This window comes from Vigna angularis, chromosome 2, assembly GCF_016808095.1.
Source record: "Vigna angularis cultivar LongXiaoDou No.4 chromosome 2, ASM1680809v1, whole genome shotgun sequence".
Lineage (NCBI taxonomy): Eukaryota > Viridiplantae > Streptophyta > Magnoliopsida > Fabales > Fabaceae > Vigna > Vigna angularis.
This window is the reverse complement of record NC_068971.1, coordinates 50,526,889-50,598,446: the sequence shown is the minus strand read 5'-3', so window position 1 is coordinate 50,598,446 and position 71,558 is coordinate 50,526,889. Positions and strand designations below refer to the sequence as shown.

Genomic DNA, 71,558 nt, shown 5'->3' with positions numbered 1-71,558 from the left:
TTACTGTTTAACTTTTTATTTTTATATATTTTATTAATTATTTACATGTGATTTAAACCAATCTAAGGACAACCTAGTTACATCCCTTTCATATCTTTTATAGTACTAGCATTCATTCATTTCCACCTTCCTACCTATTCATCTCACATTATATATTTTAGAAAAAAACTGAATGTATGTGACCAATTGCTATTCTTCAATCCTTATAAAATAAGCCCCCTTATTAACTCTTACATTTTATTTGTAGTTTTTGTAAGCTCTATTTCAATAACTGGGAATTATTTATAAATGTAGATGGTATATCATAAATTTACATTATACTATTTTATAGAATTTATTATATCAATTAAAAATTATACTTTTATTATATAAATACATAAATTTTTTAGATAATACACATTCTAAGTTTTAAACTTAATTTAAACGGTTACTTTTTCCTTTAAAATTAATTATTTCAACCATTTTTTTTAATTTTCTTTACCATATTTTTTTCATGTTATTGATTAAAATATTATTCTCAGGTCCCACAAATTAAAGAAAACATTTGAAAAATTAACATGAAAGCTCTATTTTAAATGAATAAAAAAGATTGCCACATAACCGGAGATGGTGGTAATTGAATTGTTACCGGAAAGGTAGGTGAGACATTTATAGAACATCATAATTAGTTCTGTCAGATCTTCAATTGTCAACTGTGGCGGCCTAAACGACCAAAAAAGTCTTTTAACATGTATACAATTTAATTTTTTTAAAACAAATATTAACAATTATAAATTATTATATATAATGAAATTGTTAAAATTTCTAAACATTTAGATCATGTAGTATTTTTGTAATTTAAATATACAGTAACTTGTTTAAAACTATTTGACGAATTTTGTTAAAGTCAGGTTTTTGTAAATTTTACTCATTCCATTTAAAAACAATTATTCATACAATTTTAGTAACAATTATCCAAAAATTTTAGAGATCGTGTCTCTTTTTAATACAAACTTATTGTATTCATCATTATTAATTATATAAGAATATTGTTGAAAAGAAGATAAATAAAAGTAAAAATAAAATTATTTTAAGTAAACTTTTTAAAAACAATACCAGAAGTTAGGTTAGTAAGTTATTTGGATAGATTCAATTTATAAGGAGAATTATGTAGTAAGTTACATTAAACCATTAGTTAGATTTTATAATTGAAATTGAGATACGTTGAAGTGGAATAAAATGAACTTTGACTTTTGAAAATATTTGAAGTTGTTGTCAATTTTTTATTTATAATTATTAAGATGTTTATTAAATCTTTGTGGAATATAATTTTGATAATCCTGATGTTGCTAAAAGGTTGGTTCACTCAAAGTTACAAATAAATTTAAATACTTTTAATTTAATTGATATATATATATATATATATATATATATATATATATATATATATATATATATATATATATATATTGGTTTATAATTTAAAAAGTGTATATTTTTTTATTGAGTATCTAGATTATTTGAGTGGTATATTTGTTATTTTGTATCATTATCTTACTTATTTATGTATAAATGTTAAGAAATAAATTTTTTTATAACTAATATAAAATAATATTATGATTAATGTAAAATGATAAGTGTTTTTTTGTTTTCATTGATAATGAGACAATAAAGATAATCAACGATGATGACGAGAACAGTTTCACTATTATTTGAGAAAATATTAAAATATATGACGACTTTCACTCAATTATGAGAGTGATAAAAATCATTTGTCATTTTATACTGATGGTTATCAATTTTATATGATATATTAAAATTTTAAACATTTAATAGATAAAAAAATGTAATAGATATTTAATTAAAATTATTTAAATGTACAAAATTTAAAACTTAGTTAAACCTAAAATATTTTAGTACTATAAAATCAATTGCAGCAATATATATATATATATATATATATATATATATATATATATATATATATATATATATATATATATAATACGAAGTAAGAAGTTAGCGTTTTGAAGTAAATCAAAGTTCTCAGTGCTATAATTAACACACAGCACTTTTATATTGTGAGTAAATATATTATAAATATTTTATAATGAAGGTGATTATAGTGGGATTGTTACAACATAAAAACAAAAGATATAAAATTGGTGTTAATTATAAAAAGAGAGTTTAACTGAAATCTTGAATAATACAAAAGATAAATTCGATAAAATACAGAGAATAAAAAGCAATTTCAAATGTAATATATTATCTCCATCATACAAATGTAACGCAGACATCTTAGTAAACCATTAATTATAAATTTATTAAGTTATAGTCCATCTGTTTATATAATCTATTCAATTTGATTTATATATGTTTAACTTTATTCCTAAATTACTAAAAACTCTAATTGATTTTTAATTAGCATCAATTTGGTCCTCTTGTCATCATATGGTTTGCTAACATCTTTTGTCTTAATTGAAGAAAGTTGATGATAATTTTCAAATTAATAGACTTAATTAAGCTTTAATGTACAAACTAAATTAAATAACAATACAAATACGAAGACTAAATAATTATTTTATATAATTATTGACTAAGCATTCTTTAATATATAAAATAAGACTAATTTATAATTTATATATATATATATATAAAAGTAATTTTACCATATAACTTTTGGGAATTAAAATAAATTTAAAGTTCGGTTTTTATGATAATATAAAAACAGTGCAGAGATTTCAATATGATAGAAAAATGATAATATGTATTACAAATTTTACATTGATCAGATATAAACTAATATACCGTACAAATCTTTAAGGTTAGTTTTATGATAACGGATTAAATTTAAATCCACATTCTTAATAAACATTTAACATTATGTTCTCACATGATTTCATTAGTGTATAACTGATGAGATAGAATTCTCAAATATATTACTTATTACAAGAATAACTATCATACATTAAGCTATATATTAATATTTATATTATCATTATTATTATTATTATTATTGATGATGATTACTACCGTTATCTATCTGAAATTACTGATATTAGTAAGCACTGTCTAATTTAAACGGAGGCAGATATGTAATTATTGACTATTTTCTATATAAGTTAGTTTTTCTTATTGGCAGTTAAAAGTAGGTTTTATATAGTCCATTTTCGCAGGTAGGGATTAGAAAATCCAGAGGTATAACAGCTAAAAGAATCGTTGAAGGTTGTTTACTTTCTGCATAGGAAATGGACAGAAATAGGGAAACAGTTAAGACTTTGCAATGGATTTCTGAGATTCCAGAAAGAATGTAAACCCTAATATCAAACATGACATGTCTGTGCTTCAATTCATCCCCTTATCATTGGGTGATTAATCTATGTTGCCCACAAAGATGTCTATAACTTTCTCTACAAACAAAAAGTAGAATATATTGAGACTTCAAAGGAAAAGCCATTATATCATCACAATCACAAACATTATTTAAAGCTTGATTTACTTGTTAAAAGAAAGCAGCTATGATTGATCCAGGAACGGGAGATCAATACTTAAAACGACGCGTTACTACAGGATGTTACGATGTAGATGTCTCAAATGCCAACGACATATGGAAAAGTGAAACCGTCCTGTTCTTTTACCTTCCTACCTTGGCAGCCCAAGTTGCTTTCATGTTGTTATCCACTCGTATTTTGTACTACATCCTCAAACCCTTAAACCAACCACGTCTTGTTTCTGAGATTTTGGCAAGTGCATCATCTATTCCTCAGTTTGCTTCTTTCAATGCTCGTATAGTTGCATCTCAATCGTGCTCCATACTACATATATACACATACATGCATGATTACAAACAAAACAAAATTTAGATGTGGTAGTTCGGTGCTTTTGGCATTCATTTTACCTGATAATACACGTATGATAAAGGTTTGACTTAAATGAACGATGACAAACATTATTGAGAATTCTAGTTAGAGAAAAACATCTAGAGAAATGTATTTCCTGGATGAAGGAAAAAATCCTATATACAGTTAAATCGAAGTTGTTTGTAATTTTTCCTATCGGAATTGTAGTTTTATTTTGATAATCATGTAAAGGTTTGTATCAAATGATTATATTATAATTGCCACGATGAAACTTTACAGAAATTGCATTTTACACTGTGATTAATTTGTGGGTAATTGTTTTTAACAGATGGGTATTCTGATAAGTCCAGAACTATTTGGATCATCAGCTTTATCTGAGGTTCTCACCCCTTTGAAGTCAATCCTAACAACTGAAACAATATCATACGTGGGACTCATTTACACTGTCTTCCTGGCTGGTTTGGACATGAATTTTGACACAATCCTACGAGGAAGAAAGAAGGCCACAAGCATTGCCATTGCTGGCGTTTTGATTCCAATGTTGTGTGGGGGTATCATATATGCTTTGGCTCTAAAAATGTACAAGGGACCTCCAGAGTATTGGGCAAATTACGACACGCCAAAGGCTTATATGTTTTGGACCTTAATTTTGAGTGTCACAGGTTTTCCTATGGTTAGTCACATTCTTGCAGATCTCAAGCTCCTCTACACGGGACTTGGCAGAGTGACCTTAACAACAGCCATGATCAGTGACTTCTATAATTGGGTCATGTTTGCAATGTTGGTTCCATTTGCCATAAACGGTGGAAGTGCCATCTACGGCGTGCTGAGCACTATAGTTTATGTGCTTTTCTGCTTCGCTGTTATTCGTCCTTATTTGGTGGAGATAATAGTGCGCAAAACCAATCAGAATGAGTGGGACAATAGTGGGTTGTTCATTGTGGTCATGGGAGCGTATGCTTCTGCAGCGGTCACGGATCTGCTAGGGACACACCCTGTTGTTGGGGCTCTGGTTTATGGAATCATGATACCTCGTGGTAAATTTACCCACTTGCTCATAGAGAAGTCAGAGGATTTTGGAGTTGTTTATCTGGCTCCATTGTTCTTTGGTAGCTGTGGCATAAGGCTCAGAGCAATATATGTCATAAAAACTCAGGGTTTGGGTTTGGTGCTGTTCATTTTGCTCCTCTCAATCCTTCCGAAGATTTTAAGCACTGTAATAGCCACTCAGTTTTATGGTATGCCTGTTCTTGATGGTGTGTCTATTGGACTGCTAATGAACACCAAAGGCATCCTACCAATCTTAATGCTCAACAGTGCCTGGGACAAACAGGTATGAAGTAATTTAATTGTAAATTGTTTGCTTTTATGGATTGACATGAATATTGAAAACAAAATACTGCAAAACACTCATTAATCATAGTTGATAAATGACCTTTATTTTTGTTTTGCTATCAGATTTTGAGTGTGGAGTCCTTCTCAATTTTGACAATAGCTGTTCTAGTAATGACCATGATGGTGCCTCTTATCATCAATGCTATATACAAGCCAAGAAAGCTATACAAACAAAATAAACTTAAGACCCTACAAAACTTAAAGGCCGAAGCAGAGCTGCGTATATTAGCATGTGTCCACAACCCTCGGCAAGCCACAGGAATGATCAACATCCTCGAAGCATGCCACACCACAAAACTCCCCCCTCTACGTGTGTTTGCACTTCAGCTTGTTGAACTAACTGGACACACCGCTTCCCTTTTTGTTTCCCATGTCAATCAGCTCAACCAACTGCAAAGTGGTGGTGAACAAGCCCTCACCAAAGCACAGCAAGACTTGGAGAGCATCACAAACATTTTTCAAACATACGCAGCAATAAATGAGAACAGTAAAGTGGACACCATTGCAGCTGCATCCTCCTATTCAACCATTCACGAGGACATATACAACTTGTCACAGGAGAAACAAGCCAATCTGATTCTCCTTCCTTACCACAAACAATCAAACATAGAAGGCATTCTAGAGACATCCAACACTGCATTCCAAGAAATAAACCGCAATGTGATGAGAGATGCACCATGCACTGTGGGAATCTTTGTTGACCGTGGACTTGCCTCATTGTTCAAAGTGAACTTGCGAGTGGTTATGGTTTATATCGGTGGTCCTGATGACCGTGAAGCCTTGGCTGTTGCATGGAGGCTGTCAAAGCATCAAGGGGTACAACTATCTGTGGTGAGGATCCTTATGTTTGGTGAAGCTGCCGAGATTGATGTTATGTCACATGTTGAGAATCATGGACTATTATCTGTGGTAGTAGACAGTGAGAAGCAAAAGGAGTTGGATGATGAGTATGTGAGTGCATTCAGACTGAAAGCAGTGAGCAATGAGGATTCTATAAAGTATTCAGAAAAAGAAGTTCGAAGTCGTGATGATATTCCTGAGGTGCTCCATGAGGTTGACGAAATTGGTTATGATTTGTATATTTTAGGACAAGGGGGAGGTAGGAACTGTTTGATATTGACGGAGTTGATGAAATGGACAGATTGTCCGGAACTTGGTGTCATAGGGGACATTGTGGCATCCAATAACTTTGGTTCAAGCTCTTCACTGCTTATTATACAGCAATATGGGTGTGGGGGAATGGTGTTTGAGAACAGTAATACCACACAGAAGCCTAATGAAGTAGTACCATCAAACATTGAAGATGGGCCAGATTTTGTGAAGGTAGAATGGCATCAGTAATGGTTGTTTATTGGAATGTCACTTGCTTGGGTATATGGCTTAGGCGATAAACAACTGTTTGTAAGGCTGAGTCCTTTGTTTGAGTTAGGTGAAGAATTAGGAGAATTGTTGACTGTGAAAGTAAAGTCAATTTTCAAACATTTAATTTTCAAGTCAATCTTTTTTTCCGACAAAAGATATAGGAGGAGTAATTCTAATAATAAAAAACATCTTTATTTTCAAACATGTTATCTTCATGTCAATCTTTATTTGTATATTACTACTGTTTTTCATGTAACACAAGAAAGAAAGCATGTAGAATAGCCATCCGAATAGACCCGAAAACAACCATTGAAACTGATGTGAAAAGTCATCTATATATTTCACAGTTTCCCCATACATTAATGGGAGTTTACAACAACATTCTGCGTCCGCCCACATGAATACAGTAAAGGCTACAGACTAACACAAGAAATACTTGCTCCTTTACTTTCACCCTCTTCGACCTATAAAGTGCATGTTTTTGAGATTTCAAACGAAGAAAACCAAACAAGTACTAAAACCAATTCGTCAATCCGCGCCTCAAACATAGGTCACATATTGTGAGGGAATTTGTGACCGCGGACACAAAAAATATGAGAGCTTATTTTCCAAAAGAATAAAATGTAGCAAATAATGAGGCAGATTAATTCTTCTATAATGGTTGGTTAGACCAAGACAAAGCCTTTCTTAGTTGTAAAAGCCACAAGGCCACCTGCATTCCCCAGAGTCGTACTTCTAGCAAAATCTCATCCAATTTAACGTTTAACCATGTTAAAAGTGATTTGCTTTTCAACATCTTTGCTTCAATGACAGCCTCCGAAGAAACCTTTCCAATGATAAAAAAAGTCTCCAAAGATGATCCCTGTAACTGATCATGATACCCAAAAAGAAAAAAATTATTATACACAGACACATCAAATAGGTATTGCTTCAATTGTTATTTTTACTTCTATGCGCCGGACTGGATATTTTACAATTAGACACAAGCTACATTTGTTTGAAGAGTATTCATCAATGAATCACATGGCACGCAATGTAATAAATGGAAACCACAGTTGTATTTACCAGAGAATTATTGACCGCTCGTAAACAATCATTTGTCTTTAGCATTAGCAGAATCACACGCGGTAATCGCCTTAAAAGCTCTGAGATTTGATGGAAATATTGAGATGCGTACATCTGCAAAACAATTAGGAGAGTCATTTTTTAGCTTCTTTTCCTTCAAGGGGCATGTTAAGCAAGGAAATTTGACCATGCAAAACCCTAAACCCTAAAAACAGACTAACTTCTTATACTTAGTAAAAAGTGAACAACGTTGTAGTTGGCCATTTTTTTAAAACAAGTGCTTAAACTGCAGATCGCAGGATTCAGGATACAAAAAAAAGTGAACCTGAGACTGAAATACAAACTCTTGCGAAAAATTTCCCTTAAACTATATCTTTACCTGCAGTTCTAATCGTTCACTCTCATTTCCCTGTATAACTAAATGATCCATAGATGGGTCAACAACTCTATTCCACGGCCTCATCGTCAGAACTCCAGCGAAGAGTGCATATAAATCCTCCCCAGCTCCCAACTTTGCACTATATTCTTTGATTGCATTAACATCAGCAAATACCAACCCCTTCCATAGTGAAGCATAATTAGTTCTTGTTTGGAAGTCAAGCTCTTTATAGAGTCCATGGTCTAAAAGGATCAATTGTGGTTTTCTCCTGCCTATATGAGAAATAAATATCCAAATTAAAAATATAAAGAAAAACTCGTTGCATGAAACCAGCAATGCAGCTATTGTAAAAATCAAACAAGAAGTTGGAGCCAGAGGTGAGCAAACAAACCAAAACATTAATGGAATAGAACAAGAGTATAGATATTTATGGAGAGAGTAGATATCTGCATTTAGATGATTGATAATGTAAAGCATGCAAAACATTATGGTATATGCAAATTGAAATTGCATATTTATTAACTTCGAAATCAGAAATGGTACTTCAATACTTTTGTTAACAATTGAAAGAAACAACCAATTTTCAGAATAATATCAGTATCAAATTGATAATCACACATTTACACATGCATATCAACTTTCAATTTTAATCTACAAAGACAGCATGGGATGGTATTAATCCTTCCGCAGTCACATTAACGTCCTAAATATCTCTGAAAATAACAGTGGAGAACTATTAATGCAGCGTGCTCAATGATATTTTATTAGTATAGTCTTCAGATAACATTTTTTAATGCCAACCATAGCTATTTATTTTTCCTTGGAAACTAAAAAAGACCCCCAAATCAAATCAAAGGATTTGCCAATGCCACCATAATTCTAGAAAACAGATATGAATTGTTCATCCCATATTAAATGAGTACTTGAAACTTTCTCTTGGAAAAGCCAAATTTAGTGGGTGCAAGCTTTTGCCCACAAGATCCAGATGTTAAGGGTGACACCATCTCATACATGAGAAATTTATAGATTATTTTTTTCTTTCTTGTGGTTGCTAAATTAGAAAAACAGTAGCCTAAATGATTTAAAAAAAACAACTAAACCTAATTCTGGGCAATAACTGATAGAACATAGTTATAGATCGGCAAGGAAGGTGAAGGGAAGGAATAATTACCCCAAATGCTAGCTTTACTGGAAGGCAATGGGCGAACCAACAAGTTAGCAGCATGAGGATCACAATGCACAAACCCATGCTTGAACATCATTTCAGCAAAAGTTTGACTAACCTGCAAAATGTTGATCAGATTTTACTAAATTACTTAATAAATGAAAGGGAGCCTTGGCGTAACAGTTGAAGTTATCACATGTGACCAAGAAGTCACAGGTTTGAGTTGAGAATCTTGAAAATACAAAGAAAAGACTGTCTACCATACAGTTCAAACCCACACAGAGATCGGGCAATCCTGAGTGCAGGAGCTTTATGAGTTTGTGGGTGGCCTTAATTTTGCCTATAAGCCACATATGGAATGGAACTAATTGCATGAGGCAGCCAAAATGCTCATCATGAACTCCCTCAACTAAATTTACATATATTACCGTATCAAAGATATCTCAACGCATACAATGAAGTTACAAAACAACCTACACACTATCAACACCTATTGTTGATCGCTGTACAAGTGTCTATAATGAAGCCCATAAACATGAACTTACCAATGTTGAAAGTTCATGCAAGTTGATCCCAAGTTTCTGAATGGTTTTTACATCATTTACATAAGCACCGTCCATGAATTCCATTGTCAGCAGCTTCGAGGTACTCAGGTTCCAATATACTTTTGGTGCATATACATAATTTGCAATATGAGGAGACAATTTGTGGAAGTTATCCAAACATCTCTCACTGTTCTTTGCCTCAGTTAAAAAGTCTAATTCCTGCAGTAATAATGTTAGGAAAGTAAATAGAAAACAGGGAAAAAATGAAGAAAATAAAACGGAATCTAATAATGATGAATGAGAAACATAAAATTCCAAAATCCAACATATCTCAAAGCAAATTTTACGAGTAAACAAATATTAATCATGCTAGAACATCATATCTCGTAGCCATAACAATTGAGGTATGGTTATACATGTTTCTCGAAATAATCTTACGCAAGCAAAATATTGTGAATGTCATGTCATGAATGAATAAAATATAATAAGGTTAACAAGATAAGTAAATACATTTTAGACAACATCTACAGAAAAACAGATAAAGGCTTTAATGCAATGTAATGGAACCAAATGAATTTATGAATGAAATTCAAATATTTGATCTCACCTCCGACCTCAAAAGACAATAGAGAAAGTCAATTGAAACTAACAGAAACTAAAGATAAGATTTAATCCTAACTTGAAACCTATAAAGTATGAAACATACCGGAGGATTATCAAACTTAAATCCACAATATTTTAAACAACATTTTCCAAACCAAAGAAAGAAGTAACATTTTACCCTACATTATTTTTCTTTTTAGGGGGGAGGTAAGCATAAAACCTTGGACTTTTCCAAACCTAGGTTTTCTTTGACCCCTGTGGCTTATTTGTTAAACAATTTACATATTGGTTTGTTAAAAGGAAAATAATGACTTTGCTTATTAATATGATCATAATATAATTGAATTCAACATGTATTTAAGGTTCCTGACAAATTTTGGTTAAATGATTTTAACTATACATTCACTTTATTCCAACACTAAAGGAGTACATAACCATAATAAACAACGAAATCAATCTTGAAAGTTAAACCAGTCCACTAAACATAATACACTAAATGAGCATGGCTATATTTTTAGGCATACATATTGCTTCAGAGTTAAATATCAACTTGCCTTGGGCAAACTTTCGCTAATCTCATCAATCAACCACCTGTAGACAGAAGTAAACAGAACATTACTAAACGATCAGTACATAGCAACCTATAGAAACTGGGGACATAAAAACTATAGCTATAGAGACAACGTAGACCATTCATTTTTCCAATAATTAAATGCATTCGTCCATCAAATGGCTTTTAAAACTTCCCACAATAATGATGATGGTAATTTCACTGCCAATAGTATCAAAGCTGTACCTATAATCAAAACTGGGAAAAAATCTGTGCAATGTGTTTACAACCAATTCCACAGTGGCATGATCAGCAGCTGCTGTATCAGTCATGTGAGTATGCTGAACCTGAAAATTCATTGATAGATACAAATAAGAAAAATAAAATTAAAATAAAGCATTAAGACTGACATAGAATCAAACTGATCCAAAATGCTCTTTTCACACATATAACAAAATATTAGCAATAAGCAGAACCTTGACAGCAACTTTTTGTCCATCATGCATGCGAGCTACATGAACTTGTGCAAGGGAAGCACTTGCTATTGGAACCGGATCAAACTCAGAAAATATCTACATTAAAAAGAAAAACTCATTCACAGCAATAGACAAAATCAATCACCAAGGAAACTAACTAAACAAAAACAATGTCTTTGTCTATTAGGAGTGAAACAAATAATATATACTTTATCTGGAGTATCACCAAGCTCTTTCTTGAATACGTTGCATACTTGCTCATAGGAAGAAACTGGACATTTATTTAGCATAGATTCCCTCATTGTCTGAACATATTCCTGAGGAACTAAATATTCCTGTAAATAAATAAATAATCAAACAACTCATCATTGCCTAATGTGCAATAGATGGACAACAACAGAAATTAAAGAAGTCGATGGTCTTTGTATCTATTTTTCTCTTCAAAATCAATAGGAGGGGAAATCAGATCATACCAATTGCCCAAGATGTTGCCCAAGCTTGATATAAACCCCTCCATTCTTAAAACAAAGGTCTTGAAGCTTTTGTGCTGACCTGAGGTGAACTTCATGCTTGATTCTCTCCCTCTCAATACTCCCTTCCGGCAGTCCCCACAGTGAATATTCATAATCTTCAAATAAAACAAAATCATAACCAGCTTTAGTAATACAAGCTTCATTTTCAAGTGAAAAATATGTTTACTATCCCACACAAACAACACAATCACACAAATCATAATTGAGTAAATCACCACTTTGTCCTTGAAAGTTAACGGCCTGTTACATTAATGTATAAATTTTAAGAAAATTCAAACTACTCTCTAAAGTAATCAATTGCTTCATCAAAGTCTCGAAATTTAACCGCTTATTATTATTTAGTCTCTAAACATATATAATAATATTATATCTTAAGTGATACATTTTTTGAATTTTTTATTAATTTGATTGTAGGAATGCAATTTCGTTAGTTTTGGAGACTGCTTTGAGAGCGCGGTAAAATTTGAGAAGCTAGAAGGATAGTTTACTCAACAATCCATAATTCAGTAAAGAATCGCACATAAATCTAATTATTGAACCATTTTAGCCTAAACTGCAAACGTACATAAGTTTCCAACAAGTTCAATTGTCTTAACAACTAATCAGTAAACACGCTTTAGTAATCGATTTCATGAGGCGGAAAATTGAATTGGAAAAGCAGCAAAAAGACAAAAGGAAGATTGAATAAGCGTTCATAGAAAGTTCTCGAGAACAAAGGAGGTTGAGTTAGATCGAAAGTACCGAAAGCAATGTTAGCAGCCGTGACCGCGTCGCGGAAGAGGCGATGTGGGACGGTGGCGCAAAGCTTGAGAGCCGTCTCGGGGTCGTCGGAAGTGGCAATGAGCGCCGTGGTGACTCCGCCGCCAACGGCAGAGGCAACCAGAGAGAATTTGGCACCTGCGCGCCATAACCAGGCCATGTTTGTTCGGGGGACTAATATGCCAATGGCATCCCTAATGTATCAAAGTGTAACGAGATTAAACATGGGTATTACCGTAATAAGCCAGAATACGATTTAATCTATGTGTTTTATTTTGTTTGGTTTTTATTCTATATCTATAACTATTAATATTTAACTGTTGATAAAGGGATTGTTTTTTTAGAATTGATTTTGTAATTGATAAATAATTGATTTTTGTGTATACATTTCATTATTTATGTTGTTGTTATCATATATTAATTATTTTATCTTTTAGATTTTATAACTATTTTTTATAATTATTTTTTAAATATATATTTTTATATGTTTAATAATTTTTTATCATAAGTTAAAATAAATCCTTCAATTTAATATTTATGAAATTAAATTACAGTGTGCTATAATTTTATTAATTTTAATATTTATTTAATATCCTTTGTAATTGTATATTTTTTTAATATAATATTTGTTTTCTAATTTTATTATTTACAAATTTTAAATTAAATTAATTATTTTAGCAGTATTACCTTTTAAGTAACTATTTATCTTAATTTAACCGTTTTTTATTTATTATTTTTTTCAAACTTAATTATTTGAAGCATATATAGTTATTTAGTAAATCACAATTTTTTTAATAAATATTTGAAGCAACGAAGACTATTGTTAACATAGATTGAATTTAAAAATGCTTTTTTTTTCCTTAGTAAAGATTGTTCATTCCAAATCTAGATATACCAAAGTAAAAATAACTGAAGTGGAATCTACCATGTTCCAATTTCATAAATATTTGTTCCTTGCGTAAACAAATATAATTTTAAATATTATAACAAATAAAAATTGAATTATGCTCTCTATATAAGAATTTCATTGATGAACGAGTCGTAGGTATTTAATATAGTTAGTTCTTAAAATTCGATTTGTCTAAGAAAAGGTCCAAACATACTCTATTTTATTCTTGCTCGAATATTTTTAAATCGGGTCATAACTAAACTAAATGACAAATATATATTTCTCACTTATTATCGCTACGCTACTAAAATATTTTTTTCTTCTGAATTTCATCTCTCCTTCTTATTTTCTCTCTTTCTCAAACACATACATATTTTCTTTTTCAGTAAAATATGATGAATTTATAATTATATAAAAATTTGAATTAATTAAATTTAATTTCAAATAAATATTTTTGTTTATAATTATTTAATAATTAGTTAAATTTTGTATAATCTTTTAGAAATTTGAGTTTTTTTGTTTGTAATAATATATTATTTAATTTTATAATATATACAACATTTTTAACAAAATAAAAAATTAATACAATAAATTAAACATTTATAATTAAATTATAAAATCGTAAAATAATACAATAAATTATACATTTATAAATAATATAATAAACTTAAAAATAATTCAAATAATTATAAATAATCATTTTTTATATTATAAAAATTAACATTTAAAATGCATATTTTATATTAACAAGATTAAATAATTATAACAAGCACTAGTTTCAATAATTAACTAAAAATAATTAAATATCTTAATATATGTATATAGATATATAAATTTTTAGTTAACTTTATGTTATATATTAAAATATCGCTTCTTATCTACATTTATATGTCAAGAAACAAAAGAAAAGTTAATAAATTACTCATTCTAAAATAATACAAATATATTCAAATAATTCAAATATATATTCTAAACAAACATATTCAACAATTCAAATATATATTAGTAAACAATCTTTAGAATTAAGTTAACAGCGGGTTTTCTTTAATTCTTTATAAAACAAACTTTTTAAAAAATTGTTATAAATGAATAATGCAAAAGTAAATAACGTATAATGTTAAATCGGATATCATATATGAAAAATAAACACATAAAATCAGATATTGAGAATAAACACCTAAAGAGTTTAAAAAGTTATGTAAAAACGTAAGTCGGATATAGACATCCGAAAGTTACATGATCGGATGTTGATATCCGATTTCTTTTCTAATATAAAATAACTTCATTCATTTCTCAAGCTATTTATTTGATTTGTTTTTTTCAATCCATCATTTAAAATAGAAAGCTTTCAGAATTATACGTATTAAAAAATCCTGTAAAAATGTAAATCGAGTATGGATATCCAAAAGTCATAATATCGGATGTCGAAATCTGATTCTTTCTTCGGATATTGATATCTGATTTTTAGATTTTCATATTCCATTAATGTTTTTAAAGGTATAATTCTCGTCGAACGTAGATATCCCATGTCCTCTCTATCGCATATCCAAATTCAATAATATAAATTCATGCATCAAGGCAGAGTTTTAAAAAAACTCCAGCGATAATAGAAAACATCAACATAAAACTACCACTTGCTACCTCCAACCTCCACGTCCAAACTGTCCCCAACACTTCCAAGCTAAAAACTCTCTCAAATCTCTCAAAACTCAACAAAGGAGGAGAAGAAGAAATGAAATGGAGTGCATGTGTTTGAAATTGTATATTTAACTTTCAAAGCTTCGTTCAATTCACCCAAACGCTACGCTTCATTTAATTCATGCATAGAATTCCTCAACTAAAAAAAGTTAATGTAAAACTATCTTATTAATTAAAGGGTATTTGTGGAAATTGGGATGCAGAATGAAAGGATTGTAGGTGCAGGATGAAACACCCATTTGTGATAGGTAATCTGAATTTAATGGCTTTACTTAAGAAAACGAGAGTTATGACAATGGGAGGAAGAATGGTGGGCCAGGCCCAATGTTTGTGTTGCAGTCCAGAATGTTCTCTTAACAGTTGGGTTAGATAACATTTGGGAATTGGATCAAACGAGGAAAGTGGTTTGTAATTTGAAATTAGTTGTCCTGTGGTTCCTTCTTGAGTGGCATATGTGTTATGTTATGATGTGACTCACGTATTAATCTTTCTATATAGATGGCGTTGCCTACAAGCTATTCATGAGTAAATTATATGAAAAAAAAAACATTTATTTCTTGCACGAAAGAGATATTATTAAAAGAAATAAAAAAAATAAAGAAAGTACTTATTTACTTGCGGTGTATTCATCCCTTTCATTTTTTGTGTGTAGTATTGTAATTTATTAGTTATTTTTATATTTTCAAATATTTAGATTATTATTATTACTTCTGAATATTTCTTTTTGTCAAATTGTTTTCCCAAATTCGTTATTTTAATCTCATAATAAATCTCAACCATCTCTGTACGTATACTCTCAATTTAAAATAATAATATTAATGTTGCTTATACTTTTCTATTTGTTTATTTGAATAAATTAATCACATTTCTCCTACAGTTTTAATTTTTTAAATTTATATTTTTTTAAAATGAAAAAAATCAATACTGTGTACACACACGTAGTCCTGTTCAATCCTTTTCATGAAACAAATACGGGCCCTGTCTGACGTTTTCTTCTCTTTGAAAAATAAACAGTTTTCTTACAAATGGAGAAAAACATTATAATATTTTACTATATTAAAATATACTTGTTGAAAACTTAGAGCTTTTTTTGCAAGTTATATTTTGAATGCGAAAACAAATAACTTTAAAATTACATTCACTCAAATTAGAATAAGTGTTTTTATAATATATGTATATCTTATACAATACTTATATTAATACAGCTAAACTTTTTAGTTGAGTTATTGCTTTGTATGAAATTAATAGATGAATACTTTAACTTAACTTACTCATATACGAATGAAGAATAATTTGATGAACACGAATAAAGAATACTTAGCGATGAACAAAAGCTAACATATGGGAATGGGTTATTCTAAATACAATGAAAATGGGGTTTGAACTACATCTAGAACATGGTATGAGATTGTCGGTTTTCAGAATTTATGAGTTTAAAAAATAAAGTTTATATTAAATAACGTATAAAAGGTATCAGGGAGGAGATCAAGTTAAAAAAACATTGATACGGATAATATTCTTACCAAGTTAATTCTATGCTTATACTTTGATTTTTAGGTGTGTACTCTAAATGTTGTGTGAAAGCTTTTGTAATTTTGGAAGTTATGTTTTCTTCAAGAATAAGTTATAAATTCCACAAAACCAGTTTGTTTGGTGAGATTTGCATTCACTTATAAATTATGAATTGGCTTTATCTCTAATTGATATGGGACTTATAACAAATACCGATAACAATTTTAGTTTAAACTGATGATTACGCTAATAATAAAAATTATATACCAATTAAATTGAATGTATTATTCTCATTGATATTATTTAAGATATTTTGAAATAAAAAATTAATATGTCTATGTAAATAATTGTGATAGGTTAATTTAGATAATGTATCATGGTGATTAAAACTAAGATAATAAGTTGAGATTGATGATAATTGTTTAAAAAGCTATGGTAGTATGTTTTCAAGGACTATGTTTTATTGTGATATCTGTATATATTTGGGTTGGTTGTTTGAGTGACATTTAACTTGTAATATTAAATACATGGACATGACACTTTTGTTTAATTGTGTCATTGGTCACTGAATGATAATATATTTTTGAATGCTTAATACACATAAGGCTTGCATTATTGGAAGATTTTTGGAAATAGTAGCGATTTAAAAAGCATTGCAACACAAAGGAGATATTTTATTGTCCAAACTTATCTTAAATGCAAAAATGACTAAGTCTTGTGTCGTATCCCACACGTCCCTTTCTTCAAAAGAAACTCGTTTATTTTTAACTTAATTTGTTGTAATTATTCAGATCCCTAACTTCTCCGTGTGATGTACGTGTTACGTGTTACGTGTTGCCACGCACACAAGTTTCAATTTTCAGGAAGCAAATGTATACATTGTATTTTTGTTTATGATTCTTCGTTTGGGTTTGTGACAACACTGTCATTTGGTTTTTCTATTGGCTAAGCAATATTGTATTCGGAACGAGTGGATGTTTTTCTCCGATGAAAGATTTCCGTTAGCCCCAAAAACATATGAAAATCGTCCTTTTCAATTGCTTATGGAGTGGAACTATATATCGCTATGATCTCGATTTTTCTTCTTGCTGGCTTCCCTAGCTCAAGAACACGTAGTGTGGGGACATGCTGAAAAGGATTTTCAGGAAGAAAAAAAGAAAAAGAAAGGTGGTTTTTCTATATAAAAAAAAGGTTAATGAACTTTAGAAAAACTAACAAAACCACGTGTCATTTCAGGCATAAAGTATATACAATATTACGATTTTTTATGAGTAATTAATTAAAAATAAAAAATAAAATTATCCAATTAAAATATGACATCAAAATGCGTATTTCCTTTTATATAATGATATAAATAAAAAAGTTTATAAAGTTAAACTGCTACTCCTCTTATTTTAATTTCCTCGATTTAAAAAATATGCTAGTTTAAATAAGGCTTATAGAAATTCCTTCCTTCCTTCTATTTTTCTTGATATTCTTACTCTAGTTATATACTCTTGTAATTTTTTCTGCGGAACTTTAAATTTTGTATCAAACAAGTGTTTTAGCAATTTGAGCCGAATTCTTCATGACTAACTCAATGTTTGGTAAAGTAAAGAAAATTAATGGATAGTTGAAATTGAATTTTTTTATTCCATTAGAAATATTATTTTAAAAAATAAAAAATAAATTCGTATGATCAATACAAGAAAATTCTTCATATATTCGTACTAAAATAAATGATATATTACTTAAGTGACTTGTGAGTCCTTATTGAAAACAAAAACTATTTACCTGAGTAAGCATAAAAATAGTATATTCATATTAAAAATTAAAATAAATTAGTGGAAACACATTGTCCATTTTTTTAAACTATAAAATAATTTCTATTAAAAATTATTATAATAAAGTAAATAATTTATATAATTTATTATTATTAAGTAGCTTTATTATAAATAGTTATTTAAATAAAAAAGTATTAAAAAGATAAAATAGTAAATAATTATTGTTGTTGTTTGTTATCACTACTTTATTGTTTCATTGACTCTCTCCTTCTTCTCATCCTTCCTTTTATTTTTTTCTTTTTCTCACGCAACAAATATATAAATATAAGTAATTTATTTTAAGAGTGGTTTTAATTGTGGGTTGAACAATTAAAATAATTTTTCTGCAATCAATATATTTAAATATTGATGGTGTGAAAATATTTGATTTTGTCTGAAAATATTATGGAATGAACCTGTTTACGAGAATGACTTAAAATTGATTTAATATTTTTTAAAAGTAATTACATGCATATAAATATTAAAAAAATTAAAAATATGGTAACACATATTTATAATATGTTTATTTATTTATTATTTATCTTTTTCAAAATCCAAATCTACAATTACTTTTTGAATGAAATACAAATTTACAAATTTTATAAATATTTAAGTTTTCTATGATTTAAGTCTCATTTATACAATCGAAATAAAATATTTAAAATTATCACTTTATTACATTAATTTTTATATGTTATTTCTTACTATTAAATCATTCACTAAAAAAAATTTAAATTATTTATTATAGTTAATATACGATGACTCTTTTCACACAAAATTATTTACTTATTTAATCTATTTCAAACTTAACACATTATAATCATTATAAAAAATATATTTAATAATGATTTAAATTAATATATACACGAGATTTTGATAATTTATTATTATTTACTACTTTAATTATTATTATTTAAAACATAACATATAAAATTAATCAATTCTATAAAATTTACTTTCATTATTAAACATTAAATATAATTAAAAAAATAGCCATGCATTATTTATGCTATAAAGAAGGTCATCGTAAAGACAGTGAGGAATTGGATTTTATGATATCTTCAAGCTAATGTTTCAATTCAATCTGATCCCCACACTTTAACATACGTCATCGACTCTCACTAAAGTTTTGTGTTTTGTGTTTTGTCATTTATGTTTTCCAACATAAAGCTCACAATATGTTATGTGCATTTGGTCATGAGAGTTGTAACAAAGTACAAAACACCAAAGTTGGTAACACAGAGTTTGGATAAGATCAAAGGAGGGAGAATCTGTTTGGTCAACCATGGATTCAATAACTTTTTATACAAAAAAAAAAGTTATGTTTTCTGAGCAAGCTAAAAGATGTTTTAAAGGATTTTTTTTTCTTTTAATGACTTGTCACGTTATTATTATATTTTATTAATATGATGATATATATGTATTGACTACGTCTCTACGGAAAGAAAAATCTCTTAGAAACCTCTAAAAAGTAAGTTAGACATAACGCCCACACGTAGATCACGGTTATTCAAAACTTTCCACACAAGCTATGACTTTTCCTATTTTTCAAGCTGAAAACCTTTTGCATACAGAAATTGCTTCTAGAAATTCTTACTTTTGATATTATCACTGTTAATATGATGTCGCCAATTTGAATTTAAACTGATGTGTTTTCTCAGTTTTAGTGAAAGTCAAACAATATTAAATCAACCTTCTAGTTGAACATTTATGTCAAAACTAAATCAAAGAATGAAGTTATGGTGAGAGGTGACATTGACAGTAAATTATATAAACGTTATATTGTTTACACGATATATTTTAATAAAAAATATATTATTTATCTCGTATCAGATAAAGTAATAATTTTATTTCATCCAATCTGTTATATAATTTCTTACGCGAAAATTGTACGATATAGTTTTTCATTGCAGAATTATCATCTTTATATATAGTCCAAAAACAATTATGTTTAAAACAGAAACTCAATGACTTCAACGAGTATTTTATTTGTGACAACGCTTGCGTACGTGTATCTTTTAATTCAAAACTTAATGAATGTTACATCAAACTTAAAACTTTTGGACATACAGGTTTGCTTAAGATTTTGAATTTTGATATTAAAAATTTGTTTGTTTTTAAAAATAATGTTCTGAAAAAAATGGTTAATAAACTAAATTAATGAATTTTAAAAATATAAAAAATAACACTTAAGAAAAAATTACAAGAAGGAGATTTATCCAATGATTTAAGTCTCATGGCTCACATAGACAACCGAAGTTGTACATACCTAAGAGTAAAACAATCTTTGGAACGGTGATTTTGAAATTCATGACAAAGTTATTTAAGTCACATGAATAAGGTTACCTTTGACTGAGATGATTTTGAAACAGTGAGTAGGTCACCATTTGTCACATTATTAGTGTGTCCCACGTGTCCAATTTCAGAATTAAAGAAAACATTTTGCAAAATCTAAAAAAAAAAGAGAAGATATTTCTTAATTAGAAAATGAAAATATGAAATGTGCCCCTGTTTTTTAAGACCAAAAGCATAATTTTGTTATATAGTATATTTGTAACATTTAGAAAAAAGTTACAACGTTGTCTATTCTAGAGATTAAAAAACATTTTATAAAATTAAGGAATAAATGTAACATTATCCCCGAAATGGAGAATTAATAATATATTAAATTCTTATCAATTTTTTAAAAGTTATATCAAATATATGTGACTAATCTTTATTATATCAAATGTATAATTTCACTCACTAAAAAAAACATTTCCTAGAATTAGTAAAGTAACTTTTAAAAAAATTAAACTATGACAAATAATCTCCTAATTTAAAAGACAGAAAACATATTTAAAAATAGTTTTATTACATAACATATTTTTAAATACTTGTTCACGATAGCTAACATTTTAAAAAAAGGTTAAATTACTTATATTAAGTAAACAAATGGATATAATACTAGTATTAAAAAAACATTTTTTTAAAATATAATTGAAATGACGGCTTAATGAACAAAATTTCTCTACTATTACCAGGAATAAAATGAACGTAAGTATTATTTGAATATGTTTGTTTATGATAAAAAAAAATTCTTACATTTGATTAGGTATGATTATGTATAACATTTAGCTTTCTAAATTGAATATATATTTGTTTTGGACCTTAAACATATTTTATTTATTAGTTAATTTAGAAAACTTATATTATTTTTTTTTAATTTCTTGATTTATCATAGAACACATATTTAATTATTTTAATTTTTATATACAATTTATTTAATTATTAGTTGCTACTTTTGTTTAATATTTACATAATTAAAAAATAATATTTTATCTACTTGGACTTTTATTTTTATATAAAAGAATTGTGTAACTAACATTTGAAAAAGTAAAAAAAAAATATGAATAAGAAAACGAGAATAAAACAAAAATTTCATATCCCTTTAATATAAAAATAACAATTTTTTACATAAAACATAATTAATAAACCATAACAATTATCCTTCTAACAAATACTATCGTAATAAAGTATTTAAAGTTTTGTATTAAGTATTTGTTTGATTGAAGATAGTGTAACAATGTATCTAGAAGCATATGGAGGCTTTTGCGTGTCTTCGCGTGACTGCTGCACTCCCTCCTTTTTCATATTTGGCGCGCTTGACTAACTGCTCTCTACAGTTACTCTCTAACATTAATTCACTAACTACCTTCAACTCATTATTTCAATTACACTAAATTATTATTATTATTATTATTTTAACCATGGTAGAATTTTAAACATATAATACACAGCTTTTCTGTTCAAATTAAGGGACAAAACTGACTAATTTCTTATTTTAATAAATTGATATCCTCAATAAGTTAAATATTATTAATTAGTTATATTAAAATGTTGTTTCTTTAATTGGTATTCAATGATCCTTTCAAGATTTTTTCGTAAAATAAAAAATCTTATAAATCATTCTTTACTTCAATTATTGAAAGATATAAAACGTCAGTTTGAACGTATAATTTAAGATAGAGCTGGTCAGCAAGTTTAGGCCAAAATTGCTTTTGTCTAGCTCCTGTTAGTTATATACCTTTCACATGTAAGCAGTTTTCTTTATTGTCAAAATTAGACTACACCTATTTTTTTATTCGAGGGAGATAAAACATAGCATAGGGCGGAGGAAAACAAACAAAAATAAAGTAAGAATGAATTTATTAGTTAGATTAATTCGACCAAATGCTGAATATGAGAACAATTGACTTAATTTTTTAAATTGGTTTCTTAAAAATCAGCGTAAAATTATTTAAACAAAATTTAAATTGGACAAATCACACATATCCAGTTGAAATTGATTGTTAGTTATACTAATGATATTTAGTTTTTTAATTTTTTTTCATGGAATTTAAGCTTAGAAAGCATGTGTTATAGGTTTCATATACTTTATTCAAAATAACATTTTTAACAAATTATTCTTTTCAAAAAATAATTTCGTGTCAAGTTTCTAGTCAGAGATCATATTATGAAAGCGATAGGAATCTTTCTCGAGTTTTAAAAAAAAAAATATTAAATATCATATTATTTAATCAAAATATTTATACAAAATATTTAATAACAAAAATTGCTACACCTTGATTTTTGTTTTAGAAAATATATAACTTTTAAATAATACTTTTTACCAATCAAACATATTTTACTCACTTTTAAAATCTTCGATTCCCAGAGATCATAATAATCCCATCTGAAAAAAAAAAAAAACTCTTCCATAACCATATCCCTTAATTTTAAAAAAGAAGAAAACATTCAATTCAATTTATTAAATTAAAAATCGAAACTACAAATTTTTATGTGATTACAATGATTTAAAACAAATTATATTAAAATTATTTTATTATTATTAGTAGTAGTATCTGACTCCATTATAAATTCAAATAATGGATTGATGATTGAGCCCTTATAACTCTTTGAAACCTAACTCTTTTCATTTGGTCCAGGCTGACATAAGACATAGAAGAAGCTAAAATATTACCAAATTAAACTTTTTAAAATAAAAAAAGTGCGTCTATATAAAATTCGTCATAACAAATTTACTTATCTATTTTAGAAGGAATGTTTTAATAGAATACAATTGAGATATTTTAAAAAAATCTGAATTATAATATATACCATAACGTAGGTAGATACACATTAATAAAGCTGCGTTTTATCCGTCACTGTATATATTAGTGATGGTTTTCGGTTGGTCAAACAGATTCAAAATCTAAATTCATAACTGTAACAAAAAGAAAACATATATAAAAAAAGTGCACAAAGAGAATCCAATGCCAACAAATAACATGCTAAAATAATTGAGGGATGGCTCAAACAGCTGCATGAACAACACCACATAACAGTACATTATCAGCAGTCTTAGAGTTTGTGATTGTTTAGGTTTTCTACTTTGAATATGTTGATGTATATACAGAACAAAACAAAATTCATTGTATGCATGTTTTTTAAAATAAAAATGTGTATGACTCGAAAAGACAAAATGCAGCATGTGATCACATGCTTACAATCTTTCGGTTCCACCATACCCGCTTGATTACCAGACCTATATTGTAATCACAAACTTTCTGACCACCAAATCAAAAACAAATTTGATGTCTTTCCATCTCACCTCTTCTATGTTTGGTTATAAATGGAGTAAAACAAAAATACTCAAATATTAAGAAAGGATACAGGACTAAAATATTAAATGCTTATTGTTTGTTTGAACTACAAAATGACTTTTCTTCTTTCTGTTCAATTATTACAAACAATATTATAATGTTATTTTTTAAATAATTAATAATATTGTGGTAAGCAAAAGCAACCTATTAAAAATTTAATTTTCTTTCCATTTTCAAAAAAAGTAGAGAGAAATTTATATTTTTTCCTTTTTCTTTCAAAAAGATATTAAATAAAAAAACATTTTTTACAGACTCATATTTTCGAGAAACAAAAGTTTCTCTTTTACTAAACTTTTATATATATTGGAAATAGTTCGGCATCACATTGAACAACATTTGTATATGTAGATTTTGTGACATAATTTTTTTCTATCAGATATAGATACAGATTTTATTTTAATTTATTGTGTTTCTTTTCTTACCATTTAAAATGGAATAGGTTTATACTTCACCCTTCACTCTCCCATTAGGGAGATTTTAATAGGGAAAATATCAGAAAAATCTTTTTCAGAAGGATAAAGATTCATGTTTCATCCCAATTCCCAGCACAAACGTATGCATATGGGGTGACGTGGTACACCACCATCAACAAGCACCATACAGCAACAATCATGGGACACGTGTCAGAGACTTAGAAGTGAAATTGGTAGCTGGTGCATACACAGGGAATAACCCACACCAAATAAAAAAATAAAATAAAAAATAAAAAGAGAGATATAAAGTGGATTGTGGTTTAAGCTTTTAGGTATTGCCGTTGGTTTAGAGAGAGAAAGAGTATCAGAAGGGTCCCTCTATATGTGCGTGTAAAGTCCCAACTAAGCATTTGTCATCACTCAAAGAGTGGACAAGTCCGGTCAAATTTGTTGCACCTTGGCCTGCACCTTCCTTCAACCTCCTCTTCCTCTAATTCTTCACCCTCTTAATTAAACCCTTCTCCCTCGTTCCCCTTGTCGTCACAACACAACAACATCAACAACATCACATACTCTTTCCTTTCTGCAACACAATCATAGGATCCACCATGGCTTTTTCCTCAAAAGAAGAGAAATCCAAGAGAATAATGAGGGGCTTCAAGACTCTCTTCTTCTTGATCACTATGGTTATATCGCTTCTTCTTTTCTCTGCCCCGGTTCTTCTTGTTATCGCCGATGCGCTTCTTCCTTCCGCTCTTCTCTCCACCATTTCCTCCTCTTCTCTCTCCTTGGAAAATCTCGCTTCCCATTTCCACGACTACGATTTCCGATACTCCCTCATTGATATACCCCTCATCTCCATAATACGATCCTTCATCATCTTCTGTAAGTACACACACTCCTATTCACACCACAAAAACTATAATTAGCCACCACTGATTGAAATCAATTTTTCTTTTGATTTTAATCCAGGTGAAGTTTTGTACTGATTTTCGAGGACCCTTTTGAAGGTTGTTTACTGGGTTGTTAACTTTTTTTGAATTTTTGTAGGTGTTTATAGCTTGTGTGACGGACCCAGGCTTTCGCACGGACCTTATTTGGGGATTACGACCATGTGTTCTGTATTGTCTCTGATGTTTGTGTCGTTGAAGGCTGTTTACATCTTCAGTGTTCGGGGGATTGATCGAAGTGGGTATGTTGGAGGGACCGAAATAGCTCTGTTCGTATGCTCTTGTGCGTTGGCCGTGGGGCATGTTGTCGTGGCCTACAGAACAAGTTGCAGGGAAAGAAGAAAGCTTTTGGTCTACAAAATTGACATTGAAGCTGTAAGTGTCTCCTCCCCTTGCACACGCCATTTTCCTTTCCAGCAAAGCTAAATTAAACTTTAAAATTAAAATTATTGCGTGTTTTAGTGGAACAAGATAGTTTTGCATAACAGCGTACTTTTGGAAATTCGTATCTTTTTCTAGTAAAGTTTAAGCCAATTTCTCTTTTCTTAATCGTTTTCGGTGACGCGGGGTTTACACGGAGGGAAACTGATGGGAATTTTTGTGTGGTAGGAAGGACCCACTAAGTACCGTTTTTTATGATCAAGGAAACTTCAATAAGGCATTATTATTGACCTCAGTACAGTATAAAACTTTGTCTAGTAATTCTCTACCTACAATTATGGTGTTTTATTAGTGCATTAATTGATGGTTTAGGATAATCTTTTGTTCTACCACTTTTCTTGCACAGAAAACTGTTGTAGGGTTGGTTTTGATTTTCCCCGCCTCTCTAAAGGTCAATAGTTTGGTTCGTTGACAACTCCCCTTGAATGCACAAGAGCAAAATTCAAATTAAGTCGTACATTTTATTTTATTTTCAGCTTTGGCAACACAGCTCGTTGACTTTTCTAAACAGCCAAATTGAGCTGGTTGGAAATTGGCCACAAAGTGCGGTCATATGGGGATGTTGGACTCCTCAATAAATCGTCTATGTCAAATTATTCTTAAAAATTCTTGGATCCTAAAATTTGTTTATTAAAAACATTTTCTTTCTTATCTTTGATCGAAACAGGACTTGGTCTCCTACATATAAATCCTCTTTTGAAGTCTCCTTCATCCTTGTGTTTGAACAATAGCCGCCCTTAATGGATGATTAAAGTCCACAATATAATATAATATATAGTTTACAAATATCTAGATATGCATTTGATCATGTGCGTATGCAGAGAGTTATGCTTAACCGTTAACTTATTTTGATGTTAAATACCACTATTATTTTTTTTCTTACCTAAGATCACAGCCTTCAATATTGCCATCCCTGTTGGCACCCTGCAAGTTGAGGGTTCCCACTAACAACTGTTATAGAAAAGGTTTCTCTCACCTAGTTAGTTACCCGACATAAACAAGTTATTCCCACGTGCTTACCTCATACCATATATAATAATAATATATAATATTATTATTCCTATATTCTCATATTTTTACATGTTTATCTGAATAAACAGATTCAAATTGATCAAGACATTAACCATGTGCTCTTTTGATGCCTACGCAGATTTCAGCTTGCAAAAATGGGTATCCCAGGTACCTCAAGATTCCTCAGGAAGAACGAATCAAATAAACTCACTATGTCGCTCCAACATTAAAGTAAATATATCATCTATGGATTGTCGACTAACAACTTCAGCTATTCATATTACATATGTTTTTGCGTGCGTCAAGGCTCGCTACGGTAATTATCTTTAATCACGAAATACTTAACTTTTTTTGGTAAAATTAAACAGTGATTAGTGAAATTAAAAAAATTAAAAAAATCTAAGTGTTTTCTTTTATTTCTTATTTTTCAGGTTTATCCAAAGGATGCCGGCGACCTCGACACCTAACTTTCTAACCTCGGATACTGTCAGTTTACCGCTACCAGGATACATAAAATTGTTGAATGGTGTTTAGGTAATAATTATAATGAATATATGCAATAGAGCTTCGTATTTGGCGATTTACATGTATATGTATTTTGTTTTGGTATTTATGTTCTTCCTTTGCAATTATTTCGTGTATATCTTACTGTACATATATAAACAACTGAATGCATCGTCAGTGCTGGATTCTAATTACGATATGACCTTCATTTCAAATTGTTGCACTAATTCGGTCTTCTGATTTAGCTTTCAAGAGGTTTACATTTTGTTTTTTAAATTGACGTTTTCTTTCGCTCATACCTTTCAAATTATTATTTTTTTAAATAGTTAAAACAATAATCATGTAACGATCATAAATAAATATTAAAAGGTTTGGCAATATAAATCATTAATTTTTCATCGGTATGTAACGTTTTTAGTACAAAGTAAATTGTTGAGGAATTTGCATTGAATAAACGCTGTCAAACCAAACTAGCTTAGTGATCATAACGAGTTATTCTTTGATTTTATATTAGTTTTAGTTTAAATTTTAAATAAATTTTTTAATCAGTAATATATTTTTCAACTACATTAAGTTAAATACATTGATCTTGGAAACATATTTTTATTTTTTTAATTTATTGGCTTAAACCTTGCCAAAAATCATTGACTATGTCTTTGTTGCACCTAACTTGTTATTTGGTTCTCAATAATAAGAAAACTGGTCATTTACCTTCTTTTTAGAAACTATTGTATTAGATTAAAAGAGAAAAAGTTATTATTATTGATAACAAGACTAAATTGATCTAATAATTGGTTTAGTTAATAGTTAAGCGTTGGAGCTAAGTTACTACATGTTTGTATTAAGCCTCGAACTGGTAATCAAATAATATATGGATTTGATTTAAAAACAAACCAAAATCTTGAGTGATAGTCTTTGTGCAAACAAATTTTTTTTTCTACTTTTCTTTCACTCGAGCAATAACTCAGTTCTCAAGAAAAATGTGTACAACAGTAGTAACAGTAACATTGCATATCAATTTAAAAGAATTCAAATATCATTCTAACTATTACCTTACCTTATTTTGATCATTCAAATACAACAATTATGTGTTATGAATTTAAGCGTAAATTGAAAGTATCGCATTTGATATGAGTTAACTAAATGAAAACAATATATAAAAAAGGAAAGTTGAAAGCGGTGTCTCATATTATATATGAGTTTATTCATTATTAATTGAAAATGAATTTTGTAAGTGTTTTGCCTCAGAGAACTCACAAGTGATAGATAAATAATGTGGAAGGAACTCAAAAGAAAATATTATTAGAAAATACCAATCTTACCCTTTAGTTAAAGTCAAAATCCTAGACATTTTTCCTTTAATTTTTTCTTGAGCCGCATCTCTCCCTCTCAGCTGTGTGTTCCTCACCTCCAATCCTCTCTTATAAATCGAGTTCCTGCACCTCCCTCATTCCCTGTTATAATTTTAATGAGGGTTAGTTTGGAAATTATAAGTTGGATGGGATACAAGAAGAAAAAAGGGAAGTACATGAAGAAAAATACAAGAAGAAGCCGCATCTGAAATATATAAATCTTCCAAAGGGCTGACAGCGTTACTCCCTTCCAAAAAGGGCTGAAAGCGTACTCTCTTCGCCACCACAAACAGTGCTTCCTGCACCTTTTCATTTCTTTTATGCCCGTTCATATTTAATGTGGTGGTTAAAATTTTTAACTTTTTCTGATTTCCAACCACTTCATTAATGGTTCCCACCAATATATGAATGCACTCCTAGAGTAAGAGAGTTAAAAGTTAAGGTTTTAAGAAAAAGTTAAAAAAGTAAAGAGTAAAAGTAAATAAGAATATTTTTGGAATTAAAAAAAAATAAGGAGGTGTAGAGAGTGTATGGTGGTGAAGGGAGTAAAGGGCTGATGTGGTCTTTTGGGCCTCTTCAATCCACAATCAACTCAGATAGGAGGACAAACAAAAAATGTTTCAAATTTTTCAAAAGCAAAGAGCTGGTACGACGTCGTTCTTACGCATCGAGGAACCACCCTGCCGGAAAGAAAAGCAGCGAGGGTTCGAACTGTGAAAGTAAAACTCTAAGGAAGAAAGAAGGAAGCACAAGACAGCAACAACGATGAGAATCACGTTGGAGCCGAGCTCGGAGCCGAGCCCAAGCCGCTCCCAAACTCCCAAAGACGAAGTCGAGTGGGTCCCACTTGCCAAGCACCCTCTCTTCACCGCACACGGCGGCGCCACCGTTGGTGGTTACCGGAATCTCCTGGCCTGGGACGGAGCATCGCGCCTCTACTTCTGGGACACGAACAGCCGCATTCTTCACCGCCTATCTCTCCGACTTGGCGACCCCGATCCCTCTTCCGTCCTCGCCTCTTCTCCCTCGAAGGTATCTCTCTCTCTCTCTCTCTCTCTCTCTCTCTCTCTGTGTGTGTGTGTGTGTGTGTGTGTGTGCATTTAGAACGGAATCCAATGTATGGTAATTCGTTATGGAATTTGAAACAGGTGTTGCAAGCAGACGCCGAGCTCGATTTCGACGTCCACAAAATCTCCGTCAACAGGAACGGAACAGCGATACTTCTTTTCGGTTCCGAAACGCTCTCTGTTATGTATCTTTACGGACGCGCATCTAAGAAGGACGTGAACTTGATTTGCAGGTACAATTGCAAGTTGAATTTACTACTATAATATGCTTTTTCTCTGCTACCGGATAATCTTAGTTTTTTCTTAAATATTTATTGTTTTCGATTTATGTTTATCGGATTTTCTAATTTATTCTTGAGTTGCATTGCATAGGAAGAAGGTTATGGTTATAAATTATAGGAAAATTGATCGAGGGACACGTATGTGCTGCTTGAGCTAGATACCCAGGGAGGGATAGAGATAGGCGGGAAAGAAAGGTAGATATGATACGATATGATGAAAAGGGAGATAGAGAGAAGGGAAGAGCGTCAATTAGATATATAAACTATTCAGGTTTCTCAACGTATCAATACTCTAAACTATAATGAGTGTGTGCAATTTTTTTTATGTTGCTGGAGTTGTGAGCTTTTCCTTACCATCGTAGAGTTTTTAACCCTTTTTTTTCTGGATATCTTGTTGCAGGACTATTACTGTTGGTTCTCAGACATATTCCACTGGTGGCAATGATATTCGGGTGTTACAAGCATTATGGCACCCTTACAGTGATACTCATTTGGGGATTCTTTCTTCTGACTCAGTTTTCAGGTAAGCTATTTTTATAACGAGGTAGAATATTGAATATTATTTACTATGGTGTGACATATAAAGCATGGATTTTGGATATTCAATGGGTCATCTTGGTTTATGCTAGACTGGAAAGATATTGCTGTTGGAATGGCTTCAAATGCAATGCTGAACTTTAGAAAATGAAAGGCTACAATTTTACAAGGGAATAAATATATCAGCTTGGTATTGTAATAGGTTAAAAAAATTTCATGGTAAATTGCGTAGTCTTTCTAATCCTATTATCTACATTAGTATGAGAGTATAACAAGTCTAGCGGATATAGGCTCCCATCCCATTTGTCATAAGAAAATGAAAATTTTCATCCAGCTATTGGTTTTTAAGTCTTTGCTAATTTTGTTCATCCTTATATCTAATAGTTAAATTTTATCATTAGTTTTAAATTTCATTTTCTTGGAATTTGATTGGATTAGTTTCACGTGCACAATACGGTCCGTAGTCATAAAAATATAATAGGTGTGTACTTGTTTTAACATCAAAATTTCGTACTGATGCCTTTTGTTTTATTTTGTGTATGTCTGTTCTTTCTTGGTTGGATAAGACGTTATTTAACTGAGTTATGTGGTCGTGTTTCCCTCTAATTGCAAACTCATTTTTGTAGACTTTTCAACCTTGCTGTGGATCCTTTGCAACCAGAGCAAGAATATTATTTACAGCCTGTCGAGCCTGGTAGATTTAGAAATGCCTCATCAGTTTGCCCAGTTGATTTTTTTTTTGGGGGTGACCATTTATGGGACAGGTTCAGTGTAAGTTCTGATATTATTTTTATTTAACTACTAAGTATTGTTTTTTTGGTCCATTTTACATTATCTACTGACGTTACATATTAGTTTTAAACATTTTATTTATTGTGCTACTCAACAGGTATTTGTTTTGTTCAGTAATGGGGCTATCTATGTACTTTGCCCAGTTGTGCCATTTGGAAGGTATTTTACTGCTCTTATTTTATCTCTCTCTCTTGTACTACAGAAATATCATCAGTACTTGCTGCATTATGGTTACGTTTGAAAAAAGCATATATAGCGACATAAGCATTTGTATGGATATCTGGGAGAGAATATGAAAATAATTAACCTTATTTCCTCTTCAACTATGGAATCAACTTGTATAAGAACTTATTCAATAATTGCCTACTTCAACGGTTTACCCAAATGAAACCTTAATGTCTTTTGGCCATTTTTTAATGGTTGTTGTTTCATGATAGATGAAGTTATTTATAGAAAATACTTGTAACCTACTCAGATATTTTCTAATCCGTGACTGTTTTCTCTGGTTCTCCACAGTCTCTTCAAATGTGAGTCTTTGGTAGAAATATACAATGATGCTCACACATTTGGAATAATATCAGCCAACCCTGTTGCTGCGAGTAATTCAAAGTTGGCAATTTCCTGGTTAGAAGCATCATTTCCTGAGTTACAGAACCAAGATACTGAAGGAGACAGCCTGTCCTTGCTAAGAGCTCATGCTTATTCTTTGTTTGATGCTTCTCTTGTCTTGCAGGTATACATATACTATGAACTAGACTTTTGTCGGCTGTGTTATCAATAGATGGGAAAGTGCCTGTCAGATTGTTCCATCAGTGGCAGTGTTACATAATATGATTGTATGTTATGTTTTTGAATTTGTAGGGACCTCTGCAAAGAGTAGGTCAGGATGGAAATGGAGATTCAGTAGGTTGTAGTACAGAATGTGAAGGTCGTGCAGTTAGTTTTCTCTACAATTTAGTCAGCAAAGACTCAATTTTGGTTACTGCCTGGAGTGGTGGGCAATTGCAAATAGATGCTCTTGCCGATGAGATCCAACCTGTCTGGTGTGTTGGTAGTCCGCCTCGTCTCCGTGTTGATTCCCATGACCAAATTCTTGGCCTTGCTATGATTTGTGAGTCAATTACCTGCAGCAGTTTGGGGAAGGTTGATCATAATGCCTGGTTGGGTAATCCACCCCCTTTGCTGAGACTGGCTATTGTTGATTTGGCTCTACCACGAAGAGCAGAAAGTGGTTATAATATTTCTTTGTTCATTGATATGCTTATGCCAGAAAGAATATTTTCCCTTCATGATGGAGGGATTGACTCGATAGTTTTACATTTTCTTCCTTTTACAAGTCAGTCGAATGGCAAGGATGATACAATGAAGACACCGTCTGTGCACCCTGTGTTAAATACTTGCCAGAGTGGATACACCTCAGAACCCTCATTTTGTGGCTTTGTGTCTTTATCGGATTCATTTGGATATTCATGGATTGTATCTATTACACTTTCTCTTGAGTGTGTTGTGCTTGAGATGAAAAGTTGGAATCTCTTGCTTCCTGTAAGCATTGATATGGAGAAGAAACCCATTTCATCAGAGGGGGAATCAAAGGAGAGGGATATACCAACAATAATTAGCAAAGAACTACTTAGTGGACCGAAGGAGGTACTTGTTCCCCATGCCTCTCCAAGTTTGCGTTCTGTTGCAGCTGATTCAATTGAAGGTCGATCAACATTACATCAGTATTTCAAGCTGTTTCATGAAACTTATGTGGAGTATGGACATAAGGTAGGACTACCATAGTGTTCCAGGCTTTTCTTCTTGATTCTGATTCATCCAAGTTACTACTACTTGAGCAATATATTTTCACTAGAAGATCGCTTTAGGAAAAAATAGACATTGCATGTTAATGTGTCAACCGAAGTAGTTCAATATAATTTAATTCATTAGTTTTCTATTCTATATCCTATGTACTCTATAGGGGATTTCTAAAATCAGCTATAATTTTTATAATAACTGTTGGATCTCTTCCATTGCATTTTGTCATAATAGGTGTACCTGGAGCTCAAGCATCACGCACCTCAGTTGAATAAAATCATTAATGACCAACATTCTCGCTTAGGCGAAGCACAGCAGAAACTTTTGAACGTTGAGAAGAAAGAGGCTATATTACAGAAAAGGTTAGGTCGTGCTATTCAAATGCACAATTCTTTGGAAGAGCGCTTGCAACAATTAAGGAACTTACCTTGTGCTCACAAAAAACCGCTGTCCAGAGCAGAGCGGCAGTTTAAATCGGAGCTTGGTAATGGATGTTTGATCCCTTTGTCTTCAGTACTTACTGTTCATAAAATTTTGAATACATTTTCCAACAGATTCATACATAAATCCTGATCGGATAAAATTAATACTTATATAGGAGAAAAAATGAAGTTTTTCTAATAGATTAAAATCAGCTTATATATTGTAATTTCTAAAAAGGTTAGATGAAAGTTATGATACAAATTAATTGCATAAGTTGATAGTTTATAGATGTTTTATTCATTTTACTTTCTAATTTTATTTTTTTTACAAGTTTTTATGAAGAAGTATATACATAAACTTAATGGTTTGCAATAATAGTATGCTTTTCACAAGAGCTCTTTCTGAATCTAGACATGTTTACTTTCTATCTCTTTTCCTTTGCCTGATGCATCATTCCCTATTCTGCATCATCTATTGTCATTTCTTTCTGTCTACTGAGAATTTTTTTCAAAAGCACTAAATCATCCTTGTTTTCCAGACCGCTTTAAGGAAGTTGAGTTGGATGCTTTGCATTCTTCTGTTGATGCGGTAAGTGCAAGGCTGAGAAGGCACTTGCAAGCTTCGAAAGCTAATCAGCAACAGAAAACAGCTGGGAAGAAAATTAATGCTGTAGACAGTCAGATATCCATGCTCAAATCGTCTCTTGAAAAACTCTCACTGGTAAATACTGAGAATTCAAAGAAAGTTAAACTTGTGGAGTCTACATTGAAAAACAAAGAAAGAAGTAGCGGCAGAGAATCAAGCCTGCCTTTGCCCTAAAACCGTCCTGTGGTATCTGCTTTCTTATCTGGACCGGTGAGGTTTCTATTATGATCCTGTTGCTGCACTCCACTAGTTTAGTCACCTCCAATTGTCTCCAAAATTTGGGAGTGAAGTTGACATATTTACATTAGAAAATACCTTCATGTCAACATCAATAGGAAAAAGAAGGTAGCAAAATCTGTCGTATACTTGTACCGAGCTCCCTTTTCATTGTCAGTGTTTGCAGAGAAGAAATGCTAGGAATCCATGGTATTTCCATTCTGATTACAATGGAACATACAAGAGACTGGCTTTTCAATTGCCTTCATGGAAATTAGAGTTATTCAAAAAATCATTTATTTGAATTTGTTCTGTTGTATGAGCTGTACGGGTCCTTAACATCCCTTGGTGAACAATCTCCGGCTATATATGAATGTAAAAATAAAATAAAAATAGCAATGAGTAAAATGGATGAATTAAACATAACTAAACTGAATTACGTAATTCGGACATATTGAATTTAACTGAATTATATAAATTGGTTGAACAATCTAAATTGTCGAAATACTTCAAACATAAATCTTATTTTGGAACCCCTTTTTTTTATATATATTTTTGAATTACACAAAGTACAAATAAGTTTAAACAGTTTAATTTAGAGAAAAATCAATTCTAAAATCTAAACAGGAGTAGTTTGGTTCAGACATTTTGAACCTGTTCAATTTTTTTAACGCAGATTAGTTTTGTTTTACAGAGTTTGGTTTAGTTTTATTCTTCTAGACAGTCTTTGTTTAGTTCTATTATTTTACAGTCTAATTGTAATTGAAATTGTTGACGAATATACCCGTTCTATTTATTTATGCGCCAACATCTTGAAAAATAAAACAACAAAAGCTTTTAGAAAATAATTTCCTGAAGAGAGATGCTGAAACAAACTCGAATAGTAAAACACACAGGCAATTCTAAGCAACAACAGATAGCGCCTGTACAGTCCTTTTGAATAAATAACGCAGAGTAGTTTTCAATGTTCAGCATAGATTAAATTATAAATGTTCCAACGTCGAGTGTACAAGATAGGTCTGTTAGAATAAATTACTATATTCGTAAAAGAGACACTTCAAAAGATAAGATGTATATAAATTACTTTTAATCTCGATACTTATATTATGTGAGATTAATAGATACACAGGAATTAGGTTTCTAAATGAACAACGGTGACTCTTACTGCGACAATTAGAAACTTTGTTTTTATATATTTTTCAAACAATGAACAATGATGTTTTTATATCTTTTTAAACCGATTTTTGACTAAATAATTGGTGCATGAGCTAATTGTTAAAATTTACCTTTCTGAAAGTTATATATAAAATTAGATTTATAACTTTGGATTGGTCATGAAAGACGTCCAGGTCCAATAAAATTAGATATATATCTTAATTGAAATGTATTTAGATTTATATTATTTGGATTAGTTATATATAAAATTAGATATATAAAGAAATATAACTTTGGATTGGTCATGAAAGACGTCCAGGTCCAATACATTTCAATTAAGAGGCCTACACCACCACACCCTTCTCACTCCATGACTCCACCACACTCTTACCCCACGTTTCATTTTCTTAATTCTTTCTTTCCCTCTTCCTTTTGACATATGTGTTGTTGTGTATGTTTTATGTACTTTGTGTGAAAAAGAGAAAGCGGTGGAAACCTCAACGAAAATAGAAATATGTTTAGCTTTTAACTTTAACAAATATAAACATCCATCGAAGACTCAACGAAACTCTCATTTCTTTTGAGGCCAATGAGACCACCGGTAGTTTAATTTTATTTGAGGGATATTTGTGGAATATAATGGTATAAGAAGAAACATGTGGTGACGTAGGGAGAAACACTCTAAGCATTGGAATTCATAAAACATAGGGGCCCATCACAGTTTATTTTTATTTTATTTGTTGATTTTATCCATGCAATAAATTAGCACGATAAGGCCCTTTTTTCTCTGTTTGGCCCAGTATGATCATTGTGCTTGAAAGCAATTGAAAAAATGAAAACTGTATCTAAATTTCAACTACAATTTTTTTTTATCTGTATAGTTTTAATAAACATTTTTTATTTTTAGTGTATTCTCAAAATAATCATTCAAAATTTTTACAAAAAAAAAATAACATTTATTATTTATCTTAACACGGAAAAAAAGTTCATGATATATATTATAAATCAAATATAGTTCCCTGTTTTACGAGCTCTCATACACATATTGATTAGTGATATTCGTAATATTTTTCTTTTTAATTTAATGCCTTAGGTATCGATAAAACCATTGCAGGTTATAATTAAAGCATGTCGAAACTGTGCCAAATTTATTGCAAACTTTTTGGAAAAAGAACTAACTAAAATCATATATGAATTGCTAAACTGAAAAATAATTTAATTATTTATTCATATATGATGAAGATGAACTTATTAAATTGATCTACGCTGAGCTTCCTCTGTGTCTTCTCTACCTCTTACTGTCTTAATTTCTCATGTTGCTATACATGGTTTGCACTTCTACGCTTGACAATAATAGGGTACCTCTTCTGCGTCCTAGTTGTTGGGAAAAACACCAACTTATCTTCCTCGGCAGGAACCCAACTGCCATGAATTCAAAGCACGAAATTAGAAATAGATAAAAAAATTAAATTCTTAACACGTGCAGCATAATTAACATGCATAATGTTCGTACCTGAAGCGGGTGACAAAGCGGTGAAGGAAGACAGAAAGTACAACTCTGGCTAGCTCATAACCAGGGCACAACCGTGGCCCTCCACCAAAAGGTGTATAAACATTTGCAGGGTTTGCTGCTTCCGATGAGTTACTCTGATAAATTTTGATCACTGGTAAGTGACAAGAACAAAAATTTATTTGAGACCGAACTCAGATTAGTGATAACGACTGAAGTACCTGCCATCTCCAGGGGTTGAAGGTTCGTGCATCTTTGTAATATTCAGGATTCAGATGTACAGCACGAAATGATGCAAAGACCTTCCATCCCTTAGGAATAGTATAACCTATTACAAGTACGGCATTCAAATTTTGTTGCAGTAGGTAAATTGCAATGTGCATTTTCTCATAGGCTAAATTCGACAACCTTTTTGTTGTGGGTTATACCTTTTATGTTGATGTCTGTAGTTGCTCTTCTAAATATCCCACCAATTATGTTTGCCACCCTCAAGGTCTCATTCACAACCTGTATTGCACAAATGATTAAAAAACAAGGAAAGGACATGATTTAAAACACCGACAAAATCAATAGTAGCTGTTGTTCGACATCCTTATACTGTTAATTTCATTTTACATTCAGCATTGAGGTAATATGTATATACTGTATACTTACATGTTGGGTAAAAACCATTGACTTGTAATCTGTCCATTCCAGTGGAGCCCCGGGGTCACTCCTTGCTCTGATTTGGTCATGCTCTTCCTGTAAATAACACAATCAAAGTCTAAAAAAACAGTCCAGTGTCAAAGACAGAGACGGTTTTATTGTTAATTGTGTGTTATTAATTAACGGCCACATTAAAAATCTCGGTTATATGTTGTTTATAGATGGATCAACAGTATGAACACAGACTAATGTGAGATTAAGGAAAAAGTTATCCTGATTAACATGCTGATACCAGATTAAATCCAAATGAATTTACTGCTATTGCAAATAGTTGAAGGAGTCAAGGTTATAGTCATCCTCCACGTGGGGTTTGAGACTAAGATGACACTGTCACCTTTCACTTAACTACGAACGTGTGATCATAAATAGGCGTTGAAATTAGAGCCACACGAATTCCCAGACATGAGCATGGGACCGAGAGGTCCAAGGAGATAAGTCCACGGCAAAACAAGTTCTGCAAACACAAAAAGTACTTTCTGCAGAGTGCAGCAGATGATTCAGAAGCAGAAGCAGACGCACGGTGGCAAGGGCCTTTCCGTCTTTCCGCACCACACACGGCCGTGATCAGGTCAAAAAGACCAATACCAAGCGTGAGGTTTGAATGTAATAATTTTGCCTCTTGGTTCCACCATTGTCTCCTGTGACTTTTTTTTCTTGTCTACTTTTCTACTACGTTTTCACACCATCATTTATTTCCCCTGTTGAACCAAATCCTGGCTATAAAGATTTTTCTTTTCTAATAAAAGATTATCTCTCCACGTATATAAAAATCAAAGTGTTTGTAATATATTTAGAAGATCCAATTATTTGAAAGCACTTGTGTTGGGATTTTGTTGCGATGTCAAGTATAGTGTGATATGGATCATGACACAAAATGACAAAGGACTTGGACACGGGCGGTGAGTAAGAATCATTGATGGTGAAATGAAAATATGGAGTCAATGGTGAAATGACCTTGGATAGATCACCATCTCAATCTCACCACCAAAACCTCCCCATATTCACCATCTCTTTTCTGTCTATGGTGAAAATTTGAAAGACCCAGGCTTTAACTACAGGGTTTCAATTCAGTATTTATGTTTTACGTGCACAAAACAACAAAAACCAGACATATAATCCTTTTCCTGTGTCTGCCAGTGTCCTAGGGAAAACAAAAAAGAAATCCTACATTAATTACAACTTCATAGACATACTTTTCCAAATTTGGATTATAGAACTGACCATTTCTTTTATAAACAACTTCACAAAATTTGGTTTTCCTAATGATTGTCATAATATAGTCAGAAATCACGATAAAGAATTTACTTCTTTATTTTGCATCTTTTATATTTGTAAGATTAGTTTGTAGAATAAAAGGTTTATATACCATTTCTTAATTTATCTTTCCTCTTTCCATCTAATACCATAAATGTACATTTAAAATATTTAAAATTAGAAGACACATAATAGTATAATAATATATATTTAAAAATTCAACAGATAAAAAATAATTCCTTCCCATAATTATGACCGATGGAATGCAAGAGTAATAAAAATAAAACCATGATATTTAACAATAGAGAGTAATAACATACGATCATTTGAATATAAAAGAAAAAAACTCTCAGTTACTACTTCTATTCTAAAATTATTCTAAAATAACTGCAATTTTAGAAATAAAATAACTTTTCAAAATAATTGAGTCTTCCAATAAAGCATGTATTTTCCTTCTTAATACGTTCTCAAATCAGTTATTTCTTTTATTCATGAAAAGATAGAATTATTCCAAAAAATAAAAATAGCAGTAGTATATTTATGTAGGCGTAGAATAATCTTGAGGAGGTAGTAACCTTGTCTCAGCCATTTTAATTTTTAAGCAAAATACCTTTCCATAATTAATGTTTAGAATGGGCGTTTATTAGAAGGAAAAGTCAATCCCGGTGGAGGTGGAGACAGAGTATAAAGGATCAGATAACGAAAACGAGGTTCCAACGGAAGCACACCACACACGGTGGAGTGGCGGTGGTCATGGACATAGACAGGGTGGTGGGGTTGCTTGCAGCCACAACCATTCGGTCAAGAAAACCCAAATCAAATCAAATCATCTCATCAAAATTCCAGAATTATAATAAAAACAAAATTGCTTAAAAATTAAGATATTTGTGGAATCATGTTTTACGTAAACAAAACATATAAAGACAGTAACGAATATTCTGATGATCATATAAATAAGGTAATAGTAGTATGGTGAGTGCTTAGGTTTGTCACGTACCTTGAGCTGTGCCAAAGCCAGAGGAGTCTCAGTGAGGAACTTGACTGCAAGAGTCATTATGGTAGAGGTGGTCTCGTAACCGGCGACGAGCAAAGCCAAAAGGAAATCCACTATTTGCTCGTCAGAAAAGTGGTCACCGGAGGCCAACAGTGCCCCTAGCATGTCACTCTTTTTCCCTTTCCCTTCGTTATACTCTTCTCGCCTCTGCCTCACTACCAACGTCAGTGCCTCTGCCACCTTTGTTCTTGCCTGCAAACTCAATTCATATTCACTAATCACATACTAAAAAGATTTAACATTGTGATTAACCCATGAAACGTTTTGAAAAGGATAAGGAAACCTTGATGGCTCTCCGGTATGTGGTGGAGAAGAGAGGTAAAGGGAGAGTGAAGAAGCCTTCAATGACAAGAACATACTCTTTCCTTAAACTTTCAGTCCATTGATCAGGGTCAAAGCTCATCAATTGCTTCACTGTTAGCTCAAACGTTATCTGGAAAAGTAGCCTTGTCAAAACAATTATCCATAATCATCATTTGCACAAACATTGTTACCAATTTGGGGAATTAAAAAACACGAGTAGTTGAAAAGGAATTACTAAAAGGCAACAACCCCTTCCCTTTCCACATGTCTTCTATCATTCATACAAACATCTCCATACATGTGCATGCTCACCCTACATGATGATGACCCAACGTTTAATATGCAGAGTGTGATTATTATCCTTTGTAGCCCAAGGAAACCTTTTTCGTTTAAATTAACGTCTGATACAAAGGCTCATGTGCAAGAAAATTGGACACATTGTACCCAACCATGGAATCTGAGTCACCACACCCATTTCCATCACGCACATCACTGTCACATGCTAACACACCCATATTACTTTTTTAATTAGAACCAACTTTCTCCAATTAAACCAAAATTAAATAAAACAAAACAAAAAGAAGAAGAAAAAGAAAAATACTCAATCAGAGACACGAGAGAGAAAGCTTTAAAACTTTCCAGTGCTGGTTAGACACATACACGAAAGTTGCAAATTAGCTTTCAACTAAAACAAGTAAACAAACAAAACTAGATTTAGATAATAAAATCAGAGGAATTGAGGTGCAATAAGGAGGATCTGGTCCACCACTTTTATCTCACTCACAGTCCCCATAAGGTACATTATGTGGTGAGTCAACCAGCCAAACTCGCCCGAGCCATCGCTGTGTTGACTCAGCAACACACATGTATATGTTATTCCCTGGTAATGATTTGGGAAAGTTAAAACACTATTAATAACACCTTTTCTAATCAGAATTCAAAATTTCAAGTTCGTAATCCACAAAGTCATGAAAAAAACGTTACACAAACATAATATTCTTGAAATATCCGCGACTACTGCTACTGTTGTGATCATATCTTTTCTGCAAAACCAATAAATACAAAGAAACCGCGACCACAACCATATTTAAAACCTTGGACAAATCCATACTGTAGACTAAACGCAACATAACCGTGACCACGACAGAAATTTAAAACCTCGGTAATTCATATATGAAAAAATTTAATTCAAAAATCGAAATAAAGCTTCCATTCTCACAAGGAAACCACAAAACACTAACACAGCTTAAGTGACGAACAACGTCAACAACTTAAAAAGGTGCAAACAAATACATAACTTAAGTGACAAAAAAACTTGTACAAAACATAAAATATACATGTTGGTTTATGTAAAAAACTTAAATCATTTTATATTTTCATGTTCTGTTATAAGTATTTAACCTTTTTTGCCTGGTCCATGAGAGTAACACGATCGGACCAGGTATCGAGGTTGAGGCCGATGAGGCGGTCGATGTCGTGGAGAAGGTGATCCTTGAGGATGGAGGAGTTGGCGAAGCTCATGGTGAGCGAGTGCATTCTCTTGTGCAGAGCGCCTTTCATCAAGAGAAGAGAGTGTTTTCCGAGCAGGTTCGATATGGAACCGGGGTAACTGCAATCCAACAGCTTCCCTTCGTTCTGTAGAATGAACCGGTTCAGCTCCGGGTCCGCCGAGAACACCGTCGCCTCGCCGAATACGTGTGTCATGAAGATCGACCCGTAGCGCCTCACGCGCTCGTCCATGAACGGCTCCGGATTGGCACTCTTGTACGCAGATATCAGCTGCAGCGTCTCGCCGATGAACGGCAGGCCATAGCTCCCAGGCGGCAGCCGAAGCTTCCGCCGGCTCAACGCGCGATGGAGGAAGATCGCGGCGGAGGCGGCGAACAATAGGAGGAGTGTTGGCAGAGAAACCATTGCTGCAACAGAAGAAGTAGAGAAAAGAAGAAGTGTTGTGGATATAAACCCAACCAAAGCGTTTTGAATGGTTGGAGAGAGAGAGAGAGAGAGAGAGAGAGAGAGAGAAAGAGAGAGAGAGGTATTAATAGAAGAGCGGAGGAGCCCACGAGGGGGTGGGGGTACCTCTGTGTGTGAGTGCCCAGTGCTCAGAGTCTAGAAGATGAAGAAGAAAAGGATCTGTTCTGGCCAAACAAATTATCTCACATCACCTTTTTTTTTTCTTTTCAATTTTTACACTCGTTTTATTTTATGTTATAATTTGTAATTAAAAGCATTTATTATAATTAATTAATTGTTGAATTCATTCACAGCATTCATTTGTTTTTTTCGAATCAGAGGGTATTGTATGAAATTAATGTGGGATTCATTATAGGATAAGACTCGGTAAAGAATTAAAAAGCTTTTTTTCTTTTTACCTTTGTTTTTCACTTTTTCATTGTCAAAAAAGAAGAAGCCATTGAAGAGTGGATGAGGTGAAAATAGCAGCGTGTATTGACTAGTTGTACCAATGTGTTAAGTTGAATATCCATATTGCCTGTGTACTTGTATAGTTCCTATGGTTGCTGTAGAAATATCTCTCACTCGAAGTACACAAGTCTTAAATGGGATTAAATTCATAATTCATATTTATTTAATTATACTTAAATGGTAATATTAAAAGTAATAAATACGCATGAAAAAAGAACGTACTTTTAATATTTGTAGAATTAAACAATTAGTCAAACATCTTCATCAATAATAATAATAATAATAATAATAATAATAATAATAATAATAATAATAATAATAATAATAATAATAATAATAATAATTTTCTAAACATGAATACAATTAAATTATAAAATAAAAATTAAATTAATATAATTAATTATTGTGATTATAATTAATAGCACTATCAAAATAGGTTAAAATCCATCATGGATTTGAGTAGGATAAAATATTAAAAAATTTAGTATAGACTAAAAATGGATTAGATTTACTGGAAACCAAGTTTACATGAGTTGAATAAGTGATAAGCTAAGTTAATTTATCAATCTAAACATAAAAAAAATCTCGCATTACTTTTGATTTAATTGTCTAACTCAAAATACAAACAAACTTTAAAAATAAAATAGGAAAGAAAGACTCATGTTTATGACACTTCAAAACAAATTTTTAAAATAAGTTTGAATTTGGTTATATATTAAAAAAATGTTAGATTAAAGAAAAAAAATGTGTAATTTCTTTTAATTAAGTGAGTCAATCCATTTATTCCATCAACGATAGGACTAAACTCAGATTTATTGAATTCACAAATAAATGAATTAGGTTAGGTTGTTTTCAAGTGTGAACGAGTGTAAATCATGAGTCAACTTTAAGTTTATTTTTTATTTATGCAAGTATATTTTATTCAGGTATTTGAGAAACCTTAAATATTTTTAAAAATATTTATTAAAATGAGTTTTCACATATAATTAAATGTACCATGTTATAGTTAATTATTTTGAGCAACGATTAATTATATAAATTTTTATTGAATTGCATGTTTAGCATGTAATTAATTATAATCATAAATAGTTAATTGAATTATATTTTATTAAATTTGTATATTTAATAAAAAACTAAAACAACTGATTAAAAATAAATATACTTAATTAAATTAATGTACACACAACTTTTTTTCAGCATAGTTGATAACATATATTTATAATTCTATTATACTGTTAATGTATTTTTATATTTTATTTTCAGTTTTCAACCATTTTTTTAATATTAAAATTTAATTTAATTGTTTGTTTTAATTTTACATTTTGAACTTATTTGTTATTTGTTCACTGCTTTGGCTATAATTTTTTTTGTTATAAATGTTACTTTTAGCTTATTATAATTATATTGGATTTTATATATTTTCATGATTTTAAAATTGAAAATATGGTTAACTGGATTTAGAGTTCTATACTATTTTATATGATTTTTTAAAAATGATTGTAGATATGCTAAAATTCGCAGATGGAGCCTTTGTTTATATTAGCTTGACTTTTTGTTATTTGGTTCATTAAGCTATTTAGAGAGGTCAGTTTATAAATTCAGACACCCTTTAATAAACTAAAAAGTATTATTACCTAAAATAATATTTATTATTAATGAAAAAAGTATAATTAAAATGTGAAATAGAATTTAAATACTGTCTAACTTAATAAATGACTACTTATATTTTGTCTCTAAATTTATTTATTATTTAATGCTATTTTTACAAATATGTTTACTTTAAGTTTCAGAGTATGACATAAATGTTCTTTAAATTGATAAACATAAATCATTTAGTAAATTTTATAGTTTTATTTTTTATTTATTGATATTTTTTTACTCTTTTATCTTAATTTTTTTAATCAAAATCATATAAGCTGAATTGAGTTTTATATTGCTCAAAGTTTATTTTTTTCTCTAGTTTTGATTTTTTTTTTTGGATTGAAAATCGTGTTTGAATTTAAAAATTAAATTAGAAATTGATTAAAACTTAATCTAATAATTAAATATGTAATTGAATAAATGACATTTTAAATTAATTTATATAATCATTTTAGTTGATTAATTAAATTGGTTTATTATTCATATTTAGGTATGATTCTTTTGATAATTGTGATGAGTGAACCTCTTTCGATTTTTTATTATGTTTATCAAATTTTTTATACTCTTAAACCTCTAAATTTCATTTTTGAATAAAAAACTAAATGACAAAATATATTTAACCTTTAAAAAATATTACAATTAAACCAAAACATATTTGAACTTTAAAAAATAATTACAATTTACGTTTGTTGCACGAATGTTATAAATGGCGAAAATGTTAATTTACGTTTTTTTATCGATTAGTTTATATATAGAGATAACAATACCACATACGTAAATTTGTTTCTTGATATAACGTCTGAACTTCAACAAACATAAAAAAGTCAAAAGTAACATATCCAATTGTTTTTTTTAACGAACATTATTTTAACAGTGTAAGAAATATTGTATACATTGAATTATTGTATTTGTCATTCATATTTATAAACTTATATTCAAAATAGTAAAACAACGTTAGATTATAGTTATTGACGGTAAATATAAATCTAAAAAATTAAAGTAGTCTAAAAAAATGTGTTAATTTTTCCTGTCATTTTTCTTATTTTGTGGTTATCGCGTTTCTTGTTGAGTTCCAATTTACTATAATTTGTATACTGTAATTCTTAATCAAGTATTGCAATTGAGATTTTGTTAATCAAATACAAAACTTTAAACATCACTTTTGTAGAGATAATATGCAACGAAATTTTCTTTATATTTAGATATTATTACTATGGGCTCATAGCCGACCGAACGGTAAAAGTGCAGAAGAATCATTCCGACCGATAATACCTCTCAGGTCAATGAACCGATCGGTAAAATCAGCCCGACCGATGATACCTCTCAGGTCAGTGAATCGATCGGTTAAATCAGCCGTTAAGGTAATTAATAGTAATAACTGTCGGGGAGTTAATCAAAATAATTGTCATTTATTGACAATTAATATTATCATTCATTGGTGGTTAATGAGTCAAACCTAACGGTAAACTCATTATAATTTATAAATATTTGTCTGGAAAAGGGTACAGGTAACTTAACTTGAACTTGAACTCAAACTTAGAGCTCTGATAACTAATCTTGATTATAAGATTATTACGCAAAGTCACTGACTTGAGCGTCGGAGTGTCTTTTGCAGGCACCCTCCCACGCGGCTTGGATAAGGAGAAGAGAGAAGACAGCACAACCGAACGTCGAAGCAGACAACTTTGAGTGTTTTGGATTAGGATTCTAAATCCTGCCAAAACAGATACGTATTTTATAACCATTTAAATTTTAAACTTAATTAGAAACTTGATCGTTAAAAAATATTTTAAAATATCAATCGATGAATTTTCAAAAAAAATATTATAACTATAGTAATCAAAATATAACAGTTAAACAGAAAAGGAGGAAAAACACTTGAAGATGGCATGTATGACGTTTTTACATTAAAGTCGGACGCTTTTACTTCCTAGATGTTCTTATGCTTCGATTTTCAATTTATTTTATCCTTTAACTTATCTGATATAAAAGGTAATTGATTGTCTAAATTGTTCATGTTATTTGTAAAAAATATTCAGATATTTAAGTTAATAGTTACTTAAAACATGTTATATTTAATACAATAATGATAGAACTCAATTACTTTATTAGACCTTCTATTTATACTAATTATTATAATGAGTTCTGACTTAACATTGACTTAATTATAATCTAAATATATTTTATTATTATTATTTAGTTCATTTGAAGTTTTTTTTGCTAAATTACATTTAGACTTATTAATTACATTGCATAGTCCAACTTATCCTACTTATCCTATCGATCAAATGTCTTTATTTGGCTGATTAAACCACCTGATTAGTTTTAGGTTGATTATCTTTTCATGTTTGATTGAAAGGTTTCTATAAACTATCAAATTATGAAAAAAAAATCATATTTGAAAATAGAAAATTTGATTTAATGTAAAAAAATTGATGGAATAAATTTTGTTAATTTAAGAAATTAATCTTTTTTTTATTTTGTTTATTTTTATTTTTTATTGGTATTATTATTATTATTTAGATAAATAATGTTTTTATTTAATAAATTAAAAAATAGAAATAGTTAGTTCTTATTTATAAAAATATTATGTAATAAACTTGTCTAGATTTAATAAATACAAGACTCAACAAATTTAGGAAAACACATCTTTAAAACATATGAAACTAATTTTAAGAGAGATAGAACATAAATTCTTTCTGGAGGTTAGAGGCAATATTCATTATTCTTTTTTAATGTTGAAAATGTATTTGAGTACCGACTCACTTATTTAAAAGATTAGATGTAATGTATCTTAATTTTTAATTTCTATTATTTCATGTATTTATTTTCCACTCCTTTTGGGTCTTAATTTTATTTTTAAATGTATGATTATTGTCTGTATATTTGATATGTTTATTAATTGAAAAATAATTTAAAAATTTGATCGGATACGACATTTAATAAATTTCACGTGTTAACTGTAAATGTGAAACAACCAATCATTCATAGTATTATAATGTTAAACTTAATATAAACTATAATAAAAATTCTGACGACATTAGGAGTTGTTAGATATTGAATCCTTAAGTAAGAATTAAAATAATATCTTTTGATATTTTTAGATAAAATCGGATCATGAAACTTATTTTTGGCAAAATATTTACTATATATTTAATTAACTCGATTTAATTACTTTTTTACAATTTTAAAATTATTTTATAACTTAAAAATCAATATTTTTTATTATTTCAAAGTTTTCTTAACCTTAATTAATAAAATAAATATAATTTTTATGAATAACATGAGTTTATGTAAGAAACAATATTTAGACTTATTACTTGCACTATTTATTTCATTTACGTTTTTTTGTAAAAGACAGTTTAACATGTTCTCAAAATATTTAAAAAGTAAAAAAGAAAAAGTTTATTGGGGATAATGGTTTTTTCGAAGGAGCAAATGGGTTGGTGTCCCTTTAGAAGGGTCCATGCATTTGTTTTCTTTTGTTATATAGGGAACATGTGGTTCAACACATCACCTCGTATCATTGCCATAATGCACATCATTATACTCTTGTTTATCCTACTAATTAATTAATCATAATAATAATCTTCGATCTATAAAGTATTCCACCGGAACAACCAAAAGGACACGTCTACCTGATTTTCAACTCACTTCTTACAACTATATGCTTCATCGTATGGATTAATTTATATTTCAAAATATGATTTTTATTTTTTATTTTTCTTAAAACTTTATTGATTTTATAAGAAGAAAAATAAGGTGATACCCTACACCCTTTAATAAGAGCACATATTGTGATTTTATGAAAAAAGATTATTAAATTGCATGGTGGAATGTAGTAGTAGGTATGTTAGTGGTTTAGAGACAGATTAAGATCCAAATTTGCGGGATTTGGATGAAATCTCACTTTCTTAATTAGTTTCTTAGTTTAAACATGTGAAATAAAATCACAATTCGCAAAGTATCAATAAGGTATTATAATATCTGTATCAGTTTTTATATTTATGCGGATAATAAATTTATTTTTATCTACTAATATTTATATATTTGTATCGGTTATTTACATTATACTTAAGGCGAACAAATCAGTAATACTTTACATATTTCAACAAAATTTGTAAAACTAATACTTGACATGACATAATAATTAAAACAATTTCAATGAAATGGAATGGTAATGAAACTTAAAGTTAACTTTTTGCTAGCATGTTGAACATGTTCTTTTTATAATTTTTTTTTCTCTTCCTCTATGCTTATATATATGGAGAGAATACAATTAGTATGAAAACAAAAGAGATATACGAAAATTACATAATACTTATTTTACTAATAGTCTAATTCACCAAGTTAGTAAATTTAATTGTTAAGGGTATTTTAACGAGTTTATCTAAGGACGTGTTTTTGTGGTTTAATAAAAGTGTGAGAAATAAATATAAAAAATGATAATTAAAACTTATTCTATATCTAAGCTTTAATTTAATTAGTTATTTATTTAAGGCATGTATTGATGCACGTGGGTAAATGTAAATTTAAAAGTTTCAAGTTATGGGTGAGAATAGTAATTGTTGGTGATGTATGCAGTAAAATTATATAAGCTTTGACTTTTGGACTGGAAATAAGTAGAGTGAACTTTGTGAAAGAAGGGTACAAATAGAAGTAAGAAGACTATATTGCTCTCTTATTAACTATTGCAGACTTTGCTTTCTTCTCAAATATTCCTTTTTCTCTTTTTGATTTCAGAGCCAAATTCTTTTATTCCTCTGTTACCCTTTGTCTTTTTTTAGATTACAGAGGGAGTAAAAAATAAAATAAAGGAAAAGAAAGACAGTAGAAAATGTAGTTATTTAAATTAAAAGACAAATAATAAAAGAATAAGGAAAAATTAATGAAAAGTTTGTACTTATTTTAGTGTTTTGATTTATTTTAGAAAATAAAATCTAACTTATTTTGTTTATTATCATTATATATATCATTCATTTAAATATTTGTTACTAAAACGGTTTATTTTAGCTAAATGTCTTAGATATTATCATATAAGTTATTATGTGAGTGTTACATCATTATTTCTAAATAGTATAACATGAAATGTTTCTAATGAAGTGATAGATCATACCATCACAACTATCATTATTATTAAATTGACATTAAAATGTGTATACGTTTAATATTTAGATAGTAAAATTTATTTATAAAATAACGAATTTAATAACATTACAATTAAAAGTTTAGTTAAAAGAAACGCAACAATTAGAATTTAGTGTTAAAATTTAGAAAAAAATGTAAAAATTATATAATTAAAAGAGCTGGAACTTACCTCATTTTAACGAAGTCATCAAATAAAAAATTTACAAAAATTTAAGATAGCATGAGACAATGATGATGTCACATAGTCAAAACAAAGATGATCCCTGGTCAGCAAACACCCTCACGTGTCCGCTTCTGGTTTCCTTTTTCTCATGAATGCTTGTAGTACGTGTCAGTCCTCGCACGTGTACCCTAGTTTTATTTTCAATCTTTATTTAAATAATTTTGATGGTACTTCTTATATATTTGACGAATAATAATAATCCACGTATAATGTCCGTATACCATATTCATCCATTATGTAGGCACATGCATGCAAATTTAGCTAGGCCCATTACTGCTATGTGTTGCTGTCACTAAATATCTATTTGATTTTCTTTATCTTTTCTTGTAGTGATCTTTTGTGTCACCATTTCATTTTCTCTTTTACTCCATGGAATAATTTAATTTTTTCACATGTTTTCAACTTTTACAGAAAAAAATCATCTGTTTGTCCATCTCAGACATCTTTAACAAGAAACTTAACATGCAAATTTTAATCCATGTGATATATTTTGGTTTTGAGGAAAACTAAATACATCAAAATGTAATCTATCATTTTTTGAAAATTTTGCAAATTATAAGTATTAGTTGTATTAGAACTGAAATTATATATATTTTTTTACTTTGATTATCTTATAATTTAGGTAAAAGGTGTATGAAATTTTTAAAATTTTCACTATTTTTTTAAATTATTTATCTAAGAGAAATGTCTATGAAATTTTTAAATTCTTACAAATTATTTTTAATGAGAGAAGAGATTTCAGTCTCATATATAAAAGTGCGTCAAAATTTTTAAAAATCTTGTTTTTTATTTAAATATTTTATTTGAGAAAAGATATATGATCTCAGTTGTCAAAAAACCAAGAATCAAGGTCATATGTTTATGGTCTTAGTTCCTCCGAGAACCGAAACTAAAAAGTTTAATAAAATTTCATTCTCATTCAATTTATATAAATATTTTATCTGAGAAGGGATATATGACTTCGGTTATCAAATAACCAGAGGCTATATACGTTTATGATTTTGGTTCCTCTAGAACTCAAGCCAAAAACTTGCAAAAAATTCAAAATTATTACTCTTTTTATCTAATTTTTTTATGTGAGAAAATAGATATGATTTCAGTTTTGTCAATAACTAAGACCATATACTTTTATGGTTTCAGTTTCTCCAAAATTAGGAGAAAAAAATTCATAAAATTTCAAGATTGCCACATAAAATAATATATATTTTTATTTTATTCAAAGACATTAGGTTTCAGTTTTTATTAAAGTAGAAGTTATAAAGGTGTTATTGCATCAATTTTATGAATAATTGAAGCCAAAAGTCTAGAGTAAATTTATGCATAATTTTTATGAACTCATCATTGTTCTTTATCTTTGCAACATCGTTTTGGTGAATTTATTTTGTTTCTTTCATCCGTGTTTGCAACTGTTGAGGCTACTTCTTCCACACTCCGACCACTCTCCTTTTTCCTTTCTCTCTTTTCTTCTCTTTTTCGTTTCTGTTATTCATTTCCCATTTTCATTTTTTTCGTTGTTCCTTTTCTTTTCCACTTTTTTGTTCACTCTTTCCACTGTCCTATCTTTAATACGTCAATAAAGAGGATTTGGTTTCGATTATGAACAAAATTGAGACCAAATTCACATTTTTTTTAAATTTTTTTTATGGTTTATTGTTTCAATTCTTATTAAATCAAAGCAAAATACTAATCTAGATGTTCCCATTGATAATCAATACAAAAAAATTCACCCTACTTTTGTCTCATATTGATATACTTTAATTATAGAATCAAAATTTAATATCTAAAATAATAATTGTTGTATTTCTTATATTCACCAATGATAATTGTCTTGATAGAGGAATTTGTACTTGAGGTACTCTTATTAGCATAGCCCTATGTTCAATGTTTCAAAATTTTAGTATTATTATAAGTTTTCTCACTTTTCTAGTAACAATTTTAAACATCATATAACCACTAATGTCTCTTTTTTTCACGCAGCTGCCTTTGTTTTATTTTTACTCATAAAAGGGAAGGTTAAATGCCCTGCAAAATAAATTGACCTTGAAAGCAAAGAAATTGAGTTTGCGTAAAGCTAAAACAGAAAAAAGAGTGAACTAAAAACATGTTCCTAACCCTCTATTAATTTTTAGGTAGCAAAAGCATTGGAAGATATCTGATTGGACAAGGATATTGGAAAAATGTTAGCTTTTTGTAATCTTAAATGAACACCAATAATTATTGGAAGACTTTCTGATTAAAGCAGTGATAATTATATTACCTTGATGGACATTAATTACGGGCTAAATTACTGTTAATCTTTTTGTGTTGTGGTTACTTTTGTTTCCAACTACCATTTGTGCTCTTTTTCTTTTTCAAACCCTTCGATCAAACGTCGCAATTTGCAAGCATTGAAATTTTTTTCCTCTAATCATTCTTCATTCGACTATGAGTGTTGTTGTGAAGCATAAACCAATCAAGTGGGTTTGCCATCAGATTATTTAGAATAATTATACTTTAATAATATTTTTCTGACAATATTATAACATTATTTACGTATAATTTTATAAATGATGTAAAATTATTTCACAATCAATAATAATAATTATAAATATCAATCACAAAATAATAGGTGTTAAAATATTATAAAAAAGAATGTTAATAAAAATATCATTATTCGATTATTTTTGATGTTGAAAGAAAGTGATTAGAAGTTGAAAAGACTAAAGTACTTGGTTACAGTGTACTAGTGATGATCTTGTGACTTGCAAGGTAACGTAAGCGAGGGAGCAGATATTACAAAAGTGTACCATCTATGGTCGGCATGCTGTTTTCTTTTCACCATTTTTCGAAAATTATGGCGTAGTCATAGTTGTAGTTTTATGTATCCTAATATGCCATTCACATCTTTGACTATCATATCTCTTTAATCACAGTGTCATGTCCTCTTCACATTTCACGTGTGACTTTTTCCAACTCTACTTTTCCTTTTATTCTTTCAAACAAGAAATTTTTGCAAACAATTTTCTTAATAGATCCAATTTCGATTCATTTATACGACAAAGATAGCAACAAGAAATCTCCTATATAAAGACTGACTAATCAAAGGAATGACCTAATGAGCATGGTTAAAAAGGTATGTAGAGATTAATGCAAATTAATTATAATTAAAGGATTCTAATTAGACTTGTGGTGGTAAGTAAAATCTTATTATAAATAGAACGTGCAAGTGAGAGAATTGGATACATTATTGATTGTCAGCGATTGAATTCTTAATCTTTTACAGGTATCTTTTAAGCAGTTTTAGATAAATGGAAAACTCAAAACCTCAAATGAGTCAAATGCAGACAAGAGAAAGGAAATGAAGAATTGAGTCATTAAAAAAAATCTAAAACTAAATATTTTAATTTTTCCAGGATAATAACAACACTTATAATACATAGAACGCCAATATTATAAAGCAAAACATGAAATTATGAGGCAATGAATACTTTAATTACATAGTTGGTTTGAGTTGAGTTAATTATGTTTCTAACTATATATAAACTGGCCACTCAACCCAAAATTCCATATGAATATATTAAAAAATACTATTAAACTAAAATTTAATTAGATTGAGTTCAATTTTGCGTAATAATCGAAATTCAGTTACAATCGTGTGATGAAAAAGATTGAGAACAGAGAGATAATATAGTAACACTGTTCTTTAATTTATTTTTTTATATAATATTGATCACTTTGTTTTATGTTGTCTACCCCTTGTTATTTATTATGAGGTGTTAACAATACTACTTTAAATATTTGAAATTTGTGTTAGTTCTATTAGTCAGGAAATGCAACCCACTTGGTAAATTTTATGTAATAGAAAAGATTACTGGTATTCATTTTCTCTTACTCGGAAAAGTTTATATAAGTTATTGGTATAAACATAATTTATAAAAGGCTAATTAATGATGGGCAGCTAAGTAATGAATTAGTTCAGTGTGAAGTAAGCATTGTAGATGAGACGTGGAAATGAGAAAACACTAACATGGAGTTTGGAACTGACATTGGGAATGATTATTGTCGAGGACGATGGGATTTGACAATGGACTAAAATTATAGGTGAAATCATGATTATATAACCAAAGAAACACACCTGCAAAATCATGGTGCTGAATGTGTAGCCATTGTGGGAGGTATTCATATTTCTAATTCCTGTTTTGACTTTTTTTTTTCTTAATGCACAGATTATGGCCCCATCTACTCCACTTAGGCATGTCCTTGCAACCTTTGTGCCCATCACCATTCTTCACTTTCCAGTGACACTCTCCGACACCCAACACGTGTGTAATCATCACTCCACTTTTAAATATTTTATAACAATCTAATATTAAAAAACACAAATATGAATAGAGTTTGCTGTTCACTAATCAAAGTCAGTGTTTTATCTCTGTAGTACATGTGAATTCTGATAACAACAATCTCTGTAATCTAAAGCTGTTCAGAAAACGATAGTCCCGATTTGTTCTCACTGTCAGCATTATTCAGAATTTAGAAAAAGGTTTCCTTTTCTCACAACAGTTCCTGATCCATAGATCCACTGTTCATGCATGTGTGTTTGCTGGAGTTATAAGCCCATAAGAACGCATGGCATACGTTAGAGTGAGAATTAAGCTAAGGTAATGGCTTTACTTCATGTTAGTGAGTAAAATATGGGTTCATTATTGGCATGTCAAGAAAATAACATATATTTTTCTGTTTAACCGTTACTCTCAAGGTTATCAAACTCATATTCAACTAGTAAACTCAACTCATAAACTTTTCAGCTGAAAAAAATTATATAAACAATATGTTAATTTAAATAAATTTACAAAATTATATAACTTTATATAAATAAAATTTATAGACATATTGTTCATAAAAAAATATTATAAAACATAAATATTTGAATTGTTGTCATTAATTTTGATGCATTTCATTAAATATAATAAGAAAAGAATTGTGACACTGGTAAGGACTTAGGTTTTATTGTTTAGAAAACAATTTCTTTTACATATTACAAATCAAAATAGTGCTCAACTCATGACTTTGTTAAAGAAAAACAACTTCACTCAATAGTGAGTGAAGCAGTGAGAAGGAGACGAGACCAGTATGCATGGCGACGAACGTGACGGTAGGCGTGACGGCAAGCGCAAAATAGACATGACGACGATCACGAACCGAGCGCAGATGGAGCGTGAACAAAGTGTGATTGAGTGCACGCGACGATGACCTGAAGAAGGCGAGACGATGACGATGGCCATGAAGAGAGACAGAGGAGCGCGAGAGATAGTGACAATCAGATCATGAAACCCTAAACCCCAAACGACCTCGTTCATCTTAATTTTTTCTCCTTTCAAACTCGCAGAATTGCTCCAAACTCACGATTTTACACGATCCTATCAATTTTACAGTAGATTCTACCAAATTTAAGCAGAAAACGAATTTACTTTCAAGTTAACTCGAAAGTCATATTTAAAAATATAAACTCGTACGAGTTTACTAGTTAACTCGAGAGCATGTTTACTCTTCCTTTTGCCATGTTATCTTTTATAGTAAAAAGGTGAGCACGAAAATTTTTCTCATTCGCCCTTGGTGGCGATGGGCATGCAGTAGTGCATGGCCTCTCAACTTCATGGGCTTCATTTTAAATTATGATATTTGGGCTTCATGGACCAGGTAACCAGAATTTGAATAATTACTGATAAACACAGCGAAAACTTTAATGATCTGTGTTTCAGTTCGTAGTCAAAGTCTTAGTCAAGTAATAAGTTCTTACTTGCTGCAATAAGGACATATTTGGGCAACCCTTATTCTTCCAAGAAAAAAACATAAAATTCTCCATAAACTAACAAAAAATAATTATTTGTATAATTTTTCTAAATTTTTATTTTTAATATATATAAAGTAATTTTAGTTTAGAGAAAAAATTATTTAATTTTTTTTACTTTGTTCTCCTAAAAACTGTTAAATTGTCAGTGTGCTTACAACAGAGGAAACACTTGAATAAAACTCTCACTATTGCAACAAAATAATAATTCATGCAAGATACGCATTCTAGTTGACACTTGATACATTGCAACAAATATTATACTCCAATAAGAGATGTTATTCCTGATTACTTTACACTGATAGGGTTTAGTTATAGCACTGGCCTAGAAGTTCAGAGTAAACTGACCATCTGATTATTATGAATCATTATGATTGTATCAAACACATTTGGAATTTGTCTGCTTTATTTTCTGAATTGAACCATTTGCAGTTCTTTCACAAAAGGAATTACATTGGTTTTATGTGACAGCATAATACTGAAGCATGTTAATCTAGGAAAATCACCAGATCTAAAGAAGCTAATTGAAGCTATTAGTCTTTATGTAGGCTGTATTTATCACCAATACATCTTAGTCATTATTCATTTCAAGATTATTTTCAGAAATTTATTTACTTCTCTGCGTGTTAACTTCAATTTTTTTAATTTAATGAAAAAGTCATCTTCAGTCACTATGTAGAATTCGTCTCTACTCCATATAACTTGGTCCTGCCATGTAATATATTAGTCAATGTCCCATTTTTATAAATAACGGCCAAGATGCCTCATTGGTATAAAAAAAAACCCGTATTTGAGAATGTTTTGAACAGAGTATTCATGCAAACATCTAATAATACTGCAAAAGTTAAAGTACTAAAAACTCACATCACACATGATGTCGAGTAATTTCTGTGAGGTATGTAAACGTGTCATACACAAACTGGGCTTTATTGTAGGTAAAAATTTAGTTGAAATCGTAGATACATGGTGATTTCAGTTGAAATCGTAGATACATGCTAAAACAAGAATTGATTGTTTTTATTTGGCAAGTAAAAAATAAATAATAATTGGCAGGTATAAAAAAAAAATCAAGGGAAACCAACAAAATGTGAATGTAAAAAAAACGATGTTTTTCCACCAGGACCACAAAATAAATGTGAAGCAGCAATCAACCAACCATCTAAGAACACCCATGGCAGATAAGGCTGAGAGATAAGCCACATTTTATGCTCACACACTCACTCCTCACCCACACCGAAAAAACATACTTAACCATATTCGTATATAAACATCCTTTTCCCACACTTTTTCCACCCATAAACAACACCTCACTACTCTTCAAAACACCGATATGGCCTCCATCGCCGCCACCACATCATACTTCTTCGGCACCCGTCTCTACAGCCCAACAACCTTAAACACCGGAAGGTTCCACGCGCTCTTCAACTTCGGCACCAAGAAGGCGCCGCCGCCCCCGCCGAAGAAAAAGGAAGTCAAAGTGAAACCCTCCTCCGGCGACCGCCTGGTGTGGTTCCCGAATGCAGAGCCACCGGAGTGGCTCGACGGAAGCATGATCGGCGACCGAGGGTTCGATCCGTTCGGGTTCTCAAAGCCCGCGGAGTACCTGCAGTTTGACCTGGACTCGCTGGATCAGAACCTCGCGAAGAACGTCGCCGGCGAAATCATCGGAACAAGGGTGGAGGTTGCAGAGGTCAAACCGACGCCGTTTCAGCCCTACACGGAGGTTTTCGGGATTGAGAGGTTCCGCGAGTGCGAAGTCATTCACGGAAGGTGGGCAATGCTGGGTGCTCTCGGTGCTTTGGCCGTTGAGGCTCTCACTGGAGTCGCATGGCAAGACGCCGGAAAGGTACCGTTTTAATGTCTCTTTCCTTAAACTGATTCTTCTTTTCGATACCCTTTTGCTTGGATTTCGCCATTTTTTAGAAACTGGGAGTTATTTTTTTGTCAGCCAAGATATCGAACATTTGATGGCCGTGAACTTTGATTACTCTTTTGCATGATTTTACATTTTGATTTGTTCGATTCTCCTTTGGTTAACGACACAGTGATAGGATATCTATCTGCGTGTGGAAACTTGGAATGTGAACTTTTTTGACAAGACCATAGAATTTGCATGGAGATGTTGATTTTCTTATTTTATTTTGTGGGATGATGGCGTTTTTGTTGTATTGTGCGTATGACTTTCAGACAACGTAGCGTGTCCCCATGTCAGTGACAGCATAATACAGGAAAATACCTTCGACGTGTCTTATTGTAATCCACTGACATGCATAGTGCCACCAGATATTTTCAATAAATCATTATAATATTTTACAAATTTTAGATTTAATACAGAAAAATTGTAAAAGCAAACTTCACTCTGAATTTAAGACGGAAATTATATACTCTAAATAAAGTAATTTTGATGAGTTGATGATAAAAGAAGAAGGTAAAGAGAAGGGTTTAGATGGTGTTATGAAATTGTTGTTATTTGGTTTCAGGTAGAGCTGGTGGAAGGATCATCTTACCTGGGACTTCCACTTCCGTTTTCATTGACAACACTGATATGGATCGAGGTGATAGTGATAGGATACATAGAGTTTCAAAGAAACGCAGAACTTGACCCAGAGAAAAGGTTGTACCCAGGAGGCAAGTTCTTCGATCCTTTGGGTTTGGCCAACGACCCTGAAGAAAAAGCCAGACTTCAACTTGCAGAGATCAAGCATTCCCGCTTGGCCATGCTCGTCTTCCTCATCTTTGCCATTCAAGCTGCTGTCACTGGAAAAGGTCCTATCAGTTTTATTGCTACCTTCAACAAGTGACATACATATATTACATAATATAACTTTACTCCTCTAATTTTATTAATTCTTTTCGGGACACACCCAAACTATGAAAACTGCTACCTATAATATCATGCCCAATGTTATGTACGTTTCTACCTGTTGTTCGATATTTTCTAGTAATTTGGTGAAACCTACGTTGCTTTGATTTTAAAACGAAACATGATCGATGTCTCTTATTTGTTCTTTACAATTATTCACCGCAATAGAACACGAGATAGAAACTAGTAGCACGATGTTATTAAGTTAATTTGAATTAATATTATACCTTATTTTTTATCATATAGAAGAAAAATATAAATTCTATGTTGATGAGTTAATTATTCACAACTGTGAATGGATTATAGATCATACGTACCGAACAAAAAGAACTTGTGGGTGGTGATGAAACTATAATCAATGAAATAAGAAACTTGTAAAACGTTATACTAACTGGGAATTATATTTTGAGATTTAAAAAAAAAAACCTTATTTAACCACTAATATATTAATATTTTAATTATATATTTTTATTATAATAATTAGGGACACGTTAGTTTCTATATCTAATATAGATAGGATAAAGTCTAATTATCAGGTAAGTATACTCAATTTTAATTAATTTTTTTGTGATACATGAAGAAATAATATACAACAATAATTTAAATTATTAGAATTAATTTTAAGTTAATAATTTTATTTAAGAATATGAAGGGAAAAAAGTAATGTTTTATTAAAATATAGTTTAAATGTTAATCACTTAATTGATATAAATAATGTTTTAATTATTTTTATTTATTAATATGTAAATTTAATTGGGTCCAATTAAGTAGTGTGAAGTGCGCTGCTTTCGTTGAAACGGTGCTTTCTTTGGGTTACTTATTAGCATCTATGTGTTTTTATATTGTTTGATTTTATCTTAAATATTACATTAATAAAATAATGTTATTATATTTTTAGTAAATAAAGTAACATTTTTATTACTTATTAAAGTCTATTAAAATTCTTTAGAAAAATTATACCTAAAACATCATCATTTCGTAGCTGTTCAAAAAAGAAGACACATAAAAACATTTTCCTTCACCTTAAAAATTTGTTAGGTAAATTGAATTGCACGAACATAATATTGTATTAGTTTTCATGGTTTGGGTTTTTTAAACTCATAGTTGGATTTGAAAATAAAATTTAGATTTTTAAAATGGTAAAATTGAATTTGGATATTTGATTTGTGTAATGTGCTGGATTATATTGTTTCCTGTATAATTTCATTTTAGATTATTAGTGTTCAAGTGTTGATTTTATTACATAAAGAATATTATTTCTTGTTGATACTTTACAGTTTAAATGATTTATGTTAAGATAATTGTTTTTTTATTTGGAATTCTTATTATCTAAACAATGGTTTCACATTTAGCTGAGAGAGTTAGTGTGAGCTATTTATTCATTACAGGTTTAGACACAATTAAATATTGATTGTTCACTTAAGTAATATAAAATCTATCATGTTTTCTTCATACATATTTTTATACTTGTTTTATAGTTGATGAAGTGAAATTTAACATATTGTAATGTTTGTTAAAAACAACTAAAATAGTATTACTCTGATAAACCATGTATATCTAATTGGAGATATATACACTATGAGAAGTTAATGTGCGATATAAGTATTATGTTGGTTAATATTTTAATGATATACTAAATCCTATAGATACAAGTATATTAATTCACATTTCATTAAGAAAGTTTTAATTAAGAATTTTTTAAATATACAATTTAATTTTCTAAAATCCAGAGTAGAATGACCTAAGCTCTATTAACTTCCAAATTTATTATGTTTATGATTGATAATGATGATGACAAGGGAATGAACCATTTTATATTAAGATAATTATATTTTAATAACATTTTTTTATAATACTTTAATATTATTTACGTGTCATTATATAATTTATCTAAAATTATTTAATAATTAATAATAATAATTATAAACATTAAGATAGATCAATTAAATAATAATAATAATAATAATAATATTAAAATATTATAAAAAAAATGTTTTTAAAGGATCATTACCCTTTGTATTATTTAACTGCAAGTAAGGTGTGTAAAGTAGATAGGTATGTTCCTTATATGCATCATAAACGATTGAACAAAATAAATAAAATATAACAACCAACAAATGAACAACTTTACCAGTGTCCTATGCCTTATCGCCTTTCACAAAAATATGAAAATACAAATATTAAAAAACACATTGTAGCAATTGTCACAACACAGGTAAATAATCTTCAACCATTCTTCTCCTCTTGTTCTTGTTCCTTTTTCTCCTTTATCCCAATTGTCTTTACTGTGCAGACTAATGGGGAGATTGTTTGTGGTGAATCTGGAAGGGAAGATCTATAGCTGCAAACACTGTCATACCCATCTTGCTCTTTACGATGACATCTACTCAAAGGTTCCATCTTTATCCGTTCTCCTCTATATCTTTTCTGGGTATAACATTTTCAATCCCCTTCTTCTTCATTCATCTGTTCAAAATTCGAATGGATCGTCATGCTGTGTAATGCTTTTCTGTTTCCTTGATTGACTATTGCTTTACCAAATTTGATGTTTGACTTAACCAGAGTTGGTTTGTTAAAGAATAATCCACCCCTCAAGTTAACTAGCACCAGACATTTCAATAAGTTCGTGATTCTGATAAGCCATAGCCATTTCTAAAACATGCATAACCATTAGTTGCAAGCACAATTCGATAATTGTATAAAATTGTATTCATTTACTCTTAACTGCTTATGAGATAAAACTAATCATACTTACAGCTGTAGTTACGTGTTCGGGTGGAGATGAGGATTTTGTTACTCTTTGTTAAAGGAGATGTAGATTTTGTTCCTCTTTACCCAATTGTTTGGTTAAGGCGCTTAGCCTGTAACAACATTTGAAATGGTTATTACTTCTCATGTCATGCTTTTGTTGGTTTTATTTAGCAACTAATGCCCCCCTGAAGCCATGGGGATCTCGATTATTATATGTTTGTTTGTCATTCGTTTTAGTAAATGGACCGAAGTGACTAGAGAGGTGTGGTATTTGTCCCTTATCTAATTCTGAACTATAATACATTGATACTTGCTGTGTTTTTCTGATATTTTCTTTTTTTATGAAAATGGTGAAGAAGAAAGCAAATAAATTTCTGGATTTCTTTATACGGTGAAATGATGGATGTCCTTTAGATATTTTACCTTCTCCTGAGATGAGACATGGCTATTTCACAGGGAAACTGTAGAAAGCCATTTGGAATCCGATTTCTTTGAAATTTTGTTGCAAATAAATGTGATAGCATTTTAATTAATCAAGTGTAGGTTGGTGTCCACTCAAGGTTCCTGTTTACTGACTAGAATGGAGGGAGACCTCAATCGGCTTTCACATCTTTAAATGTTGCAACTTGTTACCTCTAGTGTATTTAGTTATGTTTAGGCAGACTTTGGTTGCATTAGCATAGATGCATCTTCAATTGTTGCAATTTGTTACCTGCATTTATAAGTAATATCAGATATAAGTTTGCTTCTATCGGTTCACAAGGGCCACTTATCTGGGCACCTAATAGATTGTCATATGAAGTACATTACCTTTCAAATGCTGCTAGAGTTTAGTTTCTCCAAAACTTAATATTTTTTTCTGTGATTTTATTGCTTGGACCCCAATTCTGAATTTAGTTTTTTTTCATAAGAACACGTTATCTGACTATCATTTTTTCCTTTGTTATATTCAGACATTCCACTGCAGACATGGGAAAGCTTATCTCTTCAATAAGGTGTAAGTTATCCTTACTTTGCGCATCTTACCACTGGTAAATTCTCGTATGCGTTTAGTACACGTTAATCATATTGGAAATTATAAAATTGTATGTGAATCACAAATGCGTGACAAAAACATTGCGTTACGGCTATCAGTTTTGTGAACTGTTTCAGTGATTGTGTGTAGCATGTGTAAGAAAAATGGCAACCATAACAGTTAAGTTATTCATGACTACTTGGCTCTTGGACCTTTAAAGCTGTCACATTATAATATTGCAGTCGGTTCTTTTCTCGGGTACAGTTTAAACTTTTATTCTTTGTCAGTGTGAATGTTTCTATTGGAGAAATGGAGGACAGACAGATGATCACAGGGTTACATACCGTGGCTGACATTTTCTGTGTGGGTTGTGGATCGATTGTGGGTTGGCAATATGTAAGATTATGAAGCACTGCTTCAAACATGATGGTATTTTGCCTGTGTCTATGTAGTTCTTAGTTACTCAAATGATGCTTTTCAGGAAACTGCCTATGAAAAAAACCAGAAGTACAAGGAAGGAAAATCCGTGCTTGAACGGTTAGTAGAAATGTAGTGAGAAAACATTGATAATAATATAATAGAAATGTAGAGGTTTAGATAAGGTCTATTATTGAGCAGGTACAAAGTGTCAGGTCCGGATGGAAGCAATTATTGGATCAGTCATGAGGCACATGTTGGTGGAAGTGATGCAGATGATGCTTAGTCATCCTACCATTCACAATTGTACATTCCTCAACCCTGTGTTGTTCAATGAGTTTAGATTTATGGGGGAAATTTCACAAAAACAACACATTGTCAAATTCTGTTGTCAATAACATTATTTAAGTACATCTAATTCTTGGTTTAGTGCTTTATTTTAAAATAAAAAAACTGATTCAAACTTCTAATGTATCCTGTTTTTTTAATTTGTAGCACATATTTGGATGAAGAAAGTCTTTCAAGTGCCCTGATTATGACTCTCACTAAATTGAATGTTCTGAAATAAAAGACTGCTTCAAAAATGTATAACTAAAACTTTGTTGGCTGAACTCACTCTAGTTTCTTCTTGAATCAGATTTTCATCAATTCTGATGCCAAGTAGAATATGTTTGAATGTATAATGACCTAAACGGATGTGTCTTAGTCTTAGTGCATGAGTGGTTGTGTGAGATATACTGAAAGGAGAAAACTTGAATGTATTTAAGTTACTTGTGTATGGTTTTCAAAAATTGAAATTAGAATTTCATGTTGTTAATTTGAGCTGACATTAAGATGTTATTTGGTAAAATTCTTTTAGCACCTCCTTGGTTTCTTCCTGTACCTCTATAGGTGTGAGGAAAATCCAAATTGTCCATAGATTGAAAATATTTTGGATTGCATAATCCATATTCTAAATTACTCTCAAATGGTATAATTTATAATGTATTTCGAAATTATGCAATTTTAAATATATTTTTAGATTTAAAAAAATGTATCATAAATTGTATATTCAAAAAATTCGAAATACATTTCCATAGAAAAATATTTTAGATTATACAATTTATAATATATATTTCTTGCATAACCTGAAAATTTGACTCATGATACACCGATGTTGTTGTAAGTTCTTGAAAGACAGCTAAACTTCTCTATTATTGGCCCAAATTGGCTTACTTGAAAGATCTTCATATTTATGTAACATATTTATTGTGCATATATATATATATATATATATATATATTGTATATAATTATCTATGTATGGTATAACAAGATACAAATATATCTTTAATAATCTCATAAGACTAATCTTTTTCAGGTGGGTCAATATGCTTAATAATCAAGAAGTGAAAAAAAATTACAAGCTTAATGTGTATTATGAAAATTTTAATACAATAATAATACTGACATTTATTAATATTTTAAAAGATATATCATATTTAAAAATAAAGTTGTTAATGAAATGTCACCTGGTATTTACATTAAATCAAACATCATGGACTTCAATTTACATTAAATCATACGTGATGAGAAGTTTTAAATCAATGATTAGAGTAACAAAGTTTAAAATGTTTTCTCAAGCAACAACACATCACCACGAATGCAAGATGAAGCAAAAGTCACTGTTACTTAAACATCCATTGACCCTGATGTTTCATCTCATGTATCTTTCCACAATTTTATTCATAAACGTTTTTTAAAAGAAAGTAAATAAATAAAATAAACTTCTTTATAAATTAAATTCAGTTTATTTAGAAATTATTTCATATAAATTACCTCACATTTTTCTATAGTGTATTATATAGAGTCAACTTCTTCGTCGATGCTTAAGAATCCATAGCTCATATTTTCTTAACATAATTATAACTGGTTTGACAAGTTCCAATATTTGCATATGAATCCAGTAGAGTAGGATTTAAAATGTTTAATTACAATTTGAAAGTCTTTTTAAATTTGGATCATATGACCTATCTATCTCTTGTTGACCAGATGGTGAACATTTCTAAAAACGCTGAAAGATCTTTACTAATCCAAGTTTCAGTAAATTGAACTGCTTTTCAAATAGGTCAATCAATTATTTTATTATTAAGTATTAATATTACAAATCCAACATATTTATGAATCTTTTTAGGCCATGATTAAGCCAGTTCTGATTAAAAATCCATATCAAAACTTATAAATACATAAATAAAATAAAAAAATAAAAAATTACATTTATTGCAAATTTAAAATTAAAATTAACTTAATAACGAAATAAAACGTTAAAAGATATAAGAGAACTGAAGAAGTATCAGTTATGATTCTCAATTCCATACCCAAAACAAAATTCATCATCTAACAAAATTTTTAATATATAGTATTTTTCAAACTGAGTATAATTTAATTTTATTTCAAAAACAAAAAAATATACACCTCTAGACTCGCTATATTATCTTTTTGGAGCATGGATATTACCCGTGCAGGTGGAAAGGATAAAATAGAGAAAAAAAATAAAGAATATGTGTAATATGGAATGAATAAATGATAGAGAAAAATAAATAAATAAAATAAGAGAAGGAGTAAAATGAATTGTTATTGATAGTAACCCCCACAGATCCTGCCAGCTAACAGGGGAAAAAGAAAAACAAGTGGTTCCAGAAACGGAATTCCGATATCCCATTTTGGATCATTGACTAACTCTCTCTAATGATATAGCCACTAAAAGAACAAATAAAGCATCCTAAATAAAAAATTTCAACTTAAATCCACTGCTATCACTAATTGAATAAATTAATCATCTAACGATCATGGATGAATCCTATGCCTATGCTTTCATAATATACCAACACAGCAAGACATTCCTTCCTCATTACTACGTACTCATAAGAATATATTTTTCTCATAAACTAAATTTAGATTGTGCACAGATTAACGAGATTAACTTTTACACAAGAATTTATACAAAAATTAACATTTACTTATAAAAGAATTATTTTTTCTTCTTTTTTGTTATATACTAAGTGTATACTTGAAAAAAAAAAAGCCTTACCTAATGCACCGGAAAGTAAATACCATTGAACTCCATTTATGCAAACACAAGAGAAATTTGATTAAGCAAGATATAAAATGAAACAATCCATTAACCAAAAACTTCAGGGCTCACACAATTGCTATTGCCATTATCATTAGACTATCCCAGAGAAGAACGCGTGAATTATATTTGCAGTGGTTTCCTTCCTTCCCTAGGAGATTGGCAGTAGCTTCTTATTAAATTCAAGTACTGAGATTTATATTATCCAAGAGAATAGACCATTCGCTCAGATAGCACTGTACCCACAACCTTCCTGTATCTCCGCAATTGTGACTCCAAGTAACTTCGCTGCTCAGGATCCAAGGCAATCCGTAGATCCTTCAGAAATAAAAACGGCAGTATATGCAAAGAAAAAAAGTAGACAAAAGTAAAGTCAGACTGAAAAGGGACAAATCATACAGCAATTACCTGTTGTTAAACATAAAGGTCTGCCAAATCAATGAATAGTATCCCATGTAATCCTGTTCTGTTTGACAATGCATTATTTGTTTTCATTTCATGTTTTACAAATAATTGCAGGAATGTTATGTTTTCACTTTCTTTTTTCAAATATTTGTACCCAAAATGATGAAAGAAGATTGTTATTTTCACCATTTCCTTCCTTTTTAACTTCTATCATATCTTCAAACGCCATTTCAAATAGCGTCTGAAAAAATGCTATAAATTAGTGAGATAAATTCGTTAATCAAGCACTTCCATTATGGCCAAGTCAAACATGTTAAAATGGAAAATGTTATATGCTCTTTAAGAACAATCAGGTGCTTAAAGTGCAGGAAGTAATAGAGGTTTTTATTCAACAACCATTAAGCATACCTTGTATTTCACATGCGATCCCTTTATCCCCAGCAAAACCTTGCTGACATCACCAATTTCTGGATCATCATATGAAGTAGTTTCTAGGTCAGGTTCATCATCAGAGCATTCTGATTCGGAGTCAACTGTTTCTTCATCTTCAAGCATTGGAACATCATTTGCATCTTCTTGACCACCGTCATCAAACTCCCTTCCCATTATGTCATCAGTGACTTGAGGTAGGGATGACTCTCCTTTTTGTGAAATGGAAGCATCTGATAATACAACATAAGGTCTTCTATCAAGCAGAGGCCTTGCAACATCAAATGGAACCCACCTGGAGGTCGTGCATTGCTGTCAGACTTGTATAATATGTATAGGGACAAGGGAGCAGAGAAAAAGTGATCAAAGTTCACGGGAAAACATAGTATGATCTGTGTACATATACCCGAAGAATACAAAGATACAACTATCATTTTACATTGTTTATTCCTCAAGCGATTACACCAAGATTTGTAGTCAAAGAGGAGGAGAATGGATATAATTGATAGCAAACCCAAGGGTTTTGGACAAACTAAATGCTCTATAAATTCTAGAATAAAGTGTAAGCATGGTGAAGAAGTGGTTTTATTAGCTCACTGAAATGGAATAACTTACTGATAGCGAAGAGGGCATAGAAGTTCTGAAGGGCGATATGCAGCTTTGTATCTCATCTTGCTGCAAGAGTGAATATAGTAGCCAAGATAATAGTATTGTAAACTAGGACAATAAACCTGGTTTTCTTTCACCCAACCTATTTCTTGAAACGCTGAGTACTTTCCCAGTGATAGAAAGGCAAAATCTGGATCCCAGAACAAATATTTACTTGACAAACATTTAGGAAGGATATCTATAACACCAACTGCCACTAACTGGCCATCTATTAGATATTGTTGATGGAAAGAGCCAAAACCACAAGGAGGAACCGTGCTATCACCATTAGGAAAAACTTGTAATAATGGAGAATCAACCAAAAACATGCGATATGCGTTCTCTGTGACATTTTGTGGTTTATCATTATGTACTTTGAGCTGATATCTTCTGTACAAAGCAAATTCTTCTGGATCAAAACTGGATCTGTTTAAACGGATCTCGAGCTTTCGCCTTTTTACTTGACAATTTTGAGAACCAATCAAACCATTTCCTCCAACATCATGCTCCATTCTAGACTTTTTTGAAATGGAAGCAATTTTACCACCTCCGGTCAGGGAAAAGTGCTTACTAGAAGCATAAAAATTAATATGTCCATTGCAAGCCCTGATCGAAAGACCATTCACTGTTGGATCTAAAGACGCCACTAGCTTTTCTGCAATAATTTTAGGAGACAATTCATTCTCCTTTTCACAAACTATTGATGGGTTGGAATCATTGCCAACCTTGTCACATGATTGTGCTCGTTTAATAGATGCTGCAATTTGGAAGGCTATATTGCTACTGTATAAGAGATCTTCAGATCCATTGGCTAGGGACTTTCTTTTTCCCTGTGAGACTATGTTTACTGAAGCTTTTGGTAATTGAATACCAGAAGGAAATTCCCCCTTCTCGATGAAGATGTGTATTACACTATCAATTTTGTTTGATAAATAGTGCAGAGATTTTTCAACTTCATCCTTGTCATCATTGCCAGCAGCTAGGGATTCTTCTGACATAGGTCTGGAGTGGTTTTCTGATTTGGTTGAAGTATTTGGGTCCTCCATAACCTCAACTCTTTTTACATCCAAGGCTCCATCTAAAAACCTAGGCAGATAGAATTGCTGATGAAAAATACAGTTTATGGATGGACAAAGAATATGTGCATGTTTATGGGTCACAAATGTCAAATAAAATGAATTTCCTGTGCTAGAAAAATACAATTCCAATGTACCCTACCTACTTGATAACTCCCACACAAATAAATGAAGGAAAGAAAGGAGAAGCAACGTCTTAAGCTAATATATATTGAAGCACTTCAAAACTCCAACCACCTATTCCCAATCCCAAAAGAAAATAGAATGAAGTCAGAAAAAAAGTTTTTCTTTTGTAAAATAATGTAATAATTGTTTCTCATATAATGTCTATAGAGATGCTTAAAAAACATCTAAACTTAAAAAATAGTTAACAAAAATAACACTTTTTAATTTCAACATTTTCGATTTTAAAAAAAATGTGGCTCAAATCATCAAGAAAATCAGATCAAACATGCATACCTTTGCATTCGTCTAGATACACGAAGCTGTTCCTTAGAGGGAACATAGTCACTTGCTTTCAAGCGAATTGTATAAGAAGGGCAGCATGTCCTTTCCATCTCTGGTTTATAAAGAAAAGATCCAGACCTTCTCCAGCCCCGATTAAGCAGATCTAGCAAAAGAAAATAAAGTGAAATTTAAATAGTCTGAACAAAATACCCACAAATTCATTCAAATCTAAGTTCTATTAACCAATAGCTAAGAGATAAAAGCTATACATCTCTTTGAAAACAGAAGTTTGGAACATAATGTAATGTGAAGGTCAAGAAAGAAGGAGAAAATTAAACCATGAAGCAAAGATCATGATTTCAATTAGAAAGCAGTCACTATCATTAGAAACAATATTTTTTAGGACAAATAATCATTTTTTTAAAAAGCTTACTTTGGAGGCCTTTTTTTAAAACTTCTTTAAACTCGCACATGAACACTTCAAAGAGGAAAATATTCAACACAAAAGCATCAATTCACAAAGAATATATGGTTCCAAAGCATGTCTCGTAGCTATACTCCATGAACCAAAATGCAGACCTGTTAATCTAAGCCTCAAGAATTATCTTACTCGTAGTTGGAAACTAGACATTACATAATGCAAAAAAAAAATGACCAATCTAGAATTGAGTAGAGTGTCAAACATGAGCAAAGAACAAACTGTACTGACCTTGGTAGTCATCCACTGTAAGGCTCTGTGCCCACATCCCTATGATAAGAGGGGAAAAACATAACTAATTAGACAACTGATTAATCACATTAGTGTAACAAGTCTGGAGAAGGCAAAAAAATAATAAAAACACGATATCTACTCTCATCTATCAATAAAATTGGAAATGCATTTTCCAAAAGGAAATTAAACACCCACAACCCGTCATAAGCATTAACAACTCGGTGCTCTCGCCAAGCTTAGCAGAAGTGTATGTCTGAATGCAGATCATTTGTCCCCTCATCCAATTCGTATGCCATAACATAATGTTAATTCACAGTTAAAACATGTCTATCAACAATACAAGTTTTTATAATCTACTCAGTTGTATAAGATTATTGAAGTACACAAAAATTGAAAAACACTGGACCTTTGAACAATAAATGAAAGCAATTTTCTAAACTCACATAATCATAGCAGGATTAAGTGATTAACTAACTATGCAAAGCTAATTAGAAGGATGAGTTTACGTTTTTAAATTAAAAAAGCTATCACTTTCCGCAGAAGATTATTAGTTTCTACCAACCAAACCAGCAACTTCGTCAAATTGACGGAGAAAACGAGAATCGCACCGAATCCAACAAAGAACCGAAAACACAGTTCATGCTAAAAAAAGACAATTCTCAAAAGAATCTAATTAAAGAGAGAGAGAAAGAGAAGGGACCATGAGAGATGCTGTTGTGACGAGAGGATCTGCAATAGCCGCAAGAGGTTCGACGCCTTCCGCAATCCTCGACCACACTTTCCTTCGGCATGTTAGTGCTGCTACTCGCCATTTCTTCTTCGCTTTTGGTTCAGAGGTTTTGGGGTGAAACGAGGTCGTATTGATGGATATTCATTGATGCCAGTGCATTCTTAATAAACAGAGGGTTCTTTCTTTCAAACAGGTTTTCCAATTTTTGTTTGTTTGGAGATCTAAAGAATTGCGCCAGTACACACAGAGGAAGGCGTCAACATCAAACCACAACAACAAACGCTTGGATGTGATTAGAACTGTGATTCATAATTTGTTCTTACAAAGATATAATTCTTTATAATTGAATGAGATAGTAAATTTTTTATTGTTATCAAAGGAAATTGAATTTAATGTGTAATTATATTTTTAATTTTGATAAATTTTATATTTTAATCAATTTTTCATTAAATATTTTTATTTAATATTTTGTAATCGAGTCTTCAAATAAATTTTCTATTAATTAAGTAATATAATAATTATTTTATTTCGACATCTTACTTATTACTTATTTGTCTTTCCAATTAAAAATTATAAGATTTTGTATGTAATATAAATAAATTTTTAATTAATATAAAATAATAAATAATTTTTATTATTTTAATTAAAAATGTATTAGATAACATGTTTATAGACATTATCATTTTATATCAATCATAAAATCTTATCACTTTTAACACATACAAGTAAGCAAATGAGAAGACAAAAATTCATTTATATCACTCAACTACCATAAAAATAAATGATAGGATTTAGTTGAAAATTATAATAATGTTGAATATTCAATAAAGTAAAATAAATAGAAACTGAACTGAAAATATATAAATTTATAAAAAACTTAAAACCTAATTAACTATGACTTAATTTATATTTCTATTTTATCTAAAACTATTATTATACTGATAAATAATTTAATATATAGGTGTAATTATATATATATATATATATATATATATTAACATTTATTCCAACAAAATTAGTTT

At 30.4% G+C, this 71,558-nt stretch overlaps 7 protein-coding genes across 9 annotated transcripts; 4 read left to right on the top strand and 3 right to left on the bottom strand.

Annotated features, from left to right (window-relative positions):
• Positions 1–3,474: 3,474 nt before the first annotated feature.
• Positions 3,475–12,865, bottom strand: LOC108327000 (putative ABC1 protein At2g40090). 2 transcript variants are annotated; one of them, XM_052873590.1, is made up of 11 exons: positions 12,654–12,865; positions 11,853–12,007; positions 11,589–11,714; positions 11,380–11,475; positions 11,150–11,250; positions 10,908–10,944; positions 9,751–9,969; positions 9,212–9,323; positions 8,041–8,312; positions 7,662–7,775; positions 3,475–3,794 (listed from the first exon to the last, which is right to left on the bottom strand). In XM_052873590.1, exons 1-11 carry the CDS (start codon positions 12,829–12,831, stop codon positions 3,732–3,734), a joined length of 1,473 nt encoding a protein of 490 aa, XP_052729550.1. In that variant the 5' UTR covers positions 12,832–12,865; the 3' UTR covers positions 3,475–3,731. The 2 variants fall into 2 exon arrangements, with proteins under 2 accessions (XP_052729550.1, XP_017416136.1); XM_017560647.2 differs by lacking the exon at positions 3,475–3,794 and adding an exon at positions 6,906–7,464 and having other exon boundaries at positions 12,654–12,864.
• A 12,133-nt stretch (positions 12,866–24,998) lies between these two features.
• On the top strand, positions 24,999–27,797 carry LOC108328035 (uncharacterized). The gene is made up of 4 exons (XM_017561809.2): positions 24,999–25,554; positions 25,720–25,994; positions 27,211–27,387; positions 27,503–27,797. The coding sequence occupies exons 1-3, from the start codon at positions 25,278–25,280 to the stop codon at positions 27,274–27,276; spliced, it is 618 nt and encodes a 205-aa protein (XP_017417298.1). The 5' UTR covers positions 24,999–25,277; the 3' UTR covers positions 27,277–27,387; positions 27,503–27,797.
• Positions 27,798–29,482: 1,685 nt separating this feature from the next.
• Positions 29,483–34,993, top strand: LOC108329537 (nuclear pore complex protein NUP88). The gene is made up of 9 exons (XM_017563793.2): positions 29,483–29,959; positions 30,076–30,227; positions 30,676–30,798; positions 31,439–31,583; positions 31,702–31,763; positions 32,121–32,337; positions 32,466–33,374; positions 33,639–33,888; positions 34,366–34,993. The coding sequence occupies exons 1-9, from the start codon at positions 29,693–29,695 to the stop codon at positions 34,644–34,646; spliced, it is 2,406 nt and encodes an 801-aa protein (XP_017419282.1). The 5' UTR covers positions 29,483–29,692; the 3' UTR covers positions 34,647–34,993.
• Positions 34,994–36,940: 1,947 nt separating this feature from the next.
• LOC108329739 (cytochrome P450 90A1) lies at positions 36,941–42,815 on the bottom strand. Its single transcript, XM_017564092.2, has 8 exons — positions 42,071–42,815; positions 40,650–40,799; positions 40,310–40,558; positions 38,008–38,094; positions 37,782–37,860; positions 37,575–37,681; positions 37,357–37,490; positions 36,941–37,265 (listed from the first exon to the last, which is right to left on the bottom strand). The coding sequence occupies exons 1-8, from the start codon at positions 42,581–42,583 to the stop codon at positions 37,163–37,165; spliced, it is 1,422 nt and encodes a 473-aa protein (XP_017419581.1). The 5' UTR covers positions 42,584–42,815; the 3' UTR covers positions 36,941–37,162.
• A 14,349-nt stretch (positions 42,816–57,164) lies between these two features.
• Positions 57,165–58,866, top strand: LOC108328079 (chlorophyll a-b binding protein CP29.3, chloroplastic). The gene is made up of 2 exons (XM_017561868.2): positions 57,165–57,778; positions 58,413–58,866. The coding sequence occupies exons 1-2, from the start codon at positions 57,263–57,265 to the stop codon at positions 58,731–58,733; spliced, it is 837 nt and encodes a 278-aa protein (XP_017417357.1). The 5' UTR covers positions 57,165–57,262; the 3' UTR covers positions 58,734–58,866.
• Positions 58,867–60,902: 2,036 nt separating this feature from the next.
• On the top strand, positions 60,903–63,805 carry LOC108327734 (protein yippee-like). Of its 2 annotated transcripts, none has more exons than XM_017561426.2 (6): positions 60,903–61,010; positions 61,089–61,188; positions 62,500–62,543; positions 62,849–62,957; positions 63,043–63,098; positions 63,180–63,448. In XM_017561426.2, exons 2-6 carry the CDS (start codon positions 61,093–61,095, stop codon positions 63,262–63,264), a joined length of 390 nt encoding a protein of 129 aa, XP_017416915.1. In that variant the 5' UTR covers positions 60,903–61,010; positions 61,089–61,092; the 3' UTR covers positions 63,265–63,448. The 2 variants fall into 2 exon arrangements, with proteins under 2 accessions (XP_017416915.1, XP_017416914.1); XM_017561425.1 differs by lacking the exon at positions 60,903–61,010 and adding an exon at positions 63,474–63,805 and having other exon boundaries at positions 61,019–61,188; positions 63,180–63,284.
• A 2,277-nt stretch (positions 63,806–66,082) lies between these two features.
• Positions 66,083–70,846, bottom strand: LOC108329024 (arginyl-tRNA--protein transferase 1). Its single transcript, XM_017563002.2, has 6 exons — positions 70,507–70,846; positions 69,804–69,842; positions 69,107–69,257; positions 67,539–68,657; positions 66,903–67,218; positions 66,083–66,407 (listed from the first exon to the last, which is right to left on the bottom strand). The coding sequence occupies exons 1-6, from the start codon at positions 70,616–70,618 to the stop codon at positions 66,291–66,293; spliced, it is 1,854 nt and encodes a 617-aa protein (XP_017418491.2). The 5' UTR covers positions 70,619–70,846; the 3' UTR covers positions 66,083–66,290.
• Between the last annotated feature and the right edge of the window lie 712 nt (positions 70,847–71,558).

What these genes read in the sequence shown, in the direction of transcription:
- LOC108328035 (XM_017561809.2), top strand. Translation starts at nt 25,278, where the DNA reads ATGGCTTTTTCCTCAAAAGAAGAGAAATCCAAGAGAATAATGAGGGGC. An exon ending in ACGATCCTTCATCATCTTCT is followed by an intron (nt 25,555 to 25,719) that starts GTAAGTACACAC and finishes GAATTTTTGTAG; the next exon opens with GTGTTTATAGCTTGTGTGAC. An exon ending in ACAAAATTGACATTGAAGCT is followed by an intron (nt 25,995 to 27,210) that starts GTAAGTGTCTCC and finishes ATGCCTACGCAG; the next exon opens with ATTTCAGCTTGCAAAAATGG.
- LOC108329024 (XM_017563002.2), bottom strand. Translation starts at nt 70,618, where the DNA reads ATGGCGAGTAGCAGCACTAACATGCCGAAGGAAAGTGTGGTCGAGGAT. An exon ending in TCACAACAGCATCTCTCATG is followed by an intron (nt 69,843 to 70,506) that starts GTCCCTTCTCTT and finishes CTCTTATCATAG; the next exon opens with GGATGTGGGCACAGAGCCTT. An exon ending in GATCGCATGTGAAATACAAG is followed by an intron (nt 66,408 to 66,902) that starts GTATGCTTAATG and finishes TTATTTCTGAAG; the next exon opens with GATCTACGGATTGCCTTGGA.
- LOC108327734 (XM_017561425.1), top strand. Translation starts at nt 61,093, where the DNA reads ATGGGGAGATTGTTTGTGGTGAATCTGGAAGGGAAGATCTATAGCTGC. An exon ending in ACGATGACATCTACTCAAAG is followed by an intron (nt 61,189 to 62,499) that starts GTTCCATCTTTA and finishes TGTTATATTCAG; the next exon opens with ACATTCCACTGCAGACATGG. An exon ending in CGATTGTGGGTTGGCAATAT is followed by an intron (nt 62,958 to 63,042) that starts GTAAGATTATGA and finishes GATGCTTTTCAG; the next exon opens with GAAACTGCCTATGAAAAAAA.
- LOC108328079 (XM_017561868.2), top strand. Translation starts at nt 57,263, where the DNA reads ATGGCCTCCATCGCCGCCACCACATCATACTTCTTCGGCACCCGTCTC. An exon ending in CATGGCAAGACGCCGGAAAG is followed by an intron (nt 57,779 to 58,412) that starts GTACCGTTTTAA and finishes ATTTGGTTTCAG; the next exon opens with GTAGAGCTGGTGGAAGGATC.
- LOC108327000 (XM_017560647.2), bottom strand. Translation starts at nt 12,831, where the DNA reads ATGGCCTGGTTATGGCGCGCAGGTGCCAAATTCTCTCTGGTTGCCTCT. An exon ending in GACAAAAAGTTGCTGTCAAG is followed by an intron (nt 11,251 to 11,379) that starts GTTCTGCTTATT and finishes ATGAATTTTCAG; the next exon opens with GTTCAGCATACTCACATGAC. An exon ending in TTAGCGAAAGTTTGCCCAAG is followed by an intron (nt 9,970 to 10,907) that starts GCAAGTTGATAT and finishes TTATTACTGCAG; the next exon opens with GAATTAGACTTTTTAACTGA.
- LOC108329537 (XM_017563793.2), top strand. Translation starts at nt 29,693, where the DNA reads ATGAGAATCACGTTGGAGCCGAGCTCGGAGCCGAGCCCAAGCCGCTCC. An exon ending in TCTTCTGACTCAGTTTTCAG is followed by an intron (nt 30,799 to 31,438) that starts GTAAGCTATTTT and finishes TCATTTTTGTAG; the next exon opens with ACTTTTCAACCTTGCTGTGG. An exon ending in ATGTGGAGTATGGACATAAG is followed by an intron (nt 33,375 to 33,638) that starts GTAGGACTACCA and finishes TTGTCATAATAG; the next exon opens with GTGTACCTGGAGCTCAAGCA.
- LOC108329739 (XM_017564092.2), bottom strand. Translation starts at nt 42,583, where the DNA reads ATGGTTTCTCTGCCAACACTCCTCCTATTGTTCGCCGCCTCCGCCGCG. An exon ending in TCATGGACCAGGCAAAAAAG is followed by an intron (nt 40,800 to 42,070) that starts GTTAAATACTTA and finishes CTACTTTTCCAG; the next exon opens with ATAACGTTTGAGCTAACAGT. An exon ending in TCAACCCCTGGAGATGGCAG is followed by an intron (nt 37,491 to 37,574) that starts GTACTTCAGTCG and finishes AAAATTTATCAG; the next exon opens with AGTAACTCATCGGAAGCAGC.